The sequence below is a fragment of the Mytilus edulis genome, chromosome 9 (assembly GCF_963676685.1).
Source record: "Mytilus edulis chromosome 9, xbMytEdul2.2, whole genome shotgun sequence".
Classification (NCBI taxonomy): domain Eukaryota; kingdom Metazoa; phylum Mollusca; class Bivalvia; order Mytilida; family Mytilidae; genus Mytilus; species Mytilus edulis.
Window position 1 is genome coordinate 50,361,585 of NC_092352.1, and position 60,948 is coordinate 50,422,532.

The window sequence follows — 60,948 nt, forward strand, 5'->3', positions numbered from 1 at the left end:
CGCGCATTAAAAGCGAATAAGTAACGAATAGGTAACAGGTTATTTACCGAGCGCTGGAACGGGTACATGCGCTCAAATGGGGTCATTTCATCTCTAAGAACACATTGTTACCACCAGACATGAACACAATTAAAACACGATTTATTTCAAGTTGCAGCGTATACCCCGCGCATTAAAAGCGAATAGGTAACGAATAGGTAACAAGATTATTTACCGAGCACTGGAACGGGTACATGAGCGCTAATAGGGTAATTTCATCTCTAAGAACACATTGTTACCACCTGAGACATGGACATAATTGAAAATCCTTTTCTAACAGGTGAAACGTATAAAAAAATGTATTATAAGCGAATAGGTAACGAATAGGTAACGAATAGGTAACAGGGTATTAACCGAGCGCTGGAACGGGTACATGCGCGCTAAAAGGGTAATTTCATCTCTAAGAACACATTCTTACCACCAGAGACCTGAACACAATTAAAACACGATTTATTTCAAGGTGCACCGTATACCCCGCGCATTAAAAGCGAATAGGTAACGAATAGGTAACAGGTTATTTACCGAGCGCTGGAACGGGTACATGCGCTCTAATGGGGTCATTTCATCTCTAAGAACACATTGTTACCGTCTGAGACCTGGACATAATTGAAAATCCTTTTCTAACAGGTGCAACGTATAAAAAAATGTATTATAAGCGAAAAGGTAACGAATAGGTAACAGGGTATTAACCGAGCGCTGGAACGGGTACATGCGCGCTAATAGTGTAATTTCATCTCTAAGAACACATTCTTACCACCAGAGACCTGAACACAATTAAAAAACGATTTATTTAAAGGTGCACCGTATACCCCGCGCATTAAAAGCGAATAAGTAACGAATAGATAACAGGTTATTTACCGAGCGCTGGAACGGGTACATGCGCTCAAATGGGGTCATTTCATCTCTAAGAACACATTGTTACCACCAGACATGAACATAATTTAAACACGATTTATTTCAAGTTGCAGCGTATACCCCGCGCATTAAAAGCGAATAGGTAACGAATAGGTAACAAGATTATTTACCGAGCACTGGAACGGGTACATGAGCGCTAATAGGGTAATTTCATCTCTAAGAACACATTGTTACCACCTGAGACATGGACATAATTGACAATCCTTTTCTAACAGGTGAAACGTATAAAAGAAATGTATTATAAGCGAATAGGTAACGAATAGGTAACGAATAGGTAACAGGGTATTAACCGAGCGCTGGAACGGGTACATGCGCGCTAATAGGGTCATTTCATCTCTAAGAACACATTCTTACCACCAGAGACCTGAACACAATTAAAAAACGATTTATTTCAAGGTGCAGCGTATACCCCGCGCATTAAAAGCGAATAAGTAACGAATAGGTAACAGGTTATTTACCGAGCGCTGGAACGGGTACATGCGCTCAAATGGGGTCATTTCATCTCTAAGAACACATTGTTACCACCAGACATGAACACAATTAAAACACGATTTATTTCAAGTTGCAGCGTATACCCCGCGCATTAAAAGCAAATAGGTAACAAGATTATTTACCGAGCACTGGAACGGGTACATGGGCGCTAATAGGGTAATTTCATCTCTAAGAACACATTGTTACCACCTGAGACATGGACATAATTGACAATCCTTTTCTAACAGGTGAAACGTATAAAAAAATGTATTATAAGCGAATAGGTAACGAATAGGTAACGAATAGGTAACAGGGTATTAACCGAGCGCTGGAACGGGTACATGCGCGCTAAAAGGGTAATTTCATCTCTAAGAACACATTCTTACCACCAGAAACCTGAACACAATTAAAACACGATTTATTTCAAGGTGCACCGTATACCCCGCGCATTAAAAGCGAATAGGTAACGAATAGGTAACAGGTTATTTACCGAGCGCTGGAACGGGTACATGCGCTCTAATGGGGTCATTTCATCTCTAAGAACACATTGTTACCGTCTGAGACTTGGACATAATTGAAAATCCTTTTCTAACAGGTGCAACGTATAAACAAATGTATTATAAGCGAATAGGTAACGAATAGGTAACGAATAGGTAACAGGGTATTAACCGAGCGCTGGAACGGGTACATGCGCGCTAATAGGGTAATTTCATCTCTAAGAACACATTCTTACCACCAGAGACCTGAACACAATTAAAAAACGATTTATTTAAAGGTGCACCGTATACCCCGCGCATTAAAAGCGAATAAGTAACGAATAGGTAACAGGTTATTTACCGAGCGCTGAAACGGGTACATGCGCTCTAATGGGGTCATTTCATCTCTAAGAACACATTGTTACCACCAGACATGAACACAATTAAAATACGATTTATTTAAAGGTGCACCGTATACCCCGCGCATTAAAGCGAATAAGTAACGAATAGGTAACAGGTTATTTACCGAGCGCTGGAACGGGTACATGCGCTCTAATGGGGTCATTTCATCTCTAAGAACACATTGTTACCACCAGAGATATGAATTTAATTGAAAATCCTTTTCTAAAAGGTGCAACGTACAACAAACGTACTATACGTGAATAGGTAACGAATAGGTAACGAATAGGTAACAGGGTATTAACCGATCGCTGGAACGAGTACATATGCGCTTATAGGGGTATTTCATCTATAAGAACACATTATTACCACCAGAGATATGAACACAATTGGAAATCCTTTTCTAAAAGGTGCAACGTACAACAAACTTTTTAAAAGCGAATTAGTAACGAATATTTAACAGGGTATATCCGACCGCTGGAACGGATACAAATGCACTTATAGAGTTATATCACCTCTAAGAGCCCAAATCTTCCACCAGAGGCAACAAAACAATTGAAAATCATGTTTTAAAAGGTGCAACGTAAGATACACGTATTATAAGCGAATTATAAGCGAGTGATGGAACGAATTAAACAAGGTAATAGCATGCTCCGAAACGATGTACACCCTGCTTACATGTTTAACTCTACCACATTATGTAAGTATGTGCCTGTCCCTAGACAAGAGCCTGAAATTAAGTAGTTATCGTTTGTTTTTGTGTTACATATTTCCGTTTATTTTTTTGTATATGAAATACGGCCGTCAGTTTTGTTGTTTGAATTGTATGAGGTTGTCATGTCTGGGCCTTTTATAGGTGACTACACGGTTTGGGCTATGCTCATTGTTGAAGGCCGTACAGTGAACTATAGTTGATAATTTCTGTGTCATTTTGGTCTAATGTGGAGTGTTGTCTCATTGGCAATCATACCACATCTTCGTTTTTTAGCAAGCGCTAACACGGTGATTTCATCCCGTCGAACCAAGATCCATCTTCAAACATACGGACATAAAGCAGTTAAAAGGTAGAACGTATAAAAAAACAAGTAAGGAACAAATGCGTATCGAACATGAAGTAAAAGGATCGGTTGAGCACAAACACATATAAATAAGTCATAAAAAGATCATTTTACCTCAACCAATTCAGAACTATTACCATATGTAAGACTATTAACAACTAGATTTGTAATTGCTAGCAATAACGGAAGGCACCCCTTCCCCCTATTATCAGGTGAGCGACAGCCATTTTGACAATTCCAAAGTCAAAGAGAGCATCTACAGATGTCTAGTAACATTTTTGCAAAGTTTCATTAAGTTTGAACATTTTGAATTTTTGATATTTTTGCTGTTTCCATGGTTACGGCGGCCATTTTGAAAATTCTAACTTCAAAATCCAACTCTGCCTATGCCAGTTACCATTCCTGTAAAGTTTCATCCAGTTTGCGGAAAATTCTTATTTTTGAAATTTTTGACCTTTTTGCATTGTTTCCATGGTAACAAGACCTATTTTGGAAATTCCAACTCCAATGTTGCTCATCATTACTGTGAAGTTTCATGAAGTTTTGAGCATTTTTAGAATTTTGAAAATTTTGGTGTAGTTTCCATGGCAACATAGTAGTTCCAATGATCGCCAAAATCATCCAACACCTGTATATAGTGGGCACCTACATTGTTTTAAAATATGATGATTCTGAGTTGAAGCATATCCAAACAGTTCACCAAAAACCAAAAACTCATTTTTTTCACAATTGTGCCGTTTCCATGGTAACGGCAGCCATATTAAACTATTCCATGCCATAATTAAAAAGGGGGAAGGATATTAAAAATCAAATAAGTAACGAATAGGTAACGAATAGGGAATAGGGAATAGGTAACGAATAGGTAACGAATAGGGAATAGGGAATAGGTAACGAATAGGCAACGAATAGGGAATAGGGAATAGGTAACGAATAGGTAACGAATAGGGAATAGGGAATAGGTAACGAATAGGCAACGAATAGGGAATAGGGAATAGGTAACGAATAGGGAATAGGGAATAGGTAACCAACTTGACGCCCATTAGAATAAGAGTATGGTAAAATATTCTTTTGATTTTGGGGGAATTATAACGGTTTTTTTTTATTAACTACGCTGTGTATTTTTGAGGGAAAATATTCTATTCATAGTATGATTAAAACTTGTACTCAAGTTAAATAAGTGATTTAAAGTGTACCAACGCAATGATTATCTTGAAATGCACTCTCAATGTGTGATCAATTCTTACCAAACTAATTGAAAAAGAGACAAAAAAAGACAAAAAATCATGATTTTGTTTTGCGAAGTTGAAATAGATATAACAGAACATTGTTTCTGAAGTGCCTGGTTATGAAATGACGAAAACACTTTTGTTGAAATAAAGGAACCGGTAAAAGTTTATAAAAACATGGCAGACTAAAGTATGATATCATCCTATATTTGCTCAAAATATTTGTTATATCGAGACTTAATTTCTAAACGAAAACGGACTGATTATTTGTTTACTCTCACTTCGTTATTGGAAGAGTTAACTACTAAAATTTCGATACTTTAAACTGGTACTCCAGTGGTTCAGTGGGAAGCTTTACTAGCACACAGCAGGAAGATTCGAACCTCAAAGCCGGAGGTGAAAAAATTATTTCCTATATTAAATGTAACTTTCCTTTACTTTCAATTTCAAAAAGAGAGTCATTGATACATACAAAACTCAAATAAAAAACAATGTTTGTATGTTTTTAAAGAATCTGTGTCCTAATTGTACCCCCCTCCAAACAAAAACATCATAGGCCCAAAACACCAAAGTTATAATTGGTAATTCATTGAATCTTTACTTTTAATGTCAAAATTGTATGTGCTGCTTGAATCAATATAATTTAGCCTGAAATGTGTGTCAAGGATTAGATTAGGACGAAACAACGGCTGAAATCCTTTTTATTTTGCATATTGCGGGCATCAACATTTGGAAGGCAAATAGCACGTATTTCCACCAACTATACCATAATGGCAACTTTTGTGTTTCTATCAGACTAAGGCCATTGCTTTGACACCAAAACTACATCCTATTAGCCCATAAAAAAGTCTCCACACGACCTTTTTCGCAAGAATTTTGTATTTTTTTCATTTTTTTCCGCAAGTCACGTGACTTTTGGACAGTTAACACGTGACTTCAAAAGACAAAATTTCTGATATATTAATTGTTCAAATATTTGATCAATTATCTTTCCAATGGACCCAAAATGACCTTTGTGTGAGCTTCAGTGCGAATTATATATGCGATTGAACTTTGATGGTGTCTTTTCATAAGGTTACGTCCAATTTGGCGGAACGTGAAAGGGTTAAAATACCAATTTAAAAACATTAAAAATCAATCAAAAATAATCTACGCTTGTAAAAATATTAATATTTATAAGTTAAAGTCTTAAAAATTTATTCTTTTAAATGAAAATTCACATCAGTTATCTGCATTCCTCATTAAATTTTGCTAATTTCATTGAATATCGGGACCTTAGGTTCTCTGTTATTTAAAATCCAAGATGGAGAAAGACAATACTACCTTAAGGTTTCACATTCTTATATTTTGTGCAAAACATCAAAACCTGAAAACAAAGTCTTGTATTTATTTTTTGTCATGATTTGTACGTGCTGTCAAATTTCGAATGCATATTTAGACAGTTAACATGCAACAACGGTTTGCTCTAGGCATTAACATTTAAATCCATAGATATTCCTATATGTAGTTATTTTCTGTTAGAACGATGGGTCTATTTTTTTTAAACAATCCGGGCTAATCCAAAGATAAGCAAATTAAGTTTTAGTCATGCATCAAATTGTATTGACTCTGTCATTATATACTCGATTATCATTTGTTTTATATCTTCTCAATCGGAAAACATTTTCACGTTAAACTCTTGCGATCATGAAGGTTGACGTACCTTGATCACCTTTGATAATTTTTGTGTCTAACAACATCTTATTATTGTATAGATGATCAAGTAATTTGCAAACAGTTGTTTCAAAAGTACGTATGAAGTTTAAAAATTGACTAAAAGTCCAAGGGGGCAGCGAACTAATGGTTAGTTACTCAACTTTTATATATGCATCTAACTATTACACATCAGACAGTATATATTAAAGTTCTAATTGATTATATGTTCAAGGAATAAGTTGTTGTAACACAAGTGTCTGGAATGTATTTAAATTTACTAATAAAATCATTAAAAGTACAAGGCACCTTCAACCTATTGGTAAGTTATTCAACTTATATATGTATGCATCTGTTGCTACGTACATACATCATTCTTTCCAAATACATAAAATCTATATTTTGAGATTTATACTTATATTTATTACGGAAGTTATGTTATAACAAATCAACGAATATATGACAAAATTACAAAGATCCACGTCAATAAACTTGGCTCTGTGAATAGTATTTCATTACAAAATCAACGCAAATAAAGACTGTTGAAAATACCACCCCCTTCAAAAAGAAATATAGAATAATATGAAATTACCTCGAAAAGTAGCGGGACAAGGACATAGATTACAAGACATCGAACATATCAAAAAAGGTTTATCGTAGGCATTCAAAATCTTGGGTGCTCCGATTCTTCTAAAGTCAGATACCGAAGGCAAAGTTGAGATAACACCATTCTGTGACCCCTTGAAGTTAAACTCAAAATGTATTATAAATCTTGCTAATACATTGCAATGGCATCCTTCATATGTTCATTAGATGTAAATCTATCAAATATCAGTATCTATTTTTGCATTTAGTCTAACATTTTACCATGAAGGCTTCAACCGTCTTAATTTTTGTGCACAACACCAAAACTGTCCAACAAATTCTTATATGTTTTGTTTTCTTGTGATGATTATCATGAGTATATAGATTGCGTTAAAAAAAAGTAGCCCAAGAAAAGACAAATTGAAATTTTCAGAAACATGTCTTGAAAACGTGAATCTTTACCATGAATAAAATTGAGAATGGAAATGGGGAATGTGCCAAAGAGACAACAACCCGACCATAGAAAAAAACAACAGCAAAAGGTCACCAACAGGTCTTCAATGTAGCGAGAAATTCCCGCACCCGGAGGCGTCCTTCAACTGGCCCCTAAACAAATATATACTAGTTCAGTGATAATGAACGCCATACTAATTTCCAAATTGTACACAAGAAACTAAAATTAAAATAATACAAGACTAACAAAGACCAGAGGCTCCTGACTTGGGACAGGCGCAAAAATGCGGCGGGGTTAAATATGTTTGTGAGATCTCAACCCTCCCCCTATACCTCTAGCCAATGTAGAAAAGTAAACGCATAACAATACGCACATTAAAATTCAGTTCAAGAGAAGTCCGAGTCTGATGTCAGAAGATGTAACCAAAGAAAATAAACAAAATGACAATAATACATAAATAACAACAGACTACTAGCAGTTAACTGACATGCCAGCTCCAGACTTCAATTAAACTGACTGAAAGATTATGATATCATCATATGAACATCAGGCACAATCCTTCCGGTTAGGGGTTTAGTATCATACCATCATAACATATATGAGAAGAACATCACCCGTGTCATGCCAACAACTGGTTTTTGAATAAATGTGTTTAGTTCTGATGCAAAGACCCTATAAGTGAATCAATATTAACGCCAAAATATGCAATCTTTAATGACCTGACAACAGTATCGTAACTATATCCCTTCTTAATAAGTCTATTCAAAGGTTTTGTTAGTTTTTGAGGTGAATACTGACACCGTTGTGCTTTATAAAAAATATTTCCATAAAAAAATGGATGTGAAATACCTGAACGTATAAGAAGTCTGCATGTTGAGCTATATTTACGAATGATGTCCTTATACCGATGATAAAATTTAGTAAATGTGTTGACTAGTATCGGAAACCCTGGTGTAATAATTTTTCAGTAATACATAAATTTCTTTCGTTAAAATCTAAAACATTGTTACATACACGAGCGAATCGTACAAGTTGAGATATATAAACACCGTAAGATGGTGACAAGGGAACGTCACCATCTACAAATGGATTATTAACGATAGGAAATAAAAAATCATCTCTTTTATCATAAATTTTAGTATTCAGCTTTCCGTTAGTGATATAGATATCAAGATCGAGGAAAGGACAGTGGTCATTGTTAGTATTAGCTTTATTTAAAGTAAGAGCCTGTGTGTCTATATTTAATATTATTTAACATTTCTGTATACACCATTCTTCTATTACTTTTATCTGACATATGGATAAACCTATCAAAGTTCGTCAGATGCTCGTTTCGTCTACAAAAGACCAATCAAGGACGCTCGAATGAAAAAGAGTATGAATTTGCATTGCTATACGACGTGTCTCGGTATTTTGAACATCCAATATTGATGTATTTTTTTTTACGTTTCTGTTATGGTTTCGGTTGGATAATGTGCTAGGTCTTATCGTTTGTAGTTCAAATGTTTAATAAAATAGTCTTTAAATGCCATCATTGTCATGAAATGACAAGTATTCTGAAAATAATTGTATAACGTTCGTGATTTAATGTTCTTTACGTTAGTGCGTCACTAGTACTGTTTGTGATGTCCTGTGGTGTCTGTCTTTGATGGTGTTGTTCTGCGATTTGCATGTTTTGTCGAATATTATATTATTTGTGTGTGCGTTTCTCTGTGATGAGTGTTTTGGCGTGGGTTTGTGCTGTATTTCCGTCACGTAGTGTTGTCATTTTAGCGATATGTTTTAACATTGTCATATAAGCGGGAGGTTTGGCTAGCCATAAAACCAGGTTCAACCCAACATTTGTTCTTAAAATGTACTGTACCAAGTAAGGAATATGGCAGGTTGTTATCAAATAGTTCGTTTCTTTGTATGTTTGCGTTTGTTTTGTTGCACTTCAGTGTTATTGTTGTTCCTTTGTTTGCCTCTTATAGTTGATGTTTTTCCCTCGGTTTTTAGTTTGTAACCCAGATTGGTTTTCTCTCAATCGATTTATGACTGTTGAACACCGGTAAACAACTGTTGTCTTTATTCAGGCATTTAAAATCATAGGTGATCCGATTCTGTGTAACGTATATACCATAGGGGAATTTATTGCCTTAATATACAAATTATTATGAATTTAGCTAATACTATAAATTATATGGTTCGCTACTGACCCCCTACGGATCCATAGAGGGTTAATAAAAATCATAGGGGGTGAGGCCGGAGGCTGAATCCCCTATGGATTTTATTCCCCGTCTATGGTTCGTAGGGGGTCAGTAGTTAACAATATAACGAATGTATCGCACGCTGGACTTTTTCTGATGCGTTATGTTGAAAAATAAACAATGAAACACAACAACATTAATAGATGACGTCCCCATTAACGCGTCATGAACCCCCCATGAAATTTACTAACCCCCTACGGTCTCATATGGGGTCATCACGTGACGGCGTTAAACCAATCACAACATGATATTTTACTCGCGGTGCGATAAGTGTCAATGGCATCCTTCATATGGTTATAAATCTGTCAAACACCAGTACCGATATTTTCGAATGTTGTCTTACAAATTGTCATTACGGCTTCATTCTTCTTACATTTTGTGCAAAGCAGTGAAACCTGCCAAAATCATCTGATATTCATTTCTTGTCATGAATATCTAAATTAAAGTAAAATCATTTTAACCTTGAGATAACGATGTGTGAAAAGAGGTGTTACAACTGTCACATAACTTTGACTTTGTCTACTTTTGTTTTGTAAACATATGTAGCATTGTTACGAGAGAAGTTTCCAATTCCATAATGGCATTTCAAGATTTTATTATAATTGTGTTGTTTTCCTATATTTTCATTTACGTTTAAAACTGTCACATAACTTTTATATTGTCTACTTTTGTTTTGTAAACATATGTAGCATTGTTAACGAGAGAAAGAGTAGTGTTCCACTTGAATAAACAATGAACAAAAACCTAAAATCGTTTTTAGCTCAACAACAAATAAGATTGTCAAGCTCTGTCAATATGAATAACATGTAATTATCTGATTGGTCGTGATGTATTATATTTTAATGTTTCTTAAACAATACGTCATGTACCACATGATTTAACTATACATATATATACTGCTGTCAGTTGATACAAATCATAAATGTTTTAAATTGAATAAGTAAAAGCGTAAACGATGAAATCATTAATTCTTATCATAGCAGTTCTTATTGGGATGTTATTTGTTCCAGCGATAGAAAGTAAGTTTTTAATCTGTTCGTATACATTTCCAGAAAAATCACGGAAAACATGGAAAAGGCAAAGATTTAAAATCAACTCAACGTAAGAAGCTTGTAAGTTTTGTGTAAAGATGGATAGCCGGAGGAAAAGCTTTCTATCCAAATAAATTGAATTTCAATGCCTGCACCAAGTCAGGAATATGGCAGTTGTTTCCTCCTTATATGAGATGTGGATTTTGCCAATTGTACAGGGACTTTCCTTTTTGAATTTGCTTGGATTTCGGTATTTTTGATGTTTTAATTTTTATGAAACATGAGACATTACAAAATACAAAATCAGATATTATAAATATTAAGAAACACTTTTTTAATTTATGAAGTTATAATGAAATAAGAAAATATATTACAATTGATATGGTTAAGAATGTTCGCTGTACTTGATTTTGAGTGTTTGCCTTGTATTCCAAATTCTCTTGTTATGTCTATGTAGTGCTTATAAAAAAAATGCCCCTACTTTAGTCTTCATAGGTTTATAACATATAGTTTAAAATCCATATTTGAAAATCTTATAAAATTCTTTTTATTTTTTCATAGTTTTTGAAAGAAAAAAGGTGCCAATGGGAAATGTATTAAACATTTAAAGAAAATCATTTCCAGCCAAATTCAAAGGTTAATATCTCGAAAACAAGCACAAGGACCCTTCATTTTTTCTTATTTTTAGTTCCTTTATTTTAATTTTATTACTTCATAAGAGTCTATAAAAAAGCTTGTTAAATTGAAACAGAGTACCAAACATACTTAATGAAATAATGCTAAAGTTTTTGTACATAAGTTAAACAGAGTGTTTTCCATTGTTACCAATATCTAAAATATTCTATCCAACAATGCTTTTGAGGCAATGAGTTGTTAAATCTACTTTTGAATATAAAGTATTTTAATGGAAATACAATATTTGTTTTACTACCAGACACAGCAAACATTTATTTCATTTGTGATAAAAGACAGCCATATAATTATTTCTAATCTAACCCAGTCTGTTATGGATAGCCAGAACATTATATTCCAAAAACACGTAAAATATTTTTTCTCTGATTTCTAAACAAAAAGTGCATAGTCTTGCATATAAATAAAAATTAATTACATGGTAGCCTCTCTAAATTCAGGAGCCTGTAGTTCAGTGGTTGTCGTTGGTTAATGTTTGTAATATTTGTTTTTGTTTGTTTTTTTGTTAAAATTAGGCCGTTTATACTATTCGATTGAATTGTTTCATATTTTTCATCTTAAACCCTTTTATAGCTGACCCTACGGTATCTTCTTTTTCTCTTTGTTGAAGACCATACGATTGCCTATAATTGCTTACATCTATTTCATTTAATCTCTGGTGGATAATTATCTCAATGGCAATTATACCACATCTCATTATCTTTAAGTTTAGTTTAAACATATTCTATTTGGTGAATTAAAGCAAAATAGATTATACACAATTAAATCATACTTATGAAGTCTTCTCCATAATACATTATAAATAAACACAATTATAGTATAATGAGCATGCATTTAAAGCAAACAGTTTATAGAATATAAATACAAGCTTTCATAGGTAAAAAAAAAGAAGAAAGGGAGAGAGAAAAAGAAAAAGAAAGTTTGAAAAGTCATATAATTCTGTGATGAAGACGTGGGTGTTGATGATTATGTTAATGATGTTACGTGTCATTATCAATAACACTTTATGAAGGTAAAAGAAATCTGTTTGACCTTTTGATGAAATATTTACTGTAAACCAACTTTTTTACGCGGATACTTTATTTCGCGTTATACCAAATCAAGTCCATTTCGCGGCTTTTTTAATTCGCGAGTTTCTCATTTAATTGATGTAGTTTAATAAAGATTTTATTTATTCGCGACGATTTATATTCGCGGTTTTTTTCTACTCGCGAAAGTCGCGAAAATAACTCGCTCGCGAAAATAAGTTGGTTTACAGTAATATGTTTTTGAAAATTGAATATTTTCTTCTTTCGAAAGTTCCAAAATTCCGCAATAATAATTTTGTATCTAAAACAAAGTTTTCGGAAAGCCAGTTAAGATTTTCTACATCAAGTTCATTTGGGACATACGACGAAGTAATGATGGACATTCTCAATATCTGATCCACATTGGCAAGAAGGATCATTTATAATACTAGCTTGAAAAAGTTCATAATTTAAGAATAAAGTGGAGCATCGCAATTGCGTTACGATAATATTTAATTTCCTCGGGCCGAACAACAAAAAAACGTTTCAACTATACTTAGTAGACCATCGTTCTTCAATTCTTTCTTAAATTTAGAAATAGAGTCGACACTGCGAATTTTTGGGTCAAATTTATTCTACCCACGTATTGTAGAGCGATAAGCCGATTCAGTATCAAGGTAAAGTCTACAAAATGCAATAATAATAGCATGACAATTTCGCTACGGATAGTGGGTTGTACTTTGCACACATTGAGATACAAGAGTTTTATTATTATTATTAATTTTAAGTGTATACAGTGTATTGATGGTTCAGTAATTACCACAATGTATTGTTCTTTTAGAAACCAGAAGTCCTTTATATGGAGGGAATATTTTTTATAAAATTTAAATCGATAATCTGCATATTACAAAATAGTTCCCAATTAACACATGAAGACATAGTCACTTTTTTATAATCCTACAAAAATAATGTATAGAAAAATAATAGTTGTTGTTCTTTTGAGATTTATCTACCAATTAATTTTCAATATTGTCGGGTATAGAACTGGCATCTATCTTACTTTTAAATCTATTTCGAATTGCAGTTAAAATATCATAAAACTCCACGATATAAATATTGATAAAAAAAATTTTTTAACTTATCATACATTCTATGAAAATTAGGCATGAATCAATATACTGTAATGGTAACATTTTGAAACTTTTCTAAAATGTTTGCTCGTTAGAATTACATTTGGCTCATTATACCTGTATTGGTGAAATTTTAAAATTGTTATAATGATAATTTAATCTTAATACAATCTTAATAATTTAAATAGAAAAATATTTGACATTGAAATAATGATATTTGAATTATTATATTTCAAGGTTGGGGTGGAAGAAGATATTATCGAGGAACCCGTTGGCCAACAGTAACCCCTGTCGCAAACCCTGCCGCAAACCCTGCCGCAGCTGCTGCCGCCTTCCTTAGTATGTTTATTAAAATGATATTCATATAATAATATTTGTAGTGTAAACATTTTAAATTGTTAGAATAATTGTTCAATCTGTATTATTTTGATGGCAATTTATTTGCCCAATTAGAGTTTTGTTAGAAATATTATATTTTTTTCAAATGGTAACATTTTGAAATTGCTAAAATAAGAGTTCAATCTTGATACAATCTTAGTGAAATTTTTTTGTCATTGTGAAAAAATTAATGGCATTTTTCTATTTCAAGGAAATGATAGAAGAAGAACTTTAGCTGCAGCCTGTGTCGCAGCCGCTACCGCTGCTCAAAGTATGATTAGTAAAATGATATCTAAATCGTAATATTTGTTTTAATAACATTTTAAAATTGGTACAATAATAGTTCAATCTTAATAACGTCAATGCTAAAACTTTCACTCTACTAGAATTATTTTTGAAATTTAATATTTTTATAATGATAACATTTCGAAATTGTGTGAACATTAGTTTAATCTTCATAGATTTAATGACAACATTTTTGATATTGTAAGACTGATATTTAAAATTTTCTCTTTGAAGGTGTTTGTCTTCCAAATGCGTTGGCAGTTACCCCTGCCTGTGCCGCAGCCGATTTACGTGCTCAAAGTATGAATATTAAAATGATATTTGAATCGTAATGTTTCTTGTAATAACATTTTAAAATTGTTACAATAATAGTTCAATCTTTATAAATGCAATGATAACAGGTTTGCCCTATTAGAATTATGTTTGAAATGTTATATTTCTATTGGTAACATAATAAAATTGTTAGAAAAATAATTAAATCTTCATAAAATCTCTATAGATTTAGTGAAAAATGATTGACATTGTAAGAATGATATTTGAAAATTTCTATTTGAAGCTGTTTGTGGAACAAGAATTTAAGCTGGTGTTCAAGGTATGTTTATTTAAATTATATTTGAATCGTACAATTGATAATGGAAATGGGGAATGTGTCAAAGAGACAACAACCCGACCAAAGAGCATAAGGCCGAAGGCCACCAACATACTTAACACAATGCATATGTCTGAGCAACACGAGACCTTCATCATGACTTTTAAACAAATAGTTGCATCTGTGCGAGAAGAATTTTATAATAAAAACTAACGATCAACAAAATTAGAAATATATTTCACATGAACAAATATCTTAAGACACATCCAAATCTCATATTTTTAAACATAGTTATATGCATACAGGAGGAGTTAGTTTGGGAGGTTAATTAGGAGGCGGTTTAGGATGAAGTCTTAAGGGAAATGCTGGAGGAATTTTACATAAAAAATGGGGGATGAAACATTAAAATTAAATTCATTTAAATTGTACAATTAAATAAAATATCCATATGAATACATTGTACAAGGATTCCCAATTACCAGTAATTACTATTACTTTTTGTAGAAAATAAGATGCACACACATGAAAGCAAGGTCCAAAATTTAGAAAATGACCTTGTCATTTGACCTTGACACCATTATTCTTTAGGTGGACCAATGACCCCAAATCAAAGTACCCTAGATGGATCGAATCCATAATGCACCAGCTGTGTTGATTATGAAAGTAGAGGACCATAGAATAAATTTGTAAAAAACTATGGAGTTATTAAATGTATAAAAAATATTAAATTTTCAAAGAACTTATTGTTTGAAAAAAGGGACTTTATACCGCGAGGAACCGCATCACAAAATGATTTTCGGGATGTGGTAATTTACAGAAAAATTAATCAAACTTCGTACCCCGAAAATTTAACCACACATGTGAAAATGTCTCAGCTTCGAAACGAGCTATCATACATATCCAAGTTTACAATATGGACTGAGCTACAGAAGAAAATGTTAACATTAACGCCTATGGAAAATTCATTAAGCCTACTGACCCAGATCTCGATCACTTACGCTTCATGGGTGTATATACCACTCATGTCAAATACTAAAGGGGAAATAACTGTCATATAGAGTCTCGTTATCGTTTCCACTAAAATTTGATAAAAACATTTTGAAGATTTAACGAACCATTTGTGAAAATAAATTTGTCGATTTCTTTAACGGTTACGAACTTAAACTGCCTTGTTGTTAACAAAACAAAACATGATCATACACCTTCTTTGAATACATCTATCCGACTTTGTTTTCTGTATGCATTTAAAGAGTAAGTCCAGTCCTTTACCAGTAACACTTAATATGTCCTAAAACTTAATATGTCCTAAAACTTAATTTGTTATTTTAAATTTATGAAAATTATAGCATCTCCATACAAATAACTCATATCTTATTTCGTTCATTGCAGGTTTGCCTAATCACCATGACGATAATGAAAAGACAAGAAGAACATATCGTTATAATAAATCTCAAACAAAAATGTATACTTGTAAAGCATTATTTTCTGCCAAATCCCATTTCATCCGAATCTTTGTCTACTGATTTTATCGGGGCTAAATAATGAGGAGTTGGACAGGGGTAAGGGGACGTGGGAATGACGGGGAAGAATGTAAGAGATTGTAAAGAAGGGGTTTGAATATTCACAAACATGTCCAATCCTACCTAGTTCGACATGTGGCTGTGAAAAAATCATTAGCATGATTTCATGCATGATTTCATGCATGATTTCATGCTGCAATCAGGTTGTCGTTTTCTTGTTTTGTACTATATTTGCTTTTCGTTTATTTTATACATAAATCAATGACACGCCGTTGATTTGGTCGTTTGAGATTGTTTCCATTTGTCATGTCGGATCCTTTCATAGCTTTTAATGTGATATGAGTTTTTTCTTATAGTGAAATGCCATTGGTGTGATGTATATTTGCGTCTATGTCATTCATGTCTCTAGTGGATACTTACAACATTCGTTATAATACCACATCTTCTTATTTTGATTGTATAAGTATGTGACTGGCCATTTGTCTGGACCATGTCAATCATATTTAATAAAACTACAGTTTTTAATATTCACCAGCACTATTCACATGCATCGATTAACGTTCACTTATATACCATTTTTTTTCAGAACATTATATGTAATAAAAACATTGGCATGAAGCTGTGGTTATTGGTTTTCTCAGATGTTAGTTCCTGTTCATTGACTTAAGGTCACCTTAATTTGTGGATTTTAATATAGCATATGTATGTAATACTTGTGTCTGTCTATTCAAAACAGCCTAAAAAATATGGTGAACACTTTTTAATAACCAGTATTCTAAATAAACTTTTATTAACACACTTTGATGATATTAATGTTTTAATATACTATACGTTTTGCAAATTGCACCCTCACAAGTCATGTTATTTGTTTTCAGATGCGTCTTAGACTCTTTATAGAATCATAGGTGTAACGGCTCAGGAGAAAGTTTAATTTATCAACCACATGCGGAAGGTCAGAAGTGGTTTTCCCAACTAAAAAGGCTAAGACTGATATTCATTATATAAATAAAATACCCTTGAAAGGAACGATAAATACAAAAAATAAAGAATAATATCAAACGGTAAATTATGACGTTGTGATTTGTTTAACGCATTCACGTGATGACCCTTCTATGGATCCGTTTAGTAAAGTTCATATATGGTTCATGCCGTCGCGTCTACTGATTATGGTGGCGTCATCTATTGATGCTGGTGTATTTCATAATTTGTTTTCTTCAAATCGCAGCAAAAAAGTCCGTCGTGCGATAAATTAGTTAAGGTAGCACTACAGTCTAACAGTAATTTTTTTAAGATATTTTTTTTATCACATAATTTTAAAGTAAGTATTATTCTGCACAGTTTGTAAAAATCCTAAAATCATTATCATATCACAACAGTGAGTAAATTGATAATGAAATTATGTAAATAAAGGCACATGGTAATTAATCTAAATATATAGGCCTTTAGGAGGGGCTAATATGTCAATCATCTGTTGATGCCAGTGTCCAGCTGTTAATCACTGACCACAAGAAAAATAGTGTGGTCTTATCTCATTGTATCATGTGTATTGCAACAAAGGTAATTCATATAACTTTGAAGTAAACAGAGAAAAGGGAAAGTTATTAAAAAGGAGAAAATCTAAAGGGAAAAATAATTTACCAAAATGAACAAAACTATATATAGGATAAGAGTGTGAAAGTATCTTTGAAAGCCTCTGACAAACTTTAAACTTTTAAGGTTCTTACTACTAACAAAAAGTATATGTCTCTGAATCTGTCTTTTGTTAGGAGTTTCAGGCACTTTCACCAATTTTAAGTTTATTTGAAATTTTTAAATTCCATAACACTCAAGAATCATGTGAGGCAATCTATTTTGATCAGCAAGGGGATGGTCTTGATCTTTTTTTTAAACATTTCTTTTATTGCACAATTTTAATGTTCTAGCTAATTTCACAGTATATTTCTTTTTAAAATACAAATGAAATCATTCTTTATAGTGAATATAATGATGTTAAAAATTGTTTATATGTAGCTGGTCATTCCTGTTATTCTCTTATCTTAGACTGTCTGGATAGAGGCGGAGCTTTGTCTATATTTAATTACTACATCACAGATGTTGGTCAAATCTGTGACGTCAAACTCCCGCCAAATGCTAAGTTAGTGTTGGTCAGTGCACATATAATTCAAAATTTACAGTATAAGAGCATCAAAGACACAAAGTGTGTGGTTATATTGATAAAATAATGGTGTCAGAACACTCCTGTGGTGTTCTCAGTGGAACTTTTGTATTAATGATGCATTTATAGGGGTTCTAAGGGGGATATTCAGTTTTTAGGTAATTTCTCTGAACAATTTTTCATGAGAATTGTTAGCAAAAAATGAAAATTGAAACTTCATTGGTACCCCTTTTGGTTTGACTTTGATATATGTGATTAAAGGGAGTATTTTCTACAATACCGTGTCCCAGTTTTTGGATAATTTGTTTCTAAATGAATTTATAGTTGTTCAAAGATGAAAGGTGAAATGAGGTTTGGTACCCAGCAGTTAAATCAATATATCTTCTTACTGGAGGCATATATAAAAAATAGACACGGTTTTGTTTATAGTGTATGGTTGATTAAAGCGATGACAACAAATTTTCACTACCATTTGACCTGAATGTGTCATTTTCATCCGAGTTGGAAGACCACTTTTTTGGCAATAAAGGAGCTATAATTTGAGATGTATCATATCAAAAATTAATTTATCTACAGATTAAGAAGAATTAATATTTCACATGTATAATGAGCTAAAGATTTTAAAAATCCATTGAGTAGTTTTGGAGAAATTAATCTTTAAAGAGTGTTGGTTGGAGTCAGAAAGTTCTGACTGTAGTGCTACCTTAAATGGTTCACTTCTCAACTCATAAGGACCATAGAGGGTAAGTGAAATCCAAATGAGATTCGGCATTACGCTTTACCCCCTATTGATTTCCATAACCTCTATGGATCAGAACGGGGTCAGTAGCAAACCATAACACTTATAGTAGGTGGTATATTTTTTTTCTAGTGATGTGTATATAACCATTTTTTTTATGGCAATCGCCAATGGCAGTCAGCATGGTTAAAGAACATCAGTTGTTGGACCTGTTAGTCAAATGCGTTTTGTTTAAATATACTTTTTCACTATTTTTGTCTTTTGGAAAATGTTGTTTGTGCTGTTTTAGACCCTTCTACAACGAAATTTGTTTTACATGCACACGTATAAAAATTGCGGTTTTTATCCAACGCAATCATAGGTTTGAACGTAGTTTTCAATTTAGACTCGTTTATATTTTTTCGTTTGGGCTTGTATCATATTTTCCCTCCGGTTTATATGATCCGTTCATCCTATATTGACTCTAAAAATTCAAGAGTCTATCTTAAATTGAGGGTACATTTTATATGGCCTTCCAAATACCGTTTCGATCCCTAACATCAGTGAAGAGACATTTATTGTCGAAATCCGGATCTGGTGTACAAAAAAATTATTGACACCTTATCTTTGTGGCATAACATCGTGGCCACAAGTTAATTGTTTTCTGTTTAGTATTAAATTTACATTAATATCCATTTTGTTACATCTTGTGATCAATTTTATTTGGCAATCGCCAAGGGCAGTCAGCAGGGTTAAAGAACATCAGTTGTTTGACCTGTTAGTCAAATGCGTTTTGTTTAAATATACTTTTTCACTTTTTTGGTCTTTTGGAAAATGTTGTTTGTGCTGTATTTAGACCCTTCTATAACCAAAATATTTTTGCATGCACATGTATAAAAATTGCAGTTTTTATCCAACGCAATCATAGGTTTGAACGTAGTTTTTAGTTTAGACTCTTGTATATTTTTTCGTTTGGGCTTGTATCATATTTTCCCTCCGGTTTATATGATCCGTTCATCCTATATTGACTCTTAAAATTCAAGAGTCTATCTTAAATTGAGGGTACATTTTATATGGCCTTCCAAATACCGTTTCGATCCCTAACATCACTGATGAGACATTTATTGTCGAAATCCGAATCTGGTGTACAAAAAAAGTATTGACACCTTATCTTTGTGGCATAACATCGTGGCCACAAGTTAATTGTTTTCTGTTTAGTATTAAATTTACATTAATATCCATTTTGTTACATCTTGTGATTAATTTTATTTGGCAATCGCCAATGGCAGTCAGCAGGGCTAAAGAGCATCAGTTGTTCGACCTGTTAGTCAAATGCGTTTTGTTTAAATATACTTTTTTCACTTTTTTGGTCTTTTGGAAAATGTTGTTTGTGCTGTATTTAGACCCTTCTATAACGAAATTTGTTTTACATGCAGAGGTATAAAAATTGTGGTTTTTTATCCAACGCAATCATAGGTTTGAACGTAGTTTTTAATTTAGAATCGTTTATATTTTTTCGTTTGGGCTTGTATCATATTTTCCCTCCGGTTTATATGATCCGTTCATCCTATATTGACTCTTAAAATTCAAGAGTCTATCTTAAATTGAGGGTACATTTTATATGGCCTTCCAAATACCGTTTCGATCCCTAACATCACTGAAGAGACATTTATTGTCGAAATCCGGATCTGGTGTACAAAAAAATGATTGACACCTTATCTTTGTGGCATAACATCGTGGCCACAAGTTAATTGTTTTCTGTTTAGTATTAAATTTACATTAATATCCATTTTGTTACATCTTGTGATGATCAATTTTATTTGGCAATCGCCAATGGCAGTCAGCAGGGTTAAAGAACATCAGTTGTTCGACCTGTTAGTCAAATGCCTTTTGTTTACATATACTTTTCACTTTTTTGGTCTTTTGGAAAATGTTATTTGTGCTGTATTTAGACCCTTCTACAACATATACATTGAGCTGCAAAATATTCAAGGCAGCTAAATTAAAGTGCAACATAGACATTGAGCCGCAAAATTATCTTATTTTTAAGGCAGCCAAGTGCAACATAGACATTGAGCTGCAACAGTTTTTCATCATCAACATCCGATTTCACCTGGATAGATGCACGCTTGATAAAGCTAGTTGGTCTAGAGAAATATTGCGTTTAGTTTCATCATTTTGTAAATATTTTAATCATTCTTATATTTACATACTAATTAGTGTGTTAAAATTACGTTGTTAGGCAATCTATAATTTTATTTGTGTAATTGAATTAGTCTTTGTACTGATTAATCCACACTCCCATAGATTTGTATGTCATGTGCTGCTATTTATAGGCACTTATATATATATATATATATATATATTTGGATAAAAACACTGGTTGTCCTCCATCCAGATGGCATCAATAGAAAGAAATAATTAAATTTACAGTCTAGTGTTTATATTATTATATTCAGGATTTTGGATTAAAATCAATCGACCAAAACTTACCTGTATTATTACTGATCTATGTTTACACCTGATACATTATATATCATTATTGTTAAAACTTTTGTCACCGAAGAAGGCCATTTGTTGAGCCGAAATATTTGCAATTATTGTATAATTTATATCATTATAGATCGCCATATTGAAATACACCCAAGCTTAATGCATATCGATCAGCAACACCCCAACTTAGCTAGAGATCATATAGTCCCTAAAGACATCGGTTAGCATCTCCACGGACAAACTCCAGAAATCCCTATTATTTCAGACAACGGTCACCTTCACCAGGATACGGAACAAATCAAAGTGCAACCCCAACAATAGAGTCTTTAAACACAAAGGGTCGGGCCAATAAGCCAACACACGATTCCAAAGTCTATTGGCCATAAAACATCACCTCGTCACAAAATCGAAAATAGGCCCACGGCCTCGTCCGATATTGTCATCAGACGCACCATTTGAAAGAGCTTATCAGTACGAGGTACTATACATGACCAGAATGTGAGCATGATTGTGGACACTGCTGCAATGATAAATGAGAAATTAATTCCGGCAGAAAATGGAGATTTTAAGACCGTAACGCTACGTGGTTTGGTTAAGTGCTTGTTATTGGGAAGATTATAAAGAACGACTCTCGACATTTACAGAGAAACATACAATGGGATGTGTGCAAATAGCCATTAACAGCTGAAGATGTTATACTTAGGCTAGATATTCTGGACACACTGAGCGCAGCAATACACCAGAGTACTCCCACAAATACCATCAACAATAAAGTGATAAATGCGGCATTTGTTAACAGTGGAAACGAGATTTCAACTCAACAAGTTTGCATAAATAAATCATCAGAGTTCCGACAAACTCAGACATGACTGTTACCATTAAAACTAATTAAAGTACTGATCAGGAGTGAATTTTAGGACCATGCTCGCTGAATAGTTGCGAATTGGTTTTGCACGTAGTTGGGAAAGGAAATAGTTGCCCATAACCATTGTAAATGATGGAAATCGTCTAATCCGCATGAAGACTGGTACACCTATTGATTACATAGAATAATTTGACGATGTAGTTGGTACGGCAGATGAAAACGCGACGAGTGACGTAAGGCGTGGCATTGAAGAGACACACAACAAGGTGCCCTCGGCACTGCCTCAAAGTTCAAATGAGTTACCTACTATTCCATCTCATTTAACCGACCTATCGACTCGTTTCAACCTATTTTATTCCAACCATTAAAACTGAAAGCGTTCAATAACATGTAACATACTGATTAACATTTTGAATTTAACTATTTGTTTTTGTATATATATGCTGCCATATTTGCAAATGTATGTGTTATAGAAATAACCAACTTATTTTGCTTATATTTTAAAATTAATTGATACCAAATTCAAGAACATGAAGTCCATTTTTAAAGAATCATTACTTTAATTTCCGAAATTATATAGATTACCTCGATATTTATACCGTTTTTCCGCCATCTTGAAAATGGTAGTCATATTGGATTTTTCAGAGTGGGTCCATAGCTGACATCAAAGGGTGTATAACCAAGAACTACTATGCAAAGTTTCGTGCTTTCCTCATCAAGTGAGCAATTCTGCTCTATATCTGCACCAATCGGTCGGACTATCAAGACAAAGCAACAAGAACCTCACCAACAAACTTGGGATGATCTCAGGTGCTCCGGAAGGGTAAGCAGATCCTGCTCTAGAATTGGCATCACACAGTTGACAAAACAAGTGGATCGTGTTTGTGCATACACATTCAATAAAGACAACAGTAGTAGACCGCTGCTCCTTGTCATTAATTCACTCGTCAAAAATTTAACAGAAAGAAATAGATGGATCTTTTCAAAGCATTATTTTGTATCTCTGCCCATGGCGACATGTACTTTTTGGACAAAATCATAGAAAGGGCAACAAGGTTCATCAAAAGTAGTAGAGATCCCCTTTTTATGTTCATGTGAGTTTTAGTTTACTATTCTGTCTGGTAAACGTATAAAGCAAACATGTAAAGTAACATTATTAGAACTATTCAGTATATAATGCTAATCATAAAATCTGGCTTTATTGTGTAAACATTCTTCACCAGTTTATTAATTAGATCGAATTTTGTCGATTTAATATTTTGTGTATTACTATATTTCAATATATGTCACTGAAAGCTTATCGTAGGTTTAATCAGAGTTATCGAACTTTTTCATCAACCCATGTGATGACAAACTATCTCGGACAATTTATCTTGGAATTTCCATAAGCTTTGGCTGACCCAGGCGCGGATCCAGAGGGGGGGTCCGGGGGTTGGAACCCCCCTTTTTTTTGGACGATCAATGCATTTGAATGGGGACATGTAATTGGAACCCCCCCCCCCTTTGTCCTGGGTTAGGAACCCCCCTTTTTAAAATGGCTGGATCCGCCCCTATGACCACAATGTAAGAACCTTTTTATTTACTATAATATGAGTTTATAATACTGTTCAAGTAATTTTTGATACAAGTTTAATGATTATTTTCTCGCATTTTGCAATGTTTATGTCGTTGTATGGTATGTCGGTTTGACAATCAAAATACATTGTTTTGTAAACAATACTTACCTGGTATGATACTTACGTGGTTAATACTTACCTTTTTTCCCTTTTTGTAATTCCCTTGACCTGATATTCCCATTTTTTCGGGTTTCCAGTTGTTTATTCTATACCCCCTTTTTTTCGTGTGAAAAATTGTATGGAACGCATTTCGTGTCATATTTGTAATTTATTATTTTTTGATAATTTCATATAACAACTCGATATGGCTGTTATGATCATGTTTTTGTATTATATTTTGTATTAACATTTTTTATAAGTAGTTTTTACTTTCTTTGTAGCTCTTCACCACTCTATCTTGTTCAGTCTACATTGATGAATAAAATGGTTTAAACTGTCTGCATTAGTTACATTATTTATTGGCAGAACAGTGAAGAGATTCAATACAGCAATGAGTAACATGGATCCATTAAAACAGAAGAATGATCAGATGTCCTAGGATGGTCTCGAGTTAGATAAGGAAACCAGATTAAGGACATTAACCGAAAAAGCTCAAATTGAATATGACAAAACGGTTACAAACTACTTTTCAAAACTTTCATTATTGAAAAGAAACGTGGATTATGAAATCGGAACTTATAAATCTGAAGATCAAACAAAAGAATCAATATCCGTGTGCCAAAAAAGGATAGAAATTTCACTTGACAAATACCTCAATATGGCAGAAGATATCTCACAATATTTCAAAAGGAAAAACACGGCAGATAGCCTTCAAGAACTTGAAAATCACGTATCGGTGTATACTAATGTAGAACTATCCGCAGACGAAGTATTTCGAGATATACAAAGGATACAACAAAGGACTAAAACAAAATCTGTTAAATCAGTTAGATCAAATGGACGATCGTCAGTAGCATCATCAACCACGAAAATGAAAGCTAGAGCTGAAGCAGCAAAAGCATCATTAGAATTCGCAGCTAAGGAAGCCGAACTTAAGAAGGCAGATGCAGAAATACAGCGAAAACAGATGGACATTCAAGCAGATCTAGAATTTCTTAGTAAGTAAAAGAAGCAGCTGTAGCATATGCAGAGTACAAAGCAGCTATGGAAGACGATGATTCACAGCATGATGCCAAGTCATTACAAGGAATACCTAAACAAGACGAGTTAGATCGAACTAGACAGTACGTCGAAAGTCATAGAAATGTTACATTTAACAGTCAGAACTTCCGTGATAATCCGGTTCACAGCAATACTCACTTGGGCGATCATACTAGTGCTCCATTTATCCCAAGTACCCACCAGGATCAAATGCCTGTATCGGGACCTGTTGAAACTCACGATACGAACAACCCTAGTTTGAGCGAATTTTCGCGATTTCTATTAAAGAAAGATCTTTTGATGTCGAGATTTAACCGTTTCAATGACCGTCCAGAATCGTATGCACTTTGGAAATCCGGTTTTAAAGCTATTACAAAGGAACTTGAAGTGACTGCTGTTGAGGAAAGTGAACTTTTAATTAAGTGGCTTGGGCCCGATTCATCAAAGTTTGGGCAAAGCATCCGGACATCAAACTTAAGTGATCCGTCGATAGGATTACGAAAGATATGGCAAAGGCTAGAAGAACGTTTTGGTAGCCCGGAAATGATAGAAACGTCACTGAAGACAAAGATCAACGAATTTCCTAAAGTAACATTTAGAGAAGTGAAACGATTATATGATTTACAAGACGTTCTTTCGGAAATATTGTCAATTAAAGAGAATCCTGTATATGAGAAGCTTCTAAGTTACTTCGACTCTTCAGTAGGAATCAACCCGATAATGAGTAAATTGCCACAATCGCTACAATATAAGTGGAGGGATAAAGCAACAAACTACAAGAAGTCAAAGAATGTTCCGTAACCGCCATTTTCGTTTTTTGTTGAATTCATATCCGATCAGGCTAGTAAGTACAATGACCCAGGATTCAAATTTGAAAGTGATCAAAACAACAATTCACCACAAGCACGGGATAAAGAATCCGGACGTTCATCTCAGAGACCACGCTTGAGCGCGAGAAACATAAATGTTAGTAAGACAGAAATTGCTACTTCCACAGAGGGTATTAAACCAATTAAGCTTAAATGTGCTATTCATAAGACTAATCATTCGTTAAATGATTGCAGGTCGTTTTTATCTAAGTCCATAGAGGACCGTCGTAAGATAATTAAGGAAAACAGTATATGCTTCAAGTGCATCAACTCGAAAGATCACTTCAGTCGCAATTGTCCTGAAAATGTTCAATGTAAGGAGTGTGACAGCTCTACTCATAGTTCAGGAATGCATATTTACGAACAACAGAAAATGCAACCTTTGGAACCCCATGGCGGGGAGCAATCTGAAGACACAAGTAAAGTTGTTAAGGCGTGTTGCATGGACATATGTAATGGTAAATTTTCTGGAAAGTCATGTGCGAAAATACTTCCGGTATTTGTTTCACATGCAGATGATCCATCCAAACGCATCAAGACTTACATTATATTAAACGAACAAAGCAATAGGTCTTTGGGTAGGAAAGAACTGTTTGATTCATTTGACATTGTATGTAAACCAGAGGAGTATACATTAATGAGTTGCTCGGGTCGGACAAGAATGAATGGTCGACGTGTGTCAGGATTGTTACTCGAATCTTTAGATGGGTCAACAAAAATGCAATTGCCAAAAGTCATAGAATGTAAGGAGATACCAAATAATCGCGATGAGATTCCGACTCCAGACGTAGCTAATTATCACGATCATCTTCGTAGCATTTTACATGAACTTGAACCTTTAGATGAAAATGCAGATATTCTTTTATTGATAGGACGAGACCTTCTAGAAGCTCATCACATAATTGAACAACGAATCGGACCAGCTCATTCTCCATATGCACAAAGATTAGCTCTGGGTTGGGTTATAATCGGAGATGTTTGTATTGGAAATAGACATGTCACAGACTCTGTCAAGTCTTACAAGACATACATTCAAGCAGGTGGACGCCCGTCAATCTTAAAACCGTGTCCAAATCTAATCAGTGTACGGGAATTGCTGAAAACTCAAAACAAACTTGATAATATTGACTTTGATGAAACAAAATTGGGAGACGGTGTATTTGATCGCACTGAGTTCGATGACACACTTGGAAAGTCTATAGAAGACAAAATATTTCTTGATATAATGGAGAAGGATTTCCACAAGAATGAACATGGAAATTGGTGCGCACCATTACCCTTTAAACCTAATAGGGAACGATTACCAAACAATTTTCCTATGGCTTTACGTCGTGCTAAAACACTTGATAGAAGTCTTCAGTCTAATAAAGAAAAACGTGAACACTTTTTAGAATTTATGCACAATCTTATACAAAACTATCATGCAGAAATAGCACCAAAACTTGATGAAGGAGCAGAATCTTGGTACCTACCTGTCTTTGGTATCTATCATCCAAAGAAACCTGGAAAGATCCGTTGTGTTTTTGATTCCTCTGCCAAATTTGGAGATGTGTCACTCAACAATGTATTGCTACAAGGACCAGATCTAAATAATTCTCTTCTGACTGTCCTCATGCGCTTCAGAAAGAATCGTATTGCTGCCTCAGCTGACGTTCAGCAGATGTTCTATTCGTTTTCTATTGATGAGAAGCATAGAGACTTTCTTCGTTTCCTATGGCACGAAGACAATGACCTTGATAAACAACTAGTAGCCTTTAGAATGACCGTACACGTATTCGGGAATAGCCCCTCGCCAGCGGTTGCAACATATGGACTACGAAAGTGCTCAAATTTGGCTGAACCAGATGTTAGAGATTTTATTCAGAGACACTTTTATGTTGACGATGGCCTCATATCATTAGATAGCAGTCAGGACATGATAGATCTGCTAACACGAACTCAGAAAACCTTATTGGAGGAAGGAAATATACGCCTTCACAAGTTCGCATCAAATAGTGATGAAGTAATGTCCGCTCTTCCACATGAAGATCTTGCTCAAGACTTGAAGAGTATAACGTTGCGCACGCTGTTCCTACAAACCCTAGGATTTGTAACACAATCTTCGAAATTTCCTCCGCAAAACAAAATAAAAATGTTAGCAAACACGAACCACTATAAATCAAATTCAATATATGTTTTAAATTATGTTTTTATAGCTCTTGATCATATACTAAGTAATATCTAGTATATTTGAGGATTAAAATAATTAAAATTAAAACAAAGCTATGTGAAAAAAACGGATGTCCAACGTTACATTTATGAAAAACTGTTTTGACTCTTATGTATAGTGATCATATTTGTTATTCTCTGATCTTCCGGAAACTTGGCAGGAACAACGGTATGTGTCGGTTCTTTGTGGCGTTAAAGTCGTTATTTTGCCAAATTTCATTTGACTCGGTGGCCGCATATTAAGCTTGAATAAGAAAAACGTTTTTCGGTAACTTAACGACTGAAAGTGAATTTTATAAGTAGATATAGCGGGAAACGAATAAAAAGAGTAAGACAATAACAACATTTACCAAAAGTACAAATATTTACCTCATTGTTCGTGAGTTCAAATATTGCAGATTTTATAAAGTTGATATTTCATTTTTCAAAGCAGTTAACGCGTATTTTTTAACTGATATTTCAATAAGTTATTTATAATTGATCAAAACAAAAGTTAGATACACGAAGAGTACAAAATGCTAAAATTCTTTTCTTATTAACTACATATTTGGGTCTTTAAGGAATAAATTTTTTCAACACATTACAAAACGGTAGCCATTTTGTCCAAACGTCGAAAAACGTCGAAAAATCCGAAAAACGCTAATTTCCGACGTTACATGTCCTAAAGTTTCAATTAAATGTTCATGATAATTAAAACAAATCGTTTGGTGAAATTTGGAAAAAGATGTTGATGGCTGCCGAAAAAAAAGAATAGTGCATGTTGCTACATGTATAGACTCCGACCGGGACATAGATTCGACACAGGTTAAATTTTGCAATTTTTATTGATCGTTTATAGCTTTTATCGATTTATTTAAAAGAATCGTGAAAAGAGAAATTAAATCGCATTACATGAACTTCGTTCAACTTTTGCAAAGACAAATTGGAAACACCAAGACAATCCTCTAAATGTAAAATGCGAATTTTAATTTATGTTGCGGAAAGGACTTCGAAATAGATCTTTTAAAGTAGTCTCTTCAGTAAGGTGCATTCACCAATTATATTAAAAGACTTAATACAAGTCCACGGAATGTTTTACCTTGCAATTTGTCCTGCTATTCATGTTATAACTGAAAGTTATTCCTGTACTACATGTACTAGCGAAGCCGGAACTTTTCGTCAATATTAACTTGTGCATGAAATTGATCTAATTGAAAGACAAATCCAAAACAGCGACGAAAACCGTTTCATTGAATTAATAAAACCCGGGATTATATTAGCCGTTTTTACGGACAATTCAAGAGTAGATTACTTTATCTTAAAATGTATATCAGAAGTTAAACAATTTAAGCAAGCAACTTTAGAAGACTTGGAAAATAATTCTCAAGCCAAGATTCAAGAAATTGAAGGGGTGTATTTCGACAAATTATGTGCCAAGAAAAATACAATTCTATTCAAATTAATCAAGGTTAAAAATGTTTCGATTTACTTGCAGAGTGTCAGATATATTTGTATTGGGGTTGAATTAAAATATAGAAATTTTACAATAACAGATTATATGCACCATGAAAGTTAAACATCCTATGATAAAAGTTTTGCACATTATTTATGAAAACCGTATACATGTACTTCCGTCCAATTTTTCCTTCCTACATTACTTGCGACAGTAAGCACTGCATTTAAAAAAATTAGGTGAAATAACTTAAAAGGTAAACATTATTAAATCGATTTCCACAACTTGAAGTAATTTATGATAAAATGATATCACAAAAAGAATAGAACCAGAATCAACCAACAACATATAAAAAAAACGAATAAAACTTGCAAAAATTAATCAAAGTCAAAAACCATCTTTAATGCCGCATTTTAGTGTAACGTCGTGTTGTAGGAACATCGTGCACAACGTTTATAGACTTTGATTCAGATAGTGTTCCGCTACAGAGGAGTTTAGGGTTGTACTGGGACCTAGCTACAGACTGTTTTACCTATCGAATTTCTGAAGAAAGCAAACCTTTTACACGCCGTGGTGTATTATCTACACTTAACAGTTTATTTGACCCGCTAGGCTTTGTCGCTCCAGTCATAATTAAGGTAAAATTATACTGCGTGAGCTTATGGCGCAATCTGTTGATTGGGACGAACCCCTGCCGGAACACAGCAGATCGGAATGGGAAACTTGGAGAAATTGGCTTAGTGCACTTCAGAATATTACAATTCCACGCATGTATGTAAGTTCTTCATTAAGTAAAAAACCTACCTTTGAACTTCATGTCTTTGCTGACGCATCTGAAAAGGCTATTGCAGCGGTATCATACTTACGAACAATAAAACCTGATGGCAACTTTGAAACTGGATTCATTTTAGGAAAGGCAAAAGTCGCACCTCACCATGGACACACTATACCGAGGTTAGAGCTGTGTGCAGCTGATTTGGCGGTTGACGTAGCAAAGACAGTTGTTGAGAACTTTGATGAGACTTTCGATGTTGTTAAGTTTTACACCGACAGCAAGGTGGTCCTGGGATATATTTATAACCAGACACGTCGCTTTTATGTTTATGTGGAACATAGAATCGAACGCATACGTAAGTCTACGGTCCCAGAACAATGGAATTACGTTCCAACAGCAGTCAATCCTGTAGATCAAGCTACAAGGTCAGTTTCGTCAGAAGATATTGGTTCTAGTTGTTGGTTGCAAGGACCAACTAAGTTTCTATGTGAAGAACTACAAGCTTCTGCATCTACTGAAACTCTAACGACACTAGTCAATCCAGATTTAGATAAAGAAGTACGACCTATTGTGACAGTTACAAAGACTACAATTGAAGTCAGTCATTCTATTGGATCTGAACGATTTCAAAACTTTTCATCATGGAAGTCACTGGTAAATGGAATAGCCGTTCTATAAAGATTCATTCAGTCGAGATTCAAAAAGGTTACTTTACAAGATATCGATGTAGTTAAGTCGCTCAATGAGTCAGAAATATTTATAATTAAGACAATACAAAGTGAAGTTTATAGTTCAGAAATAGACTGCATAGTAAATGGACAAAATCTTAGGAAAAACAGTAGTATTATATCTTTAGATCCATTTCTGGATAGTGAAGGCATTTTGCGTGTTGGTGGAAGACTCAATAAATCAAATCTGCCATACCAAGAAAGAAATCCACTCATTCTTCCAGGAAAATGTCATGTGTCAAAATTACTAGTGCAACATTTCCATGCCCATGTCAAGCACCAAGGACGACATTTTACAGAAGGTGCTATTCGTGCAGAGGGTTACTGGATTACAGGCTCGAAACGACTCGTATCATCAGTTATACACCATTGCGTCCCGTGTCGTAAACTCAGAGGTTGTTTGGAGGTTCAAAAGATGGCTGATCTCCCTACAGACAGAATAGAACCCACTCCGCCATTTACTAATGTGGGGGTCGATGCATTTGGTCCCTGGTCTGTTATTCATCGCAGGACTCGTGGTGGTTGTTCAAATTCTAAGAGGTGGGCTATACTTTTTACATGTCTCACGACACGTGCAATACATATAGAAATAGTCGAAGAGATGTCTTCGAGTGCTTTCATCAATGCCTTACGCAGATTCATTGCAATCAGAGGAAAAGTGAGTGTGTTTAGATCGGATCGCGGTACTAATTTCATAGGTGCAGTGGATCCTTTACACATCGAGGCAATTAACGTTGAAGATGACAAAGTTAAAACATTCATGCATGAAACGAGAACGATTTGGATTTTCAACCCTCCCCACTCCTCTCAAATGGGAGGAGCGTGGGAACGATTAATAGGCGTAACAAGAAGGATTTTGGACTCAATTCTTACAGATTCAAACATAAAATTTCTAACTCATGATGTTTTAGTATGATGCTGAAGTAGCGAGTATAGTGAATCATAGACCGATAGTTTCGGTTTCTTCTGACACTGATAATCCGTTTATACTTTCACCGGCAGTGCTTCTTACTCAGTAGACAAAATCTACAATCGAAACCGATTACATTGGAGAATTTGACACAAAGAATCTTCTCCGTGCCGAATGGAAGCGTGTAATGGTTCTTTCTGACATGTTTTGGTCAAGGTGGCGCAAAGAGTATCTGAACAATCTTCAATCAAGGAGAAAATGGCATAAGGATGTTCCAAACATAAAGGAAGGAGATGTCGTTTTATAAAGAGACAAAACTCTAATTCGTAATGAATGGCCTCTTGGACTTGTAATTCGTGCATTCGCGAGTGATGATGGAAAAGTGAAAAAAACAGAAATTCGTGTGATAAGAGATGGCAAACCAACAGTTTATGTGCGTCCAATTACAGTAACTTGTTCTTCTTGTCTCTGATCGAGAACAATGCGTTTGAACTTTAAATATAAATTGTATTTGTTCAAAGATTTATTTAGTTATAGTGATATTCAGAAGACTGATATCAGACGGGGAGTGTAAAGTCATATTATTAGAACTATTCAGTATATAATGCTAATCATAAAATCTGGCGTTATTGTGTAAACATTCTTCACCAGTTTATTAATTAGATCGAATTTTGTCGATTTAATATTTTGTGTATTACTATATTTCAATTTCATGTCACTGAAAGCTTATCATAGGTTTAATCAGAGTTATCGAACTTTTTCATCAACCATGTGATGACAAACTATCTCGGACAATTTATCAGGTCAGGAATAACCACCAATTGACGTATAATACCTCAATTGACGTATAATCCACCAAATGGTGGATATAGAGATAGACCAATTGACGTATAATGTTCTTTTCTTCAAATAAAATCTTAAAATGAAATTCGCGCGTTTTTTTGCACATACCATCTGAACCTTTGAATGGTACTCATTGATGACATGAAGTCCATTCTGACACCTCGTGCTGCATTTGCAGTGACAAACTCAAAAAATAATTTGCACCTCCTTTACACACCTATAAATTCTTTGTTTGAGCTTTCAAAACTTATTTCTATTCTTCGATTGCTTGTGTAAACTTCTTTCAATAAACTACCGGAAGCTGCTACAGCTGCTGCAACATCCAAAACGTTCTTGGTGAGAAAAAGTCAACAAATCCGTGAAAATTATCTCCATCAAATGGAGAAAATAGTACAGACGACGAGAAGAAAAGTACGGTCAACAGTATTACCAGAAATAAATAGGGTAAGTAATATTTCAAGTATATTTGAGACAGTTATCAATACATTAATTCATTTCCTATTAAAAAAGCAATTAATTGCATTAGGCACGTAAGTATGGAAAGTTCCATTTTCACATTGACAAAGTTGAAAATAATCACAAAAACGAACATACAAAGAAATTCACCATTTTTTGGTACTGAATTGGGAGTATCTGGATATTATAAACTTTTTTCTTATTTTCAAAGGCTGAAGGGAGGGCTGAAGAGAATATTATAGCCAAAAATAGATACCACGAAACTGTCATTCACCGCAATCCGGGGAAAAATCTAAAAGGACAGACCACTCAAGTGAAAAAGTATCACACAGGGAAGAGATCCACATCTTTCATAGAAGACTCAAAGGCCCGAGCAAAGTCCTTGTATTCAAGGAAACAAACAATTTTAAAAAAAGTAAGTTTTATACAATAATACATGTTTGTTTCAATTTTACATTCAGAAATCATACCGGTGGTATACGAAATTAAACAGAAAAATACCTTTACAGTCATTCAGAAGTACTTGTAGTTGCTTCATTAACTGCCTGTGAAACTTCCTTGTAGAATGTTATATAGTCATGTTTCGTTCCTTTTCGAATGTGTTTCCACTGTTGGAGCAGCACTTCTCCCTCTGTAGTTTCCTCGATCTTACCAATCATGTTTATTATTTCTTTTTCCAGTGTGTCTTTTGTTTTCCTATTAGGTTTTTAAAAACACGTTTACAGTTTTGTCAGTAGATTTTTAGATTAATACATGTATAAATAGTTAAAATATACGCAATACATTATTCTATATTGTACAATATTTCTGGTATTTCAATTTGTTTTATAACGGTATTCTATTGACAAATTTTGGAAAATCACAAGTTATAAAACTATAATTTAAAACATAACACTGAACTTACCGATCAATTTTAAAAAAGTTGTCACGATCTTCAGGTAGAACAAATATAGGTGTTAGCTTCTGCCCTTTCCCAAAGTCTCCACAATCTTTGTAATTTTGAACGTATGTTGCATAGTTCTCCTTTCCTTTTACGCTAAAATTTATGAGGTCTGCGTCTAGGGCGTCACCATTTATTGCACATAGTTTTTTGTTTTCTATATTATGATAAAAAGTTGACGTAAGTTGTAAATTGACATTCCCAAACATCTTGCAACTTTAAGTGGTTACCTTTAAAATGTGTTTTAAAAAGTGCTTTGCTATTATTCATATTGGTAAAAAAAAGATGGGACTGTCATAATTGTTTCCAATGACATAAACATAAAATCATGTTTTTTTTAGACACTTATATATTTTCAATCTCATTAGTTTAAATTTAAACACAAAATCTATATGTTTTGTTAGGAAATAGTGATATTGTCGTGTCTCATAATCATTAATTATTTGAAAGTGGTCACTGAACAGTAAATAGGACAGGTTTATTAGAATGTCATAATTGTACAATTTGTACCTTTTGGTTTGTCAATATATTTAGAACGCCTTATCCTGGTCCGCCATTGAAATACTTCTTCACTAAGATCTTTGTTGTATATATTACCAGTGGTATCTTCACAACCAGCAAATCCTAATACGCTGTTCAAATTGTTTCTAACCTAAATAAAATTTTAAACGTTATAGGTAAAAGAACTAGACACAGCTATAGGATGTGAAGTTTTTTTTGAACTTAGAGCACCTGCACAAAAACCAATGCAGTACAAGTCAACATTTTATGAGGTAAAACTGCATCATAATATATTTGATAACTTATAACTTAAAGTTTTCTTGTTATTCGTTTGTAATATACAGACATCAAATACTAAAAAGCAGAGTAAAGCAGATATGTTATTAATTATTCATCTTTTGCACAATTCTTATAGAGGTTGAAATGTTTTTCTTATATTGTTTTATGACAGCTTGTTGCCTTGCTGCATGTACTGATTCTGACAGAACCTGTTATTTATTGCAGCTTCTTTGTGTGTTTCATTATATGCATATGTGATTTTTAACGCATCTTCTGATGTTTATATATTTGATGGTACAATTTATTTTATAATTTACCATTCTCCTTTTATTATAATATGCATTAATTGTCAATCCATCATGCATCGATTCTATTATTGTATACGAATTTATTTCATTATTTATTTAAGATTTATGTTGTTTACATTTACAGGATTATAAACTTCAAACAATACAAACTAATGAAAAAGAAAACGAAATTGTGACAACTGCGGAAACTAGTCAGGCGGCTCCAACAATTGAGTATAACAGTCCGGTTAAGAGAAGGGCTACACCAGTTCAAACATGTGTGAACGAGCAAACGCAAACAAGGAGAGTGGATGATAATGAAGAGGGAGAGAGTGGGGCTGACAAGTGCCGTAAGTGCGGGATAGTGCATGAGAGTGAGGAAGACATTGCAAGTGATTCGAAGTGGATGGGGTGTGACTTTAAAATTCAAAAGGGGAAGGATAAATGGGAAGATTGTAACTATTGGGTGCATGAGAAGTGTGTTGGTATATATGTTAAGGGAGGTAGTAAGAAAGGGAAGTGTGCGAGAAGGTTTAGTGTGGCATATTTATGCCCAGACCATAGGCAATAAATAATTTAAACCTTTTCTAGTCTATCCTGATTTCTACACACTCTTAGCCAGTTATCCTCTGAAGGCAAACCTGACGGTAGCCACATCTTGGTCCTACGATTCCGGGCTTCTAGGATAAAATCACCCCCCTCGCCTTTACTTGGATGGCCAGACATTGAAAAGGATTCATACGATTCAACAAAGGATTTTACATCTGGAGGCATGGCTAATCGGATAAGCAGATCTCGTAGATTTAATTCCATATAATTTGTCATATTGGTGATATAAAATAGATTGGCAAACTTCATTCGACACGCTAATATTAACTCGGAAATGTTCCTTCTAACGGCAGCTCTAAAAAGGTATATTGACAGCAAATAAGTGAAGCATATTTCGGATAAAAATAAAAAGTTCTCATTTTCAACGGATGTTGTACTCCATAAAAAAAAATCGTCGACTGTTGGTGTTTTATTTTCTTCTACGCAAAAAACGCAATACTGGTGTAAAAGTTCATCACTACAACCTAAAAGTGCGATTTCGATAATTTGCATTGATTTATGGTGGTCATTGGCATTTTGGCAAGTTGTCTGTGCTCTTATTGTTTTGAAACCAAGCATATGTGCCAAATCTTTTAAAAAAACAAACCAACATAATTTAAACGCACACTTAGTCATATTAATTTCAATATGTCCCGAACCAGGAATGAGTAGAATATCTTTGTACTTTCTACTATTGTTGTAAACCATATCATCAACTTCTATACTATGTGTTGAGATATGAGTTTCGAACGCATTTCGGGTTTTTATTTCCTCTGTGCAAGTCGGACAAATAAATGTGCTATCAATTAAACGAGATCCCAAAATATATGGTGATCCGTCACACCCCGCTATAGTCCATTTTCGCTTTACACAACATACATCTAGTACATTAGCAAAAACCTCACCGACGGCTTCATAGGAGCATGGATTGACCATAAGAGGTTCACCAATCATGGCACTCTCGGGTTGGCTTACACGGCTATCGCCTACAAATTCGTATTTGTCTAATTTGTCATATTTTTTACCATCTGTGTTCAAAAAAATAGGTTTTTTACCTTTAACATTTTCAGAGACTAAATCTTTACCACTGATTAATTCGTTATAAACTTTGTTTAGTCGGGTTTGAATAAAATTACGGCGGTACTCCCTAAATAACACATTGCTCTGTTCTTGCAAACATGTTAACCTTTCATTCAGTTCTTCCCTATCATATTTAAATCTCCACGTTGCCGGTGAAAGTGTAACATTATTTTGAAGGAAGCTGGTTGATGATGGAAAAAGATGTAAAAAGTTAGTGATTACACTAACGGAGGCCTTACTGTCAAAATTAACGCGCCAGTTTCTAGCCATCACCTGATTGTTGTCAAAAAATGTTACCACATCTGTCTCGTTTTCAACTTCTATTCTACTCGAACTGGCTTCACGGATCCAGTTAAGCACAGTAGTGTAGCTACCTGCTGGTGAACACGATGCATTTATGTCACATGCTAATTTGCTACCAGTTACAAAATAGGTTATCAAGTTACCTGAAAAGCACAGAGGCAAAACAACGTTGCAGTTAGTCGCATTGACGAGATGTTCGTATGCTTTACACAAAGATAGTGTTTTTTTATCATTTTCACAGGTACCGTCTATTCCAGTTAATGACCGCACGAAGGCCACAAGTACGGGGTTACGCTGATCTAGCCATTCATTTGCGTTGAATTTTGACAGGAAATCGTCTGATTTATAAGTATCAGATAAAGAGTGGCTTTCGTTTAAAATATCTGCCGCTAGACTTTTCCCTAAAACGGTAGAAATTCTGGTTAACTGTTCATTATCTAGTTCTTTACTCTCAATTAAATCAATAATTGTATCAACGAAATGTGAAGTTAACTTCGGTCTCTTTTCTTTAGGAGGCATATAAAAGTTATCTTGTACATAGTCTGCACAGGCACTGCAAATGTAGGTTGAGCGTTGGTTGATAAATTGTTTTTCAATCAACAAATTGTCTATTTCAACACTTATTTTTCTAGACGAACGTTTAAACACTGAAAATGTCTTACCCTCAGCAAATTCCACATGTTTCTTGCAGCTGCATTTGGCCTGAAACAGGTGTTAAAAAACTTAAAAGAACCGAATGAAAGTTTATTTAGAGTGGGAGTTATATCACAATTACATAGTTTTTGTTTCTGTCTGGTTTTTTTTTAAAATATAATACTTTTAATTGTGCATTCAAAATAAGTACGATCATTCTAATATATAGTGTTTATGATAATTCTTCGACTGTTCATATGTTCCGTTATTGCAATTTTTATTCAATGTAATGACTTCCGATCTCATTTCATGTTACCTCCGCCACTTGCTGTATGAATGTGTCTTATCTGACCGGTTGAGGGATGTATATATATCCAGTCAAGGTCCTTAAAAAAATCCATTTGTTGGATGTGCCTGTCCCCAATAAGGAGCCTGTAATTCATTGGTTGTCGTTTGTTGCTGTGTTATTTGTTTTTCGTTCAATTTTTGTACATATATATCATTGTTTGTATATATTGACATGAACTCCCTTTAGATTTTTTAAAATTTTGGTTTTATGTTTCGGAGTTACAGGGTTTTGTTTATAAAAAAGTATGATTTGGCAGTTTTCTGACAATATCAAAAAAATTTGTTCACAACTTTCTAATGTGACATTGCGAATTAATATAACTTTATGTTTTATAACATGTGAAGCCCGTATCATGCTCTAATGGCACAGCTGTCAATTATACATGTAACATTCAGAAACGTGTCCGATTCAATCAAACGTGTCTATATGACGTCGCTGACCTGCAAAACAGGTCTAGATACTAAAGCCTTTAAGGGCATTAGCACGTTACTATAGCAAATACACGACCTTATTATCACCAGTGGAAAGACCCCAAATAGATATAAGAAGATGTGGTATGCGAGCTAAAGAGACAACTATCCATCCAAGTCACAATGTTCAATTTCTACTTAAGATTGTCTGCCAAAATGCTAACATTACAATTTTCAATAACAGTTAACAGCAATAACAGATAACAATAAAAATAACAATGCTATAACAGCTAACAATGAATAAGACAATAACAGCTATAAACAGTAAATATATTTTTAGAATAACAGATAACAAAGAATTGAATTACCCCTTGCCCCCTCATCTATGCGTTCAAATGATATATGAATAAATATATCATTGAAAAATGTATTAACAGTGGCGGCCCCAGAGAAGGCGTAGAGGGCACACACCCCCGTTTGCTTGGACTTTTTTTTTGTAAAATGGTTAATCAGACTAGACTTCATGAACTTTGCCATTAGCCGTGTATTTAATTTTTATGAGACAATTATTTACTTATAAAGGCAGCAAATTAAAGGTATTCTTTGCTTGTATTTACTGTAATATATTATTGATTATGAAAAAAAATCACTCAGTCATTTTGAAATTCAAATAACAGTAACGCATTGCTTAGGCTGGGGATGACAATCTAGACACCTTCAAATCGACAAAGGATTGAGCAAGAATGTATTGGCTTTTATTGACGGGCTTGTCTGTTTCGTCGAATTAATATATTGAATACTTTTTCAAGACCAGACTGCAAGCTGTCTGCTGGGTGTGGCCTTTATGTAGATATAGGAAGATGTGGTGTGAGTGCCAATGAGACAACTCTCCATCCAAATTACAATCTCCATTTGTCGACCGCCATTCATAAATTCAATGTTATTTCAGACTCATTCGTACCATTTGGTTCAGTATGAACCCCTCACTTCTCTTGTTAGGGTGAACCGAAACATTTGGATAAACATTGCTCGTTTTTCTTATAACTCGTGTCGGTCGTTTAGTAAATTTCATTGAATAACCTGGCGTATATTTTGCTTGCAAAAACAAATCTGTTAATTTATCCTTATCTAACATACACATAATTTTTTTTATATAAATAAGGCCTTTAGTTTTCTCGTTTGAATTGTTTTACATTGTCTTATCGGGGCCTTTTATATCTGACTATTGAGTATGGGCTTTAATTGCTCATTGTTGAAGGCCGTACAGTGACCTATATATAGTCTGTGTCATTTTGGTCTCTTGTGGACAGTTGTCTCATTGGCAATCATACCACATTTTCTTTTTTATATACAACAAACGAGAATTTGTCATGCCTATGTTTTACTGACAAGTCCCACATCAAATATATCAGTACATAGCTTTGGATCCATACTATCATTTTATGATAGAAAACTTCGCCCTCCCCCCTCCCCCTTTTTCACAAATTCCTGGATCTGCCCTTGATTAAAATTAAACATACTAATTTTTCAATTTACCATTAGATAAATGTAGAGTGTAATTAAAAGTTAGTAACGTGTCTGGTTAATAAGATAATGAAATATATTCTGAAAACTGTGTAGATTTTATTTTATGACAAACTGTTTCAAATTACATAAATGTGTATTGGCTAAATGGTGATCGACTGGAAAAGGCAACATAAGTACATGTTTTACATTTTCTACATTGGCTAGAGGTATAGGGGTAGGGTTATGATCTAATAAATATGTTTAACCCTGCCGCAATTTTGCGCCTGTCACAAGTCAAGAGCCTCTGGCCTGTGTTAGTCTTTTATGATTTTTAATTTTAGTTTCTCGTGTATAATTCGGAGTTTAGTGTGATGTCCATTATCATTGTACTAGTAAACATATTTTTAAGGGGCCAGCTGAAGAACACCTACGGGTGCGGGAGTTTCTCCGCGCTACATTGAAGACCCATTGGTGGCCTTCGGCTGTTGTGTGCTCTATGGTCGGGTTGTTGTCGCTTTTACACATTCCCCATTTCCTTTATCAATTTTATTTGGAAGCTTCCAATGTCAAATACAAAACGGAAAAAACGTCTATACCATCAGGAACACTTGTTTTACTCAAAATGATACGTTTCAGTGCAAGGCTAGATTAATTTTATAAAAGTAGTGGGGACCAGGGGGAGGGTTTTGAGGGTTGTAACCCCCTTTTTTGGACGATAAATGCATTTGAATTGGGACATATAGTTGGAACCACCCCTTGTATAAGTTTTAGCTAGATATCTTCCTTGATTTTCAAAAACATTTTATGTTTAGACATTTTAAAGCAGATAAGGCCTCAAATATGCACAGGTACAACAAATTGCAAATCGCGTATAGGACCCGATATCATGAAAATGATTGAAAAGATCAGACAAAACTAATTAATTGCATTTTTGCTTCCTTTGCTCTAAATATATTTTTTTCGGCTGTGATTAATGTGCCTTAACTCCGCCGTCAACATAGCCCATTTCAAGTTATAGAAATATTTATTAGACTGGCACAGCAATATACTTAAATATGATTGGACATTTATGCAAAAATATCTTAAAATCGTAAATGTCTCCATGTTAAACTTGATATGACTAATTTAACTGTGTTGTTGATCAAATACAATAAAATGATTGGAATACAAGTATAAAATATAAAACATATAACCCATAATTGGAAATAAAATATCTTTTTCTTCTTCTATAACCATTTGCAACGTTAAATTAAAGCCTACCTTGTTCATTTTTGTTAATTGAGCTGACCGTAGTCTAGTAGTTATGAAGATGTACGCTAATTAACTCCAGATGATGGGAGTACGTTTTCACGGATTTGTTGACTTTTTCTCACCAAGAACGTTTTGGATGTTGCAGCAGCTGTAGCAGCTTCCGGTAGTTTATTGAAAGAAGTTTACACAAGCAATCGAAGAATAGAAATAAGTTTTGAAAGCTCAAACAAAGAATTTATAGGTGTGTAAAGGAGGTGCAAATTATTTTTTGAGTTTGTCACTGCAAATGCAGCACGAGGTGTCAGAATGGACTTCATGTCATCAATGAGTACCATTCAAAGGTTCAGATGGTATGTGCAAAAAAACGCGCGAATTTCATTTTAAGATTTTATTTGAAGAAAAGAACATTATACGTCAATTGGTCTATCTCTATATCCACCATTTGGTGGATTATACGTCAATTGAGGTATTATACGTCAATTGGTGGTTATTCCTGACCTGTTTATCTTGGAATTTCAATAAGCTTTGGCTGACCACAATGTAAGAACCTTTTTATTTACTATAATATGAGTTTATAATACTGTTCAAGTAATTTTTGATACAAGTTTAATGATTATTTTCTCGCATTTTGCAATGTTTATGTCGTTGTATGGTATGTCGGTTTGACAATCAAAATACATTGTTTTGTAAACAATACTTACCTGGTATGATACTTACGTGGTTAATACTTACCTGTTTTCCCTTTTTGTAATTTCCTTGACCTGATATTCCCATTTTTTCGGGTTTCCAGTTGTTTATTCTATACCCCCTTTTTTTCGTGTGAAAAATTGTATGGAACGCATTTCGTGTCATATTTGTAATTTATTATTTTTTGATAATTTCATATAACAACTCGATATGGCTGTTATGATCATGTTTTTGTATTATATTTTGTATTAACATTTTTTATAAGTAGTTTTTACTTTCTTTGTAGCTCTTCACCACTTGTTCAGTCTACATTGATGAATAAAATGGTTTAAACTGTCTGCATTATTTACATTACTTAGTGGCAGAACAAAACATATTCGGTACATCATCGCGGCTAAGATTCTATAAATTTTATATATTAAAACTATAAGTTGACTTCATTACATCAAAAATTCACCGGTCTAAAATAGTAAATATACCTTCCTAATGAGTCATAATAACAGAGTAGTAGTGTTCGGATAACTAATTATGTTTACCAAAAGTTTTGATTACTGACTTTAAAAGCGGATTTTAAAAGTATAATATAAACTTTAGATATAAATAAACTCATCATAGATACCAGGACTAAATTTAGTATATACGCCAGACGCGCGTTTCGTCTACAAAAGACTCAGTGACGCTGGAATCCAAAAAAGTTTAAAAGGCCAAATAAAGTACAAAGTTGAAGAGCATTGAATATGTAAGTTATCTGTTTTTACAGTCCGTGTAACGTAAAAGTTAACAATACGAACGATGCCCGAACCATGTACGGACGATGCCCGAACGATGTACGTACGCCTACCGAACGGTGTACGAATGCAAACGAAACGCTGACCGAGCGTTGTACGGACGCTGAACGAACGATGTACGAACGAAACCATGTACCATAAACCATTCCATAAACGATAACATAAGCGCCCTTTTATCGTATATCTTATGGTTTTGCGTAAATCGTTTCATTTAGCGTATACCGTATCGTTTAGCGTACATCGTTTCGTTTAGCGTACATTATTTCGTTTAGCGTATATCGTATCGTTTAGCGTACATCGTTTCTTGGCGTGCATAGTTTCGTTTAGCGTATATGTTGGGTTTTTTTTAAATATAAAACATGAATTGTGTTCTGTTAAATCTTTTTATATAGGTGATAATATGCGTAAAATTCGGATCACTCAACATTTTTTTGAAAATAGCCTAAGGTATCACCCTTTTTTTCCAAATGAACAATTCAAGTTATTTAAGATTGAAGTCGGAATTAATATAATGTTCTTACAAAAATATATTCGGGGTCTTAAGGTTGACATTTTGTTCAAAAAGATTGTTAAATATTTTTTATGTATTCTCTTTTAAAGCATGTATTTTAAAAACGACTGAATAGAAGTTTTATCTATATGTCGTAATTAAACAATTTATTTTTTTATTATAGATTTGATTATTCATTTTAATATCAGACGAAAAAAAAAAAAATATTCGAGAAATTTCAAACAAAAACAAATACTCATTATGTGCCTCATCAACTCAAAACATAATTCCCTACCAATGTACAAACGATTGTGTATTATTTTTACCTATAAATGCACTTTACTTTAAACAATCATCAACAATTGTCCGACAAAAAACTAGACCATGTCCCTCTATTCTTGATTTTTCTTATACCATGTTCCTCTGTTCTTTATTTTGCCCGTTATACTCTTATCTAATTTTGTATTTTTTTTCTTTATTTTCCTGTATTTATACCTTCTTAATTCGGAGCAACCCACACTAAATATACATATGATACACACGGTCTATAGGTCATCGCTTGTGCCGAAATACACATGTTTGCATAACACAGGATGTCCTTGTTCATATTTATTTTAAGTACTGAATGCTTTTTTTTTGTAACATCATTGGGGTGTAAAAGCGTTGACCGAAGTACATTTTGTAAGAAGCGCGAAAAGAAGCGCTTTCGCGCTTCATTCTAAAAATGTGCACACGGTCAACGCTTTTACAACCCTATGAAGTTACAAAAAGAAGCATTCAATACTTATAATATAAATACATTTTTTAGCTAGGATTATGAAAACACGATTTTTATCAAGTTTTTTTTTAATTTACCTGTGCACTCTATTGTGGGACCTCGTGTCATCTTGAATGATACATTTTATTGTGTAATAAAATTGAGTAAGGAATAACGCAAAATTGCAGTGTAGCCAATCAGAATAACGTATTATAATTCAATTCAAATCTTTATTGCCATAAAACTACATATTTATAGTATGTGACACAACATTTAATGAAACATACATCTAATCTTATGTAAATGCCCTCCTAATGATACATCTAAATGTTGCCACTGGACATTAAACAACTAACTATAAATTCATCCGTCATATTCTTAGTTTTGTTATAATGTGAAAATCAAACAACATGATGATACAATAATTATTGCAGATTTTCACTAGGGAAATAATGGGAAATAATTGTAAACAAAACCACTCACTCACATCCCTACGACACAAATTAAAGTCTAGCCTTTTCACATTAAAATACGATATTTTCATCTATTTCAATCTACATGTATTCTAAATAATTTTAAACAATTTCAAATCAAACGGTCATTTTTCTTATTTGCCGTAAAAAACAATTATTTTCATTTCTTATTTTAAACAGATCGACTGTTTTTCAATGGTCGGTGCAATGGTCAGGATTTATAAAACCGTGTTTGCCAGGGAAAAAAAGCTAAATACATTTTGTACTTGTACAACAGGAAAATAACAATGTCTTAGAAATACTTCGATTCCCTACATGTATTTTCTAATTTCTGTTGTAATGTGGTGTAATGCAAAGTGGTAATTCCTGAATACTGATTTGTACCCATCAAGCATCTGGGGTTAATAAGTGTTACAAATATATGGACAGTAGTCTCTGTTTCTTTACTCGAAAAGTATTCACCTAAATCATGTTTTATTTATGAAAATTGCTCATTGCTGGCGAATGCTAAATATTGATCTCTAGGTTTTCAATTGTTTAGTTGTTAGGTTACTGTCTGATCTCGCAAACCTGACATGTCATGGTCATTATTGTTTGCATCAAATTGCACCAATGCATTCAAAAGATATAAACGCGACACCGTACAAGAGTCGTTATTTTACATAAACTATTAGTAATTTTTTTTTCTTTAACGAAAACGAAATACGAAACCACTTCTCGCAATTTCCTTTGGGGTTATTGTGCTTGTCTTTTGACAAAATATAGCCTTGTTTCAAAAATAAAACGTATAAGAGTAATATATATAACTGAACTAGAGTGAAGAGTTGAGAAGTAGGAATTACAAATTTTAATTGAATGTTCTAAATCTTAGTGTATTTCTGATTATGATTGTACAGACTCAAACATGTCTTTGTTTTGCTGAAATGAAAGGTCACCGTCGTCAGCCAATAAAAGCAAAATGGTTATAGTAGATCTTTCTAATTTTGAAAACAATATTTCTCTTGCTCCGTTGATAAAAGGGCACTTACAAAATAACGAATACTATCCTCACCAAGATGACCACAGCTGCTTGCGGGATTGGGTTTAATATTGATAATGTTTAAATCTGCATTTGAATAACGGCACCATATTACTCAACTGCACTGGTATTAAACTGATAACCGTAACTTGAATTACGACTATCCCAATATGGCGACGGCAGATATATGTAAAATCTTTACAGCCATTTTTCTCAAATGTAGCATGTTTTTGTCAATAGTCAGTCAGCTGCAAGGTTTTTCTATATCAATGATTACATCGTATTTGAATCGTAACGGTGCACTGTTATAGTCTAAGCGCTTTGAAAATTGCCGTTGAAAAATTCTGCCAGGATCTGTTACAGAAAAAAGGTGTCAAAGTTGAGAAAAACGCTTGGTACTTTTATATACTTTGTGGAAAGATAGAAAAACACTATAATTTTCGGCAGAACTCAAAGATTCTTCGATATGTCCTATTGTCTTCTGAATATTTTTTAAGATGAACAATTTAAATTTTTTATACCAAACATTTAAAATTTTACTCGGCGTTTATAAATAGCATTGAAAGTGCAACATCTTATAAACGATAATCATTGATACAATTGATGTAAATGAGCCACTCTTTCTCAGGTTGAGATGGAATATGTTCGTTATTTGATTTAACGAGTTTAACAATCGAAACCCCTGAAATATCGCCTTATGACAAGCACGAAAAATGGCTAAACTAAACTTCCAACAGCGGACAATTATTTATAATTATACGATATTCTTTCAATGGATGTTTTAAATATAATGCAGAACTTATCAATTAAGACATTTCTTATCCCTTTTCAAATATGAAGTCACATGCACGAACAAGTTTGTCTGACAACATATTTCATCCTGGCCACAACTCCCCCACCCTTACCCTGTAAAAGTTTAATGGTATTTCCCTAGTGTTGATTTCGACAACGAGCTTTAATTGTAACCGCAGATAAATAGTCAATTGCAAGTCGGTGTGACTCTATCCACCACCAACACATAACCACAAGCTGAGTGAGGAGACTTTCTTGCTAAAAGACGTCTAGAACTATTTTCAACCTTGTCGTCTTATTTCTTAAATTACGTTTTAACAAAATATTCGTTCCCGTGAAAACTAAGATTTGTTTAACTTTCAAATTTTATCGTGGTCTCTTCTCAGGATATAGCGGTTATCTGTTTGTTGGCTTTACAGCTAATTTCCTAATGCATGTAAAGCGAGACTTTAGTTAGCTTGCTTGCTTAGTTTGTATATTTTACAATTGTAATTGGGATAACCAATCAAATTTAAATATAATATATACAGATGAAAATATGCCTCTATATTGTTTGAAGTTGTCAATGTTATTTACAAAGCTTGAATCCATGTTTATACAAACAGAGCAAGCAAGCCTATCAAAGTGTTACTCTACAAGCATTGGGAAATTAGCTGTAAAGTTGACAAGATAACAGGTTAATGTATTCAAGTGAATTTAAGATTTGTTGCAATTCTAAAGTACAATGGTTAAATCAATCTTATCTTTGATGTGCCATATGGGCATCCCTATAAAATAAGACAGTTCATGTGTGACCCATGGCATTAGATATTATGCATGTCAGTGGATATTTTCTTTGTGAAGCTAGCACTAGTAAGTAAAATGTAAGCAAGTAAGTAAGTAGGTAAATTATTTATTAAAGTGACATGTGTTTTTTTTCACAAAATATTGTATTATACAGTGAGATATAAAAACAATAATTAGAACACCCGACCCTTTGGGTATATAAGTCACTTTAAACATAAATAAGAATGGTACGGCGAACAAAAATAAATAAATGTTATCGAAAATTTTAATAATTTAAAAATCTTACGAATAACCTATATTATTTACGTGTCTGAAATATTTTGAAAAGTGAAATTAAACTCTTGAACAGACCATTTATGAACGTCGATTCACAGGCACTTGTCTCAAATTTTGTTTTCCTATATACCTTAAGGTATATAGGATTTTTTTATTGAGACAAGTGCCTGTGCGTCGTTTGTGTGAATTCGGGATTTACACGTATTAAAACCTCTTCACTTTTCGGGATTCGAGGAAAAAAATTATTTAGCAAACACTGTTGAGGAACACAAATAAAAAAATAATTCTGTATCATAAATTTAATTTGTTAATATTTGCAACTCTTAAAACCAGCTGATATTTTTTTTTTATTTCTTCGTGTTGAATAACCGAACAAATGGGGATACATGTATCTGTTAAAACTTTGGCCCGGCGACGGAGATGTTAAGATAATAACAGGGAGACCTAGGCATCCAAGAACACAGGGTTTAGTGGAACAGGTTCATGACTCACTTCACAAACTGTTGGCATCAAAACGAGCAGACAAACCTGGCTCAGGATGGCTTGAGTTTTTGTATGAGATACAGTATTCACTTAACACACAGTGTCATTCTAGTATTAAAATGACGCCTTTTGAAGCTGTATTTGGTCAAAAAGCTAATGATGGTATTTGTGTAGGTTCGCAAGAGACTGATGAGTTCATTGACGAAGAGAATATTGAGTACATGATTGAAGGAGAAGGAGACGTAATGACTGACGGACAGACGGAAAACGAGACTGACTCACAGAAAGAAAACGAGACTGACTCACAGACAGAAAACGAGACTGACTCACAGACTGAAGCTGAGACCGACTCACAGACAGATGCTGAGACCGACTCACAGCCGGATGCTGAAACCGATTTACAGATAGAAACTGTTCAACCTGCCCGAAAACGACGACGAACTGAAACGTCAGAAATATCTACAGAGAAATACGATGGTACAGACTACAGACCGACACAGGACGAAATCATGGCAGTTGATGATTTTATGATTCTGAATGATATTATAACCGACCCTCCTGAGGACAACAACTGTACCATAGCAATGGACGATGAACAAATGACTTCTCACGACAGAATACGAAAGATACTTGACAAAAATTATAAGAAATCTATCGAAAATACAATGAGAAAATATAATAAAAAAGTGTCAAAAACTAATGCAAAAATTGAAAAAGGTAGCTTTGTCACTGTGCGAATACCAGTTGTTGATAGAGCATCGGGAGATCTTCCCAGATTATTATGTAGGGTTGATGATATCATCGGAAAAGATGCGAGTTTGTACAAGCTATCATGCGAATTTGGTATATTGAACTCGTGTTATGATATGGGTGATATTGAACTTTTGACAAGGAAAATAGAAACTGAACATTGGAGTACAAACGGAATTTCCTTGCATGCGGCCGCAAAACAAGCCAGTTTTTCTCTTGCAAGTAAAAGATGCAAATGTAAAGGAACATGCCTGACAAAGACATGCAAATGTAAAAAATCAGACGTTCCTTGTGGCAGCAAGTGTCACCCGGGCCGAGAGTGCCAAAACAGGATGTTGATAGACAATTAATTTCAGAACTATTCAATTCAATTAAATGTTCACTAGTTCACTTTATTTATCTTATTGTAATAAATTATTAAATGTTAATTTGTAAAACTCAATAAAAGTTTGTTGATAAATGTTTGTCTAAAATATACCCATACGGTCCAAATACCGGTATGGTCCAGCTCGTACTAGACCGTATGAGTATACTCGTACGGTCCGACCGTACGCGTATGGTCGGACCGTACGAGTATACGCATACGGTCCGGACCGTACGCGTACGGTCCAAATACTCATACGGTCTGGAACATATACAGCATTCGTGATAATTGAAATTATATCATTTTAAATCAGAAGAAAGGAGAACCCTAGGTTCTTACTAATACAAGTGTGAGTGAATAAAGAGCATGTGAATATTTAAACTTTTATTACATCTTGAATTTCATTCTAGTATGTGTTGATTAATAAGATGATTTTGGATCCTTAACTGGAATGTGGTTGTAAGTACCAGCTTTGTAAGGATATTTAGCTGCATGCCCTAGTTGTGCATAATATCTTTTCTTCGACTCTGCATCTTCTGGTACTTGACCGACATTCTGTGACAACATAATTGGAATCGATAGGTCAATTCTTATTGGCACTTGTCCTAAAATAACGTAACACAAAAACATTTAATTCAAATTTCTTTATGCATCTTGTTTTTCTTTGTTGAAATAGTTTTTTTTTATAGAGGTTAAGATTATTACACAATGTTGACTGCTGTATCCTTATTTTTTACATTAAATTCTCTTCTCGCTGTTTATTTTGTTCATACATAGTTTTCAATATAATGAAATTGTATGAGACTGCCCTACAAGTACGAAATTTAGCTAGATATAAACGCAAGTTTTGTCCACCACTTTCTACAAATGCCTATACTAAGTCAGGAATATGTCAGTTGTTTTCCGTTCGTTTTATGTATTTGAGGTTTTGATTTTGTTGACTTTATATGGGACTTTCCGTTTTAAATTTTTCTTGGAGATTGGTAATTTGTTACTTGTAGTTTACTTTTGACAAGCCCTAGGCTTTAGTAGATAAAAGCAAACTCAACAAGGAATTTTGATAATCCTAAATTTTAAAGAAACTGCTATAATTATTTTGGAAAAGTTTGACTACTAGTATTGTGTGTTATTTATGCCCCATTTATGGGCGTTATGTTATCTGGTCTGTGCGTCTGTTCGTTCGTTCGTCCGTTTGTTTGTCCGTCTGTCTTCAGGTTAAAGTTTTTGATAAAGTTGAAGTCCAACCATCTTGAAACTTAGTACATGTTCTCTATGATATGATCTTTCTAATTTTAATACAAAATTAGAGTTTTTTTCCTATTTTCACGGTCGCCTGATCATAGAGAATGATAGTGCGGATGGGGCATCCGTGAACTAGGGACACATTCTTGTTTGTCCTAATGTAATTATCACACATGTTGCATGTTACTATGACTTTTTTAAATTTTAAAACACCTTACAAACAATAATACATTTGCCAATTACTAATTTACTTTTTTTATTGCACATCTTTATTAGAAATTGTTCTTTAATAAAATTGAAGACACTTGTTCTGAACATTAGACCGTATTGATATTTGTAAAAATGATACACGTGACCCGAAAATATGCAACTATTGACGTCAGAGATCAATCAAATTCCTTTGTGGTGTCAGACATTACCTATTTTAAAGTCAAAATTGTACAAAAATCTGTTGGATATTTAGTAATTGAGCATACATGTATATCTCGGCGCTAAAACTAATGCATCACAAAACCTATTGAAATGTCAAGTTGATAGCTAAACTAGTAATACAATTTTGAGCCAATAACGAAATGACTTTGCTCTGTCGTGGGACAGTCATAACAAAGCGATACAACTCATATAAATGCATATCTATTCACGGATTAAAATACGGAACAGGGCCATACACTTTAACATATAACAGAAATAACTCTTTCATTAAACAACAAGTTACAAACATTACAATTTACAAATCAACATCATATAACATATAAGGATTATTGTTGCGATTTTGTTGTCGATTGATTGGTGTCACTCACCATATCTGCTGCCTTTACTATCGCTGTCTTTGTCACTATTTTCACCATTTTTGTTGTTTGCTGGAACTGCAAAAAAAAATGTGCGCACACATTAAACGACAACAAGCAAATTCAGAATACAAACGATTGTCAAATTTGAAGAATTGTCATATATTAACACTGTGCGGGACAAATTTGCCATTCCGGTACCGGCAAAGCTGACTTTGTCGGTTTACAAGATATCAAAAAAAAAATTTGCCCAGTGATAGATTATTAAAAAATTTTAAAAATGCCATATGTCCCAACTTGTCACCGTTGTCACTCTTGTCACTGCAGCTGATTAAAAGTACATTTCCCATGGGAAATTTGACAATTCCCATGGGAATATTAGAATTTCCCATGGGAACATTGAAAGTTCCCATGGGAAAAATTACTTTTCCCATGGGAAGTTTAGAGTTCCCATAGGAACTTTAAAGTTCCCATGGGAAAAGATGAATACAAAAAGTTCCCATGGGAATGAATTCTTCCCATGGGAACAAATTTTCTTCCCATGGGAACAAGTTTTCTTCCCATGGGAACAAATTTTCTTCCCATGGGAACAAATTTTCTTCCCATGGGAACAAATCTTCTTCCCATGGGAACAAATTTTTTTCCCATGGGAATAATTTTTCTTCCCATGGGAACATATTATATTACAATACAAACATTATTTTCCATTTGAATTTTTTTTCTTCAGAAAAATTACAATTTGTTGCAAATACTGGATATATGTTAAAATAATAAAGTCAGCAGGTTCTCTGCATGAACTCAGTATGGTATTGTATAGAATGGACTTATTTACACCATTCAAATATTTGCCACTAAACAACATTCACTGGAGTTCTATTGAGAGTTGCATGAGACTCATAATATCCAGTTAAATATGGAGCAACAAGACAGGAGTTTAAAAATTAAGTTGTGTGTCTGTGTGTGTTTTGTGTTTGACAAACATTTCCTCTGCAATATTTATTTTGTGTGCCCTTTTAGAGTGTTTTATTCCAATATTAGTACTTTGATCATTTTAGGGAACTATTTCTTTACAGCAGAAATTGCAGATGACAATGTTGATACTGAGGAACAATGATGTCTTTATGTCGCCCAAGAAGAGAGCAGCTGCAACAATATTTTTCTACTTTTTCCTCAAACTTTCTGTTGATAAAAAAGGAAGACAAAACCAAATACATCTACCTATCAAAATTTATTTCATTTAATAGAAAACAATTATATTGTAACACATAAGGGAATAAAGTGAGTGGTGTACTGAATTTGGAAGTCTATATTGTCTATATTGTAACACATTATTTTACAAATTGGATTGTCAATATCACTTAAACAAAATGTCTCCAAAAAGTCTATGTTGATTTTATAACCTCTTCATCTCTTGTCTGGAAACCACTCTTTTCCACCCATCATAAAACTTGACATAATAGCCTGAAAAAGAGGACACTTATAATAATATATGTAATAAATCCAGGAATTGAATTCAAGAAAACTGAGTTACTGTTTCAACTAAAATATTATTGAATTCTCTTATATTTAATAATATTGTCTTAAAATTATGAATAATGTAAAATGGCAGATCTGGTACCTAATATTTTTTTCATTCATCTCGTAAAGAGATTTAGGATGATTTGAAGCTTTGCCTATTATATTGAATATCTATTTAGTTCAAAAAGCTACGTTTAATTATTATGTGTAATACACATATTTTGTTGCAACATTGAGGCATATCCACCTAAGCTTTCATTACTTATTTGTAAATCAGTCATTTAACTGACAAAAGTTCATTTTTGGCATCAATTACATTTTAAATTATTTAAGTGTTTGGTTAATATTTTATTTTTGTCAATGTAACTTACCATTTTTTCTCTTGCTGATGATGACAGCATTGTAAAAACTGCCATCAGTCCATCTTGCAGAAACTTGTGTGCCTACTGCAAGTTCATCCTATAAAAATAATTCAAAGCATTCAATTTCAAGGCATTTTCATATGTTTTTGACCATTCTCAAAAGATAAAATTAACTTCTTATCAGACTGGCTTAAAAAGCATGATAAAAACAGAGTAATTGACTTGTTTCACTCTTTAAAAATATTTAGAAGGCACCAGGTGTATCTGGTAGTTCAAACCCAATAGATTTCTGCTTTTCAAAATTATAAAATGATTAAATAGTCATCAGATATGACATATTGTAAAAGTTAAATAAAATACAAATACAACAATATCCTATGCTTGTTTGAAGACCATATTATCAGATGTAAATGATAATGGTGCATTTTCAGTGTAAATATTGTACATTGATGAAGTTATAACATTAAGTCTAATCATGTCAAATTTTCTTACTAGTAACTGTTGAATACAAAAAACAATTACCTCATCCTGGTTACTTACTGTCTGTATCATCATCCTGTGTTACTTCTTCAGTGGAAGCATTGGTCTGCTCTACCTGTTGTAATATAAATAAAAACATAAGTCCTCAACATAAATAAGTACATATTTTAAAATATCAATTATGGATACAACATGTCTGCTGGTGACAATTTAATACCTAACAGGTTAAGATTTGCATTTTTTTTTGTATATTTGATTTCAACAATTTATGTCTCTTCAGTGATGATAGGAATCGAAACGTTATTTGGGAGGCCATACATTTGACCTTGATTTTGGATCGATTCTTCAATTTTGAAGCTTCTAACTAAGATATAAACCCATAAGGGAACTATAATGCAAGCCCTAACTAAAAATATACACAAGTTTAAATTAAAAACAACTTTCAAAGCTCTATTTAGATATATATATATATTTGATAAATAGATATAATGTCTGATAATGTCTGATTTTTTGTTGTTGATTTGATGTGATAATAAGTTTAAAAGATATCTTTGCAAGATAATTCCGACATTTTTTATTTTGGTAAACCTCTAATTCAGTTAAGACCTTTAAATTTCATGGCAGAATGCTGATTTGTAAAATTTATTTGTTTATAATTTATACAATCTCAAGAGAAAGATCTTGAAATAATTCCTTAAGTTATATATATTCATTTTACAGTTAAGAAGATTGTTCATATAAGTCTATTTCAATTATATTAATTTCTTTTCTCTAAGAAAGATGGCTTGAACATGAACAGTTAAGCAAATTGTTTTTTCTTAAAAAAATCGTGTTTATAAAAGTAAGAGACTTGAACTTAAAAAAATAAAATGTTTACCTCGCTCAATAAAGTTTTGAGTCTGTCATTTTCAGCTTTGAGGATAACATTTTCTGCTTTCAGTGAGTTGATTTCCTCCCCTTGCTGCTGAATAATCTGAAAGACAAATATAATTTTTTTAATCTCAAAATTAATAAAATTATGTATTTTAACACTGAATTCAAACACTTTGCTGTTATCTGTTTAAATGTATTAGGTATCTATCCACTAGTCTTTATCACTATTTTCACCATTTTTGTTGTTTGCTGGAACTGCAAAAATAATGTGCGTACACATTAAACGACAACAAGCAAATTCAGAATACAAACGATTGTCAAATTTGAAGAATTGTCAGATATTATCTACACGTACATAATAGTACTTTCTTAACTGTGTAAATACGGATTTTAATGGTTTACGTTAACAAAAGGCGACTAATTGTTTGGAGGGTTGTCTCATTTGCACTCATACCACATCCTCTTGTGTCTATTGGATCCATGTATTTGACCCAGTGATAGTCTGAATCACAGTGGTATCAGCTCAATTAATATCAAAACATATATACACAACTGCAAAATATCAACTTAATTTTTAAAACCTATATCAGTGTAGATTTTTCCAGTTTTTATTGATATGTTTATCATTTGATTGTAAGTAAACATCGTCAATTCATATTGTTGAATTATTTGTATAATCACATGATGATTGCTTCACTTTTACAAGGTTTGAAACTAAATATTTACTTTATTACATTTATGTTTTATTATCATACGTTATTTTGATTGGCTAACAACAACAAACAATCTCGCGTCATTCTAAATCAACATTCGTTTTTTAATGAAATGTAACATTCACGATGACACGATATTCCGCAATAAAGTGCACAGATAATAAAAGAAAAACTTGAAAGAAATCGTGTTATCTTGATCATATATTAACAAATGTAATTTTAAGTATTGAACACTTTTTTTTGAGTGTATTTCTTTCTAACCAAAATTTTGTAAACGTAGTGTGGCGTTTGTTATCGTTTGCTAAACGCTGCAAAAGTAGAAAAAAAATACACCGTTTAATCAGTGCACGTATTTACTGACCCTGTTTGGAACTTTCAGTAATGCTATTATTAAATGTGGTCCCTAATGTTGTTACAACTTGTCAATCCCTTTCGTACTTTTGCAAATAAAATATGTTTAAACTAAACTAAAGGAGGTTCATGCAACCAACATACGTAATAAATATCAAGACTTTACACCGTCTATTCTATTTAATATGTATGAAAGTGTGTTTCCTATGATAACGATTAGTACTTGCAGTGTTTCGTTTTTTTTTATTATATTGTAAAAGCATGGGACCGAGAACAAAATTATTTCGTAGTGCATTTCTTTAAGACACTAAATTCAAAAGGACGAAAACGGTGTCCTTGGACCATAACAAACGACGAACGACAAACTGTAGACGCATTTCTAGCGAGGGCATAGCTTGTCAAAGTTTACGTAAACTTTGCAAACGAATGTTAGAAACAAATGATCGAAACATGTGCGCGTTTAGCCGTTTGCATCGTTTGTGTTAGAAAGAAATGCACTCTAAAAGAAGTATTCAATACTTATAATTACATTTTTCATAGGATCATGAAAACATGCTGTCTATCAAAAGTCGTCTTCTTTTCCCTACTATTGTTGTTTAATAGATTAATTCATTGTATTGTGTATACGCCATTTTCCGAACTACTGGCTAATTTGAGAAGGTTAATATTGGTGATGAAGAAAGGCGGAGATACATGGAGAGTATGGATGTCTTCGGAAGGAAAATTGATATTTCGAGGCAATAAGGAAAGGATCAACCACACATACCTACTGCGGGATTCGAACTCACAACCTTCGTACTGACAGCCCCGTGATACAGTATTTTGACTAATTTTAAAAAGAACTGGACACCCGAGATCCCCGTTCAATAGAGGAAAACACACATGTCATTTTGAAATGTATGTACAATTTGAGGAGTTGCACACGAATACACAATATAGTTGTGTTTCCTACTTATCCATATGAAATAGATTTTTAACAGATTTGTTAACTTTTGCACATGTGAAATGTGAATAATTAATAAAAAATAAGTATCATAAACAGCATGCAATGCTTGCACCATCACATTCCACGTTTGGTGGACCGTCAAATCCGGGTGAGATCAGTGAATCGTGGAATCTGGAGAAAACACTTATTTGGCATATACGCTATTTATATATAAAACCAGATTAAACCCACCATTTTCTACATTTGAAAATGCCTGTACCTATTCCTGAATATGTCAGTTGATAGCGAGTGTTCGTGAAGTCATGTCTACTGTTAATAGTGACGTCATATATTTATGTTGTTGTGTTTTATTGTTTATTTTTCTACAAAATTCAGCCCAAAAAGCTAGCGGACTCACTCTCTTTTGGGTTTTAGTAACCCTATTTGTATCCGTAGGGGAATAGTAAATAGCCATATATCCTTATACCATCACATCACAGCAAATTAATACGCACCTATATTAGTACAGATCTTCTCTGCAATCTTTTGCACCACAGTAGTTTTGAGACCCAAAAAGTCGTCCACAAGATTGACATAATCAGGACCGGACGCTATTTTAGAAATTTCGTTCAAATTAATTCCGTTTCCAACACCAACGCCGAATATGTAAACTTTCTCACTTTTCAGCTTGTTTGCAATAGGAATTGGTTTGTCAGAACTGACGCCATCAGTAAGAACTATAATCACTCTGGTAACAGATGGACGGCCTCCACCATTTGCTGCCTTGAAATATTCATTTCTGATTCTCTTTCGAAGAAACAATGAAAATATTTGAAGAACGTAACGAGATCTATATATGGCAACATGACTCTTAATTTAATGTCTTCAACATGTTTAATTTAACGTTGTGTTAGAAATCCATATTTCGATTATACGTGCTAATAAATCCTGTATTTTGAAGGTAGCAGTCACATTTGATGTATTGTGAAGGATTTAATTACTAGGTGAAATTAGAAAAATAAAAAAATTAAACTGACACTTTTACCCAGAGGAGCTTAAGTTAAGGAACCAAATAATAAAAAAGATATTGATACACATGTAGGTTACGGAACACTTTTTAAAAGATATTCAATTAGAACGAAATTGCGGGAAAATACTGACTCGGACTTACCCAAAGTTTGTTTATATATTACATGGTTTCCTCTCAAACGAAAATAATTCAAGAATCTGATAAAAATTTGATAAATGTCTTTTTGTAAGTCTTGCATGAGGAGGAAAATGGATGTTATGATGCAAAATATCTATATCATAGGAAAACAGTCCGAAAATCTGACAAAAATAATGAAAACGGTAAAAGTACATTCGTAAGTGTAAGTATTTTTTTTTATTCTTTATAATTATTTTTTATCTTTCTTATATTTTTCTTTTTTTCGTTTACCTTTTTCTCTTTTTTAAACATTGTTCTGGATTATTGATCTATTGTCAATAGGTGGAATATTTAAATAGTTTTGGTATCAAATGAAGACTTTGGGAGATTGAGTCACCGTAGAACTCTTGTTACTTTTTTTAATAATAAGGAAGTATACAAAATTATAAAAGAAGGGCACAGGACACATTTGCCCTGTTGTTCAGATCAGAAATACCGGTTTTTGTACTATCAAACTTGCGGGAATCAGTTCGCTTGAATACGCAATGACAGGCATGTTGAATGTTTGGCAGCAAGTTTGTCTGTTTGTCTGTTTGTCTTTTTTATTTTTAGCATGGTGTTGTCAGTTTATTTTCGATTTATGAGTTTGACTGTCCCTCTGGTATATTTCGTCCCTCCTTTAGGATAAGGTATAGTTTTGACATGAAATGACAACCACTTTATTTAAACTTACGACAAAGTAGCCATTAATGCTTTAAATTGCATAATTTAACATAGAAAGCAATGGGACTATGAATTAGTAGTTTTCTGCCTTAATCTCAATTTTGTGAACACCATTTAGATTCTCCTGCATGGCAAATAAAAAAAAACCAGAAAATTAAATGATATCTTTTATCAACTTTCTATTTTTTGAATCCTTGACAATTTTCCTGTAATTAAGTATTTTTCAAAATTATCGCTCTAAGTGATAATTCAGAGTCACTGTCGTAGTTTTGGATCCTGGTGATTAAATATTAAAGAATTAATCTGACATATAACGCATAGACTCATGAAAGATACCAGGCGTATAATATGATGAGCCAAACGCACGTTTGGTTTCTTTTAGATTTATCTGTTGCACTTGATATTATAACCATTCAAATTACCTAAAGAGATCAAACTACTGTTCATTCAGAAATTATTGCGTGCATTTGTTATTATTGCGGTATTGCCATTTTTATACTAAAATGCGATTTTAATTCTTGCGATATTGAGAAAAATCCTGTTTAATTCATTTAAATTTGCGAGTTTGAATTATTGATTATAAGCTGTAGCATTTTTCGCAAAAATAAAAACATCGCAATAATTTCGGAATTTACAGTACTAGTAGCCTGTATTATATTCTTGAATAAGTTTAATTACCTCTAATCCTTTACCAGTAAATGTTGATCCACGTTGTCCAGGTTTAAAAGCATTTATTGCGTCAATGACAGACTGTTTAGTCGGATGTTCTTTCAAAAAGAAATGATCTTTAGTGTTTGTGCCAAAACATATTGCCGCCAACATCAAATCGTTTTACAATGTTGACCAGGAACTCTTTCATTTGCGGAAAGGCGTTGTTCGGTATACTATAGCTCTCATCATACAGGAACACTATGTCGATAAGTTGATGACAAGTTTCTTCTCCTTAAACAAATGTTTGTATATATTTAGTAAGTTAACTCTTAGATTGATTGATATAATTTTCTTCAATAAAAATATATATTTTCTATCGTCCTGAATGCATTAACCGACTATGATCAATCCGATACATATAGATGCTACTGTTGCATCAAGGTTGATACATGTACGATATGTTTCCACTCGACACATGATCATATTTAAAACGCGAGGCCCGCCGAGCCTTTTAAATAAAATGAAATATTTAATTTAACTGTCGTCAGTGGATAATATTAGTTATCTTGGTGTAACCAGAGGTGTAAAGAATTTTCATCTACGGTGTAAAATTCTGTACACCCCTGATTACTCCAAGATAACGAATCTATTTCATATGAACAATTCCTTTACTTATTTTTAAAACGTGATGTACAATTGAAAAATGCTAATGAAAAATTTGCAGTGTAACATTTTTTCAACGCGTATTGTCAAATACTTTTTTCTTTCTTTTCTTTATTTTTTGGAAAATGGAAAGGGGGGGGGGGGGGGGGTTCAGACAAAAACATAGTTCATTTGGAAATTTCTGGAAAACATTTTCGAAATTTTTTTTTAATTTTTGTCCTAAAATTTTTCTTATTTTTTGAAATATTTAATATGTTTTTTTTTGGTTTGCATTTTATTTTTTAACATTTTTTTTTTCTTTATTTTGTCATATTCTATTTATCCCGGGGGTGAACAAGGGTTGGGTGGTTATTTACACCGCGGTAATTAACCAATCAGATTGCAGTATTTTACTGTATAAGAAATAAATATCGTTTACACGAGATTGTGTAGTGGGATCTGATTCTCCCTTATAATTTATAGACGATTAACAGACATGGCGTCAAAAAAAGAAATTCAGATAAAAAAGTATGAAAATTTAACGTCATTATCGAATTTTGATCAACAAAGAACTGAGACCAAATGAACCACACGTTTATAAAATTAAAATTATCAACGGGTCAGGAAAAGCATAAATGATCTTAGAATAAGAAAAATATTTTTCTGACACGTCAATTTAATTGCCATGTGCATGTTACATACCGCAGAATCAATTCAGAACATCGCAATTAACATTATCCGTCAATCATAAATAAAGAGTGTTGAACTACATTATTTCGTTAAAAATGTAGTTACAATGTCTATCAAATCTGTATAGTGCACAATGCGGAACTTAAAATGTGTAGAAAGCCTAGCATGTTAAGATGCTGCCAAACACTTTGACTCGTTTATTTTTTTTATAAAACTAAAAACTAAAAATATTTTATTTGACCATTTGCCAAAAATATAATGATATCCAAAAACTCGAACCATCGGAAAAGTTCATTGGATGCATAGTCGTTTGACAAAGTTTAATTTTTACCAGTGAGAAGCTTCATATTCAATATAACGTGTCTCATTAAAAAGTGTATACTGATTTTTGACAGTGTTATAGCCCTGTAGTGTTATGTACCATCTTAAAACATAAACATACCTTCTTTAAATACCGTAAATAAATTTGAAAAATAATTAATCTAACTCCGTCAGGTAAAGTTCACATTACATGGATTTTCCTATTATTTCTATATTTTTTTTGTTCAATTATAGCTCTTCATGTCTTTCGGTGCTTGTCCTCTTAACATTTGATAAGGTTCAGACACGAAAAATAGATGTTTAAAGATTGAAAATTAAACTATCTCGAG

The 60,948-nt window shown here is 33.4% G+C and overlaps 4 protein-coding genes and 1 long non-coding RNA gene across 5 annotated transcripts; 3 read left to right on the forward strand and 2 right to left on the reverse strand.

The window, feature by feature from the left end:
* The first annotated feature begins 10,426 nt into the window (after positions 1-10,426).
* Positions 10,427-16,135, forward strand: LOC139488533 (uncharacterized). The gene is made up of 6 exons (XM_071274236.1): positions 10,427-10,583; positions 13,660-13,761; positions 14,012-14,071; positions 14,320-14,385; positions 14,642-14,677; positions 16,064-16,135. The coding sequence occupies exons 1-5, from the start codon at positions 10,520-10,522 to the stop codon at positions 14,662-14,664; spliced, it is 315 nt and encodes a 104-aa protein (XP_071130337.1). The 5' UTR covers positions 10,427-10,519; the 3' UTR covers positions 14,665-14,677; positions 16,064-16,135.
* A 9,847-nt stretch (positions 16,136-25,982) lies between these two features.
* On the forward strand, positions 25,983-29,813 carry LOC139490013 (uncharacterized). Its single transcript, XM_071276866.1, has 2 exons — positions 25,983-28,098; positions 29,791-29,813. The coding sequence occupies exons 1-2, from the start codon at positions 26,400-26,402 to the stop codon at positions 29,811-29,813; spliced, it is 1,722 nt and encodes a 573-aa protein (XP_071132967.1). The 5' UTR covers positions 25,983-26,399.
* Positions 29,814-47,982: 18,169 nt separating this feature from the next.
* On the forward strand, positions 47,983-49,179 carry LOC139490015 (uncharacterized). The gene has a single exon (XM_071276867.1). It carries the CDS (start codon positions 47,983-47,985, stop codon positions 49,177-49,179), a length of 1,197 nt encoding a protein of 398 aa, XP_071132968.1.
* Positions 49,180-49,509: 330 nt separating this feature from the next.
* On the reverse strand, positions 49,510-59,137 carry LOC139490016 (collagen alpha-1(XII) chain-like). The gene is made up of 4 exons (XM_071276868.1): positions 58,994-59,137; positions 56,961-57,252; positions 51,236-51,301; positions 49,510-49,798 (listed from the first exon to the last, which is right to left on the reverse strand). The coding sequence occupies exons 1-4, from the start codon at positions 59,135-59,137 to the stop codon at positions 49,614-49,616; spliced, it is 687 nt and encodes a 228-aa protein (XP_071132969.1). The 3' UTR covers positions 49,510-49,613.
* LOC139490352 (uncharacterized) lies at positions 52,288-54,557 on the reverse strand. Its single transcript, XR_011656297.1, has 4 exons — positions 54,461-54,557; positions 53,626-53,698; positions 53,113-53,200; positions 52,288-52,684 (listed from the first exon to the last, which is right to left on the reverse strand). It is a non-coding gene; the product is annotated as an uncharacterized lncRNA (long non-coding RNA).
* Positions 59,138-60,948: the final 1,811 nt, after the last annotated feature.

Excerpts from the sequence above, each read along its gene's own strand:
- LOC139488533 (XM_071274236.1), top strand. The coding sequence starts at position 10,520 with ATGAAATCATTAATTCTTATCATAGCAGTTCTTATTGGGATGTTATTT. Across the intron at positions 10,584-13,659 it reads ATTTGTTCCAGCGATAGAAA|GTTGGGGTGGAAGAAGATAT; the intron begins GTAAGTTTTTAA and ends TTATATTTCAAG. Across the intron at positions 14,072-14,319 it reads AGCCGCTACCGCTGCTCAAA|GTGTTTGTCTTCCAAATGCG; the intron begins GTATGATTAGTA and ends TTCTCTTTGAAG.
- LOC139490016 (XM_071276868.1), bottom strand. The coding sequence starts at position 59,137 with ATGTTGGCGGCAATATGTTTTGGCACAAACACTAAAGATCATTTCTTT. Across the intron at positions 57,253-58,993 it reads TTACTGGTAAAGGATTAGAG|AGAATCAGAAATGAATATTT; the intron begins GTAATTAAACTT and ends TTTCTTCGAAAG. Across the intron at positions 51,302-56,960 it reads GAAGATCTGTACTAATATAG|TTCCAGCAAACAACAAAAAT; the intron begins GTGCGTATTAAT and ends TTTTTTTTGCAG.
- LOC139490013 (XM_071276866.1), top strand. The coding sequence starts at position 26,400 with ATGCATATTTACGAACAACAGAAAATGCAACCTTTGGAACCCCATGGC. Across the intron at positions 28,099-29,790 it reads TCTTGCTCAAGACTTGAAGA|ATTATATGCACCATGAAAGT; the intron begins GTATAACGTTGC and ends TTACAATAACAG.
- LOC139490015 (XM_071276867.1), top strand. The coding sequence starts at position 47,983 with ATGTATCTGTTAAAACTTTGGCCCGGCGACGGAGATGTTAAGATAATA.